Raw genomic sequence first — 52406 nt, 5'->3', positions numbered from 1 at the left:
TAGCCTGGAGAAGAGGAGGCTCAGGGGAGACCTCATTGCTCTCTACAACTACCTGAAGGGTGGTTGTAGCCAGGTGGGGGTTGGTCTCTTCTCCCAGGCAACCAGCACCAGAACAAGGGGACACAGTCTCAAGCTGCACCAGGGGAAGTTTACACTTGAGGTGAGGATAAAGTTCTTCACAGAGAGAGTCATTAGCTACTGGAATGGGCTGCCCAGGGAGGTGGTGGAGTCACCATCCCTGGAGGTGTTCAAGAGGGGATTGGATGTGGCACTTGGTGCCACGGCCTAGTCATGAGGTCTTGGGTGACAGGTTGGACTTGATGATCTTTGAGGTCTCTTCCAACCTTGGTGATTCTGTGATAGAGAATTGATGTGAATAAAGAACAAGTCTGATAGGGAAATAAATTTTATTTTCAAGCTTATCAGAGGCTATTTACAAACAAGGGGATGTATAAAAATATAAAAGTACTTGACAGTGTCCTTTTCAGGCTATAAATTTTACATGAGCTTTTTCTAGCATCATCATAGCACTATTTCTTGAATGAACGCAACTTAATTCATCAAGGGGTAAAGATACAAAACACTGTAACCTGCTGTCAAAGTCTGCAGTAAAAGCAGAAAAGAGAATGAAAATTCAGCTATTTTTAATACTCCAAAGAAAACTTACTTTGAATGAAGGTCTGATTTTTTTTATTCCTCTACTGTTAGCTACCTGTGGCTTCCATTGTCTGGCCCCCTAAATCTGTGTATAGGGTCAATCTCCAGCTGCTAACAGCATTATTTACTTTTTAACACAACTTGAAGAATAAATAGCTCATAAACTACAGCGGAGGTGAGCAGATTCCATGGGGAATGATATCAGCCAGGTCATCTTCATTGTTGTCCCCTCCTTCCCTATCCTGTCATGCTTTTTCAAGTCACTGGGCTGGCTTTATTTCCTCCCTAAAAAAGCATGAACTAAAAGGGGGGTGGGGGGGGGGAAAAGATGGAAAAAACCACCCAGGAAAACCTCAAGTATAAAATTAGAAATTTAAAACCAGTCTCTCTACATTATTAGAGTTAGGATGGAAGACAGGAATGGCTTCACTGAAATTGCATCACTTGAGCAGTGGAAATTGAAAAAAACCCACTGCCTCCCTTTGCCAAGCCTGGGTAAATACCAGCTTCAGAAGTTACTGTCCTGGTTCTAAAGGTAAAAAACAGTGCCCCTCTGAGGAATCAGTCCTGAAACCCTTCCTTGATAGGTGGCAAGGTTAAGGGGCAAATTCTACCCCTTCTCAATTCCTTTCCATTGAGAGTGTGGAGAGTGCCTTCATGCAAGTTTCCTGCACAAACCTGAGAAAAACCTGTGCTGGGAGAGAGGACATTTGGTGGTTGGAAGGGCTGAAATGCTCTGCCTGCTGCTGGCTGTAGGAAACGGCCATACAGGCTGGACCAACATGTTAAAGTCTGGTGTTTCTAACTGGGAAGACAGCCTTTGGCAGTTCAGACACCTACAAAATGCAGTGGCAGTTAGACTAGGGGCAATAGGAAAAGAAAAGATGGGTTAAAGAGCCAAACCTGCCTGTGGGTACATACTTCAAGTGCCACTGACTTGACTGCCACGTCGCTGTCATTGCAAGCAGCTGCCCGCCCTGACATAACCGATAGCTAACAACTTGGAGAAACCTCTGCTCACCTGAAGCACAACAGCAGGAAAAGTTATCTCCATGGGGGGAGGGGGGGAAGGAAAAAAAAAAATCTTTGTAGGAGAGAAATGAGATAGCCCAAAGCTTCTCGCTGAGTTTGCAGGTCAAGCCTGTATCATTATTTTTAAAACTGTTTCAAAGCAAGCTCCCGTGAAGCTGCCAGGTACATCAGGCATATGTGGAGCCATTCAGCCCCTGGCACCACAATACTGTTACCCCACACAGAAGGAAAGATTTCACCTTTTCCATTTTTATAAAACAGGTCACAAAAAAAAAAAAAAAAAAAGGTGCAGCCCCCCACTCCTCCATTTGCATTTAGCATTGACAGCCTCAAACATCTTGATGACATTAACTGTTACACTGTTCTCTGAAGGACTCATTTCACAGAACACTGGTGGGCATCCCTCAACTGAGACATCTGCATAAAAAAAATAATTCCAATCAGTTTTAGACTCTTCATTCAGCTGAAATAACAATGATGAGCACAGTGAAGAGGACGGGAGGGGCTGCAGGTTAAGGTCAGAAGGTAAAGCCCTACAATCTGTCTCCTACAATCCAGCTGCCCTGGTAGAAGCAACAGGTGATTTGATATCTACTGTTGCTCCTAGGTTCTGAGCCAAGTTAAGATACAAGCTAGCAGGCTACAAACTACTCCTGATGAAAGTCCGGGGAACCTTAAAACAAATTACAAAAATAGTAGAAAAGAATTAAAATCTAATAAAACAACATAAGAAAAGCTGCACATATGTTTCCCTATTCTTCCACATCCTTCTGTGTGAAAGGATAAGCTACATCAAAAGTCCTGTATGCTCTCTGTGCATTACTTGTATAGCTTGAAGACAAAATGCCTTTGGTGTGTATCAATGAAGTGTGCCAGCCTTGCACAGCAACACACTGTTGTGGCTTATTGCTCAGGTTTAACAGACAAAACAAAGAACTAGCATAACTGTGATTGTCGTTTCTTTAGATTGTCAGCCATTACTTTCAGAGGAATTTGTGGGGTCTTCTTTTTTTGGAGTATCTGGATAAAGTCCAGTTAGGGCAAAGCCACTCCTATTTAGGTGTTTTAACAGCAGCAAATTATTCCTTCATGGATGAAGCTGTGTTCAACTTAAACCAACACAATTTGCTATTAGCCAAGGTACACTGCACTGATCTCTTTTTACAGTCTCTTTTCCCCATACACAGTTTGGGAAATGGGAGATGTATCTAAGTAACAGAAAACAGTCCTCTATGGTCTAGTAAATAGGGATTAGAAAACCATTACAAAATTCTTATTGTGTAGTCTATGAAAACAAAACAACAACAAAAATCCTTGAAAAACACACAAACCAATCTGTACACGTGACACCTCAGTAATGGCTTTGTAGCCACACAGCTTGGTGAAATGTTACCAAAGGAGGTTTATCTTACTGTCCAGTAACTACTCATAGTTTAAGTCAGTGATGGAGAAAATCTTGTCAGATGACAGTCTAGTCTCAGGTCAATGCAGGATCCTCTGGGACGTCATACACTGAACTATGTATATAGCACTTCAGAAAGAGCAACAGTTGTTCCAAAACTTATCCTCAGTTTTTCTCTGGAGTATTTTTTGCTGTAACTTAGCATAATGAATAAATCAAGGGTCTTCTTCCATGTCATCTGGATTAGGAGCCATAATAAAATGCTGGGGGTACTCAAGGTTGTGTTCATAAGCATGTTCTTTCCAGCGTGCATCATCACTCTCATGGGTAATGTAACGTTCTCCAATGCGTGTTTCAAATTCTCTGAGGTCAAGCCAAGTCTGGTAATCCTAAGGAATAAGAGAGATTTAAGGAAACAGTTAATGAAACAGCAGCCCTACGTTCCCACAGAAACTCTGCACTTTGTCTCTACTTCAGTATAAACAGCCATAAGATATAATCAACAATGTCGGGGGGGAGGGGGGGAACCAAACAAAATGCAAAACAGACCAATACAAACAAAAGAACAAAACAAACAAACACAACAGAAACCACAACCAAACTCAGCAGCCCCCCATATACCCTAACAAAGTGTCCACAAAGAATGGCTAGAAATTAATTAGGCTTGTATCTGAAGTTGTAATACCATAAGCCACAACAACTTTTCCATAACAAGACAGCTAAGGTAGCTTTTATAAGAAATTATACTCATTCCAATATTGTTCATACTCAGGTCAATTTTCCCCTAATGTCTTTCAAGTTCTTCCTGTGCAGAGATATATGAAAGGCACTTGCATCAAAGCAGCAAATAAATTCCAGTCCAAACAATTCTGTTCTAAAACATCTACAAGTTACAGCACATTCCACCTTCTGTGTCTGCTTCTGCACTGAGCAGTGTTTCTCTCTACTGACTTCAGTGGCACTCATCACTGCCTGCATTCAGGAGAGGTGCCAGAATTGTTCTGTGTTGATGTCAGACACAAAGTAAGAATTGAAAGACAGTAAAACAAAATTTTCCTTGAGAGAAGCAGCCATCAACAGATAAGCAGAATCCCAGAGCACATGAAACACAGAGCTGAAAACAGACATACCTGAGCCCTCCATAAATCCCGGTTAACAGATTTTGATAGTTTTAAGTGCTAATAATTTTAATAAGCCTCTGAATGAATTAATTTTTAAAATACATCTATCCATCCATCACAAAGCAGTGAAATGGGCAGATGGGTTTACCTGTAACCACGGGTGACTAAGGGATTTGTCAACACTGAAACGTTTTCTCATCTTCACTTGAAGCAAATTGTTTATCAAATCAATGGCTGACAAAGAACAAAAATTATATTACATTCTAACAATCTCTATCACATGCTACAATTAAAGTGATTTCTTAATGTGTGTGTGTGTGTGTATATATCCTACTGAACTCTTAATCAAGCTCTTGAATTTTATATTTAACTTTGCTGATGTTAAATGAGGCTCCAAAATAGCTACACAGGGTAAGCTCCCAGCCAACCTTTAATGGAAACACTAAAAGCTTTACTATGTTGTTCATTAATCTTTTTCCCTCCTGATTTTAGTGACTTTCAGAAGCATCAAAATTACTCCAGCATAATCCTGTGTTCCAAGATTATGCAGGCTCTTCCACTAGTGTATATTTTGTATACGTTTACCTGTGTGTCAATCATATGAATGATACTAATAGCACAGCTGGCATTGGAGAGCCCTAGAGACCAACCTTGTAAACTTCTAGGTTGCTCATACCTGACATTTAAATCCAGGTTTTGTTTCACTTGCCAGTGTACAAAACTAAAGTTTCAAATTCACCTCTGAATTGTTCCTGTAATTATAGTCTACATCATGCACGTTTTGAGATCAGCATTCAGCAAATACACTTGATTTAACTTTTTCTTGGGAATCTTTCAAGGTTTCAGGTTATCCCACTAAACATGCATGCAGTTAATTTTTCTTGCCAGATCTATTGGTTCCTCCACCCCTGAGAATTATTTACAGCGCTGTATTTGGCAATTTATCTTTCACAAAGGCATGCCAGCTTTTATTTATCCATTTTGTCATAGCCTACTAAACTCAAACTTTATCAGTAATTCTCACACTTGTATCTGAACAAACCTTGAGCTTTAAGCATTTGAATACATTATCCACATACAAAAACATTCTAATAGGGAACATGTATTATTTTTTTACCTTCACTGGAAATTTCCTTCCAAGGATTTGGTGGGTACATGAAGGCTGCATTTTGAATCTGATCATTTATGTCCTCGTCTTCATTAAAAGGAAACGTACCACTAAGGCTCACGTAGACAATAACCCCTACTGACCACATGTCTAGAGAGCGGTTGTAACCTTTACTCCTGAGCACTTCAGGGGCAAGATAAGCAGGTGTGCCCACCACAGAGCGCCTGAAAGATTTTTCACCAATGATACGTGCAAAGCCAAAGTCACACAGCTTCACCTACAAAAGAAATGTATTTTAAACCAAGAAATCTCTGCTTGATCTCCAAAGCATGCTACCGCCCGAGACCAGTTTGGTACTCGATACCCTTTCTGCCATCATTCAAACATTGCATGCACTAAAATGGGAACAAAACATCAGGTAATCCAGTCAATGGTTTAGGTTGCTGGTTTTTTGGTCTGCAGAACAACCATGCTTTAGGCTGAGACCTCAACTGGCCTTGCACAGACTCGGGTGTCTGAGATAGTCTCTGTAGTACACAGCCACAAGTGTGCAAATACGGACAAAAGATTTGATTCCAAACTTAGGTTACTTTCAGAAGCAAATCTGCACCCTCTGAAGTCACAGAACTGGTATTTTAAAAGTGCACAAATCCCAGCCAGATCACATTCCTCTTAATCATATTCTTGAATCTGGAAGATTCAGCTATACAGAAATCAAACAGTAAGTTTTAGTTAGAACTCACAGCCAGCCAGCTCTGGATAGAACAGTCAAATAACCCTCCACGTAAAAAAAGCAGGAACAGCTAGTGCCTGCACTGATGTTCAAATCTTAGTGGTTCTTAACCTGAACACAGCAGACACCTGATCTGGATCTTTTTAAATCCGTCCCAAAAGTCCACACCACTTCGCATTAACGTCACTGATGTTGCCCAGGAGCTCTGAATTTCTATATCTCCTCCACAAAATCCATGCTATCCAAGGTATCGAAGGTAGTAACTGACGGGGTAAGTGTTGACAGTACCTCGACACTAGTATTGCTGAACAGCATTTCTCTTACATGACACCAATGATGCAGATCCCTGAGCAATATCAGTGACAAATGCGGCAATCCCTTTTCACAGTATCTTCTAAGCAACACAAGAAAGACTGAAGAAGAGAAGATGTACGACACAGAAGAAATTGCTTTCCAGGGTCTAACAGCACTGAAACAAAAATGGGGACTGGTCTTCAAGTTTCTAGTCCTGTGCCTATTCTGCTGAAATATTCTCACTAATCCAAATTACAAATCTCCACACACTGTTCACAAGCATAAGAACAGATGTAGTCTACACAACCCTTTGCTAAGTGCTAGCTGTAGTTACACTTCTCAGGCTCCTAAGAGGAAAGAATGCTGGTGCACAGCATTGCTGAGAGCTGGGCCATGGCTGAGAGGAAAGAGGCTGAAACAGATCACTGAGCATAAAGCTAGGCTAGAAGAAGAAGGAAAAAAAGAAAAGTGCTCATAAGTATTTTTTGTCTTCACTCACTTGAGGGAATGGCTCTGCTGATGCTAGTAGTACATTTTCTGGTTTTAAATCACAGTGCACAATATTCTTGAAGTGCAAATTCCTCAAAGCAACAAGTATCTACAAAAAACCAAAATAACGTTTTTCAGGACTATTCAAGAGGATCAGAAATGTCAAAAGTCACAGATGCTAACCAATACAATAATTTGTATCAACACAGCCTTCAAGAATAATAAACCCACATATACTTTGCAAGGAATACTTCCTTTTTTTCTTTTCTTGTTTAATTTAACTCCCCTTTCCTTCCACTCTGTCCTTCTGAATGCTTACTATTTTCTATTTTGACGTGCATCTTTGGATGACCACAATGTTCTGTCTTAGGAAAGAGCAGCAAAAAAGTAATTAACATAGTTAACATCCAAAATTGTTTCCATAGTCAGTTTTCATGATATGTGTAGCCCTCCATGCTGTCTCTTTCAAATAACACCAAAAAATCCCTTCTTCAAACTCCATTTTCACACAAGTACAAAAGACAAATCTATCCTTTCATCTCAAGGCAGAGAGACCGACTGCTAACCTGAGTGACCATGAACTTAGTTATTCGTTCTGGAAGTCGACTTTTCTCGCTGGAAAGAATCATCTCTAGCATATCCCCATGCAGCTTTTCCATCACAACAAAGACTCGTTCTGGGGTTTCAAACATACATTCCAGGTTCACAATCCCAGGGTGGTGCAAATTCTAAAATGAAGTAGTATAGGTACATCACCAAAATAAACCAGCATTAAATATGCTGAGTTACATGGAAACAGTACAAACCAAAAGGCAGTTAAGCGGAGGGTTAGAGATAAAAACTACAAAACTAACTTGTTTCAACACAAATCATCCATAGCAACTGAAGCTGGCATACTCAGTAGCTTGAGTACAAAACACGCAAGAATAACACTCAGATTGAGAAGGCAGTAGCAGGAGACAGCTAAAACCCATAGTTTCCTGCTACAGGAGGGACAAAACACAAAGCCAAAGTACATGTCTTTAGTGGGTCCCCTATAGGGCGTAGATACCATCCCCAAGTTACAAACTCTACCAGCTATTCAGGAATTCCTGCCCTTCTAAGATTCTCTTGCAAAAAGATGACAAATGCAGATTTATAAATCAGTTCAGAACACTTACACCACAAAACCTCATTCATGGCTTGAGACAAAACTCCAATGTGATCTAAAAAAACACTTTTGTACCTGGAGAATGGCTACTTCGTTACGAAGCTGACTTTCCTGTTTAGTTGGAAACCTCATCTTGTCAATGACTTTGATAGCCACATCTCTTCCAGTCTTCCTGTGCTTTCCTAAAAAAAATGCAATAAAAAGTCACTGTCAGTCACCAAGAGGTAGAGGCAAGTCACAGCTACAAAACAAGTACATTCCGTACAAGTATTACTGTGTTTGTATTTTAAATTGCAGCTTGTATCTGAGTAATGAAGTGATCAGCAGGGCTGTAGATCCATTTAAACTAGTTGCTACTCTGCTGTCAGGTATGCTCAGCGGCACTGGATGCACTAGGCGAAGTCTTTGCAAGTGCAAGTTTGTGTGTGGAATATTCCCTCTCTTCTACTAAAAAAGCATTCAAGACTCATAAATGTGCTTGGTTCTGCACATTGGCCACAACAACCCCAGACAGTGCTACAGGCTGGGGTCAGAGTGGCTGGAGAGCAGCCAGGTGGAGAGGGACCTGGGGGTACTGGTCGATGGTAGGCTGAACATGAGCCTGCAGTGTGCCCAGGCAGCCAAGAGGGCCGATGGCATCCTGGCCTGCATCAGGAACAGTGTGGCCAGCAGGAGCAGGGAGGTCATTCTGCCCCTGTACACTGCACTGGTTTAGGCCGCACCTCGAGTACTGTGTCCAGTTCTGGGCCCCTCAGTTTAGGAAGGATGTTGACTTGCTGGAACGAGTCCAGAGAAGAGCAACAAAGTTGGTGAGGGGTTTGGAACACAAGCCCTATGAGGAGAGGCTGAGGGAGCTGGGGATGCTTAGCCTGGAGAAAAGGAGACTCAGCGGTGACCTTATCACTCTCTACAACTACCTGAACGGAGGTTGTAGACAGGCGGATGATGGTCTCTTCTCCCAGGCAGCCAGTACCAGAACAAGAGGACACAGTCTCAGGCTGCGCCAGGGGAGGTTTAGGTTGGATGTTAGGAAGAAATTCTACAGAGAGAGTGATTGCCCATTGGAATGGGCTGCCTGGGGAGGTGGAGGAGTCGCCATCATTGGAGGTTTTCAGGAGAAGACTTGATGGGGTGCTTGGTGCCGTGGGTTAGTTGTTTAGGTGGTGTTGGATTGGTTGATGGGTTGGACGCGATGATTTTGAAGGTCTCTTCCAACCTGGTTTATTCTATTCTAAGAAGAGAGATCTACAAGCCTTTTCTAGTGGTTTCATACTTTCACAGGCTCCACACACGTGGGAAATTACATAGCTAATACTCTACAAGAACATGAGAGCAATTATGAACTAAGAAGAATACACAGGGGTAGTCTGTTGTGATTTAAAAGCTCTAAATGCTGTGGGAAGAAAAAAAACCTGTGCTGATATCACCAAATACTCTTCCTTGCTGCAACCTCCACTGGCTACCTAAGAAGCATTCTGCAGTACACAAAATGTTTCAAGGGCAAAATGAGTAACTGCAAATGCTTACAGTGCTTCTCCACAACTGCTAAACTGACCTAGAATCATAGAATTGTCAGGGTTGGAAGGGACCTCCTAGCATTCTTTCCTGCTTTCCTCTTTGTGGGTATTCTTTGCTCCTGGGCACGGAGAAGGTGATCCTTGAACACTGACCAGCTGTCCTGGGCCCCTGTCCCCTCTAAGGCTTTGTCCCACAATACTTTCCCCAGCAGATCCCTGAAGTGATCAAAGTCTGCATGCCTTAAGTCCAGGGTTGTAAGCTTGGGATACCACATTCACATTAGAGAGGTTAATGGGAAAACACACTGCAAGACCTTGATACTCTAAGACATTTAATACTAAACTAGTACAGAACAATCAGGCTCCACCAAAGAAAAATGTCATTATCAGTGAAGGTTTTTGGAAGCCGTTCTAGGGAAAGAGACAACACACACAGTGCAAGTGGCACAGAGGACTCTACTGACACTGCTACAGAGGCAAACTATGCCTCACTAACCACTCAGCCAGGGCTCACCTGCTGCTCCGCAGTCAGTACTGGTGGCCAAGGCTTAGGCAGGGCATAGGGACTGCTCCAAAGGCTGGTGTACCAAGCAATTAATGCACCTGCCTTAAACATCATCATCAATAAAGGGTCAAAATCGGGCTTATCTCCACTAGATAAAGCAGGGCAGTTAATGGAGAGAACACTCAAGATCCACAGGGGTTTACAAGGTTACCAAATAGAACAACCATCTAGATAGCAAAAAATAAACTTTAGAAAGACTTCATTAGTCCTAAGGAAAGCATGCAGTGTATAATGGACTGTCACAGGCAACAGAATAAAGCCTGAAATCTCAAAAAAGTTCTGAGGAGTTTTGTCATTTTGTCTCTACCAATCAGTTATTTTTAGACAAAGTATCAGAAAGCACAGCATCCAGCTATAGTTTAAATGAAATCTTAGATTCAGGGAAAATTATTCTGGTTACACTGGACACCAAATTCTACTGAAATGTAGCAGAAATGTGATCAATAATGAAGTAAACACTGATCAGATGCCAAAGGCTAAGTTAAAAGAGAACATAAAGCAAAACCACCAAACTAATAAAACACTTCACTACACTAGAGCTTAAAACTGAACATGAAGAAACATTAACAGAGAAGCAGCCTGAAAATTCCCTTTCCTGAGTAAAACATAACCAATCAGAAATAAAATCAAAACATGAAAACATTGTCTGTATTTTAGTTCATGAAAGAGGAGGCCCACTTTGATTCACAGTATGCTTTCCAAAGGGTAGGGGGTGGGAGGGGGAGAGGTCTCTCAAGAGAGACATCAAAACAGACCAACAAATTGCATTTCCATCAAGCAGCTCAGAAATAATAGAGATTAGTATTTAACTACATAACTGGCACAGAAGGAAGTCATAGACACAATACTTCCTGGCTAGAAAGACAACATTACAGAAAGGGCACGACTTTTAAATCATTAATTCTGCCTTTTTTTCTCTCTCTCCAGATTTACGGTCTGTGGTTTTCCTCAATATTTGTAGTGTAACACATGGGAACAAAAAACCCCAAACATTTTAAAATAAAGAACTAAAAAAAGGGATAAATTAGAAACAGGCCATATAATGCATTTCTAGTATTTCTTTTTATGACTATCACAGGAAAACTGGATCACAAGATGTCAGGGGTTGGAAGGGACCCAAAGAGATCATCAAGTCCAACCCCCCTGTCAGAGCAGGACCACACAATCTAGCTCAGGTCACAGAGGAACGCATCCAGATGAGCCTTGAAAGTCTCCAGAGAAGGAGACTCCACAACCCTGCTAGGGAGCCTGTTCTAGTGCTCTGGGACCCTTACAGTAAAGAAGTTCCCCCCTTCTGTGCTGCAGCTTACATCCATTGCTCCTTGTCCTATCACAGGGAGCAAGTGAGAAGAGCCTGTCCCCTCCCTCCTGACACCTAGCCCTCAGATATTTATAAACACTTACTAAATCCTCTCTGAGTCTTCTCTTCTCCAGACTAAAAAGCCCCAGGTCCCTCAGCCTCTCCTCATAAGGTACATGCTCCAGTCCCCTAATCATCCTTGTTGCCCTCTGCTGGACCCTCTCCAGCAGATCCCTGTCCCTCTTAAACTGGGGAGCCCAAAACTGAACACAGTACTCAAGATGAGGTCTCACCAGGGCAGAGCAGAGGGGGAGAAGAACCTCCCTCGATCTGCTGGACACACTCTTAATACACCTCAGGATCCCATTGGCCTTCTTAGCCACCAGGGCACATTGCTGTCCCATGGGTAACTTGTTATCCACCAGGACTCCCAGGTCCCTCTCCAGCAGATCACCTCCCAGCCTGTACTAGTGCAGTCTTTTATTCCTCCCCAGGTACAGGACTCTGCACTTGTCCTTGTTGAACCTCATTTGGCTTCTCTCTGCCCAGCTCCCCAGTCTGTCCAAGTGTCATTGGATGGCCACACAGCCTTCAGGTGTATCAGCCAAGCCTCACAATTTGGTGTCATCAGCAAACTTGCTGAGCAGACACACTGTTCCTTCATCAATGTCATTGATGAAGATTTTGAACAGCACTGGTAGCAATACTGATCTCTGGGGGACTCCACTAGTTACAGCTCTCCAGCTGGACTTAGCACCATTGATCACCACTCTTTGAACTCTATCTAGTTCCTAATCCACTTCACTGTCTGCTCTTCCATCCAACACTTCCTGAGTTTGCTCACTAGGATGTCATGGGAGATGGTGTCAAAGGCCTTGCTAAGGTCAAGGTAGACCACATCCACTGGTCTCCCTGAATCTACCCATTCAGTTAGGGCATCATACAATGCTATTAGGTTAGTCAAGCAGGATTTCCCCTTGGTGAATCCATGTTGACTACTCCTGATAACCACCTTCTCTCCCAGGTGTCTTGAGATGCTCTCCAGAAGGTGTCACTCCATCACTTTTCCAGGGATGGAGGCGAGACTGACTGGTCTGTAGTTCCCAGGAATCTCTCTCTTGCCTTTTGAAGACTGGAGCGACATTGGCTCTCCTCCAGTCCTCAGGCACCTCTCCTGTCTGCCACGATTTGGCAAAACTGATGGAGAGTGGCAGAGCAATAGCCAGCTCTCTCAGCACTGTTTGGTACATCTCATTAGGGCCCATGGACTTGTGAACATTCAATTTGTGTAACTGATCCTTAACCCAGTCTTCAGTGACCAGTGGGGAGCATGCCTTCCTCCAGGCTTCCTCTCCTTCATCCAAGGTCTGGAGTGCATGGGGCAGTACAGCCTTTGGTGTAAAGACTGAAGCAAAGGAAGCAATTCAGCAACTCTGCCTTCTCTGCATCCTCAGCTACTAGGGCTGCCTGATCATTCAGTAGTGGCCCCACACCTTCCCTACTCTTCCTTTTCCTACTGATATATTTGAAGAAGCCTTTCTTGTTCTCTTTTACTTCCTTTGCCAGTTTCAGTTCCAATTATATACTACAAGCTGCATGTTGCAAGTGAAGTTTCAAACTAAAGTGACAAAACTACATTTGAAACCTAAAACTGAGACCTCCTGGCATGAATTTCTCCCTCCACTTCATGCTGCTGAAATTTGTAGTAAAATTGTGTGCATAAAATATGCCAATAGAACATTTGCATAAATACTGTCAAACCACAAGCTATGTATTTTCCTAATCTGCTTTTGGCTGCATCTCTCAGGTATCATTACAAGCTGGTATAACGATAACAGACAGTGATAGAATTTGCAATTAAAAAAAAATTCAAATCATTGAAGCTTGCAACTGTTTTGTTTTCATCTGTGGTCAAAATGCAATGCATATTCTGAACCAATTTTTATGCCAATGCAAAACTCCATATAAAAAAATTTCTAAGGAATACTGTGCAGGAAACTGCAAATAAAAAGACTAAAATAATCCAAATAACACTTTTACAAGATAAACTTCACCTAGACATTCTAGATACAGCTAAGTAATTATGAAATGGCTAATCCTATCAAGCAGCCAAATGTCCTACATTAATAAATGTATAATGAAATCTTATGTAATTTACCTCCATACACGATACCAAACTGACCAGAACCCAGCACTTCATCAGCAAATATTTGGTACACAGAGCTGATATCCTATAGTATGAAAAGAAGAAATCACAAATATCAGGACTAATCAAAACATTCATGAGCATATTAGTCAGTACTGGTTAAACCGTATTTACATTTGGCATTAATCAAGCTCTGTAAAGGCTACCATCATTACCCTGAATGGAGTGGAAAAATACAGCAAACTTTTCCCAGAGAGGATCCACTTAGCTGCACTGCAAGCAGGGGCACACATTCATAAAAACTAACAGCTGTGCCAGGTAAGCAGATTCCTTCCTGTATGTAACACTTGCTTCTTTGGCCACAATACCCTGGGCGTTGCTGTCTCATCCAGACACTGCTGCTACCCATTACATTGTAATACCCAAGGAAATAAATACTATTATTGTACAATGCACATGACTCACCACATTCTCCTGGACCTGAGAGTTTGAAACAGAGATGCTCAGGGATAACTCTTCTGCAATAAAGAAGATTTAACTAAGTAATTGAATAGAAATGGCAGTCTTTTTCTAGTAAAAAGAAATGAAAACAAACCCCGCCTTGCTGAATTCTAACCCAGTCATGGTGAAATGATTTTATTGATGCTTTGCAGAAACATACCCTGGAACTCAGATTTCACAGACTGATTAAACAGCCCTGGGAGTTTTGCTGGGGTTATTTGTCTATCTTTGTCATGTCACTGATCACAAAAATAGTAGAATAGTAAGAATGTGTACACAGTACAGAGCTGGAGAACTAAAAGCAAAGTGGCAATTGTACCAGAGTTCATTAAACTACTAGGAGTTTCTGGTAGCAATATAGAAAAGCACAGGGAAGATCAGCAGGTAGATCCCTTGCAATCAAATGAATGCGGTTACTAATTTGCTGTGGCATCACGATATGCAAAATTAATGCCTAAAAAAAGGGAAATATTTCAAGTAAAGCAAGTAACATAAGGCCTGATAATTAAAACAAACCATAAAACCTCTAACATATATATATAAAATATTTAATTCTTTGTTTCATGAATGATCTACAGAAGCATATCAATATTTAAAATAAAAGAGCACATCTAGAAGTTCAATTTGCAAGTAAATGCACCAGATGAAGATACAGCCTGCAGCAGCTGCTTTCATTACTCTTACAGGAGTAAGAGTGTGATGCACAGACAAGAGGAGATACACCAAACAGGCAGAAAAAAACCTTTTCCTTTGACTTCCAAGACAGAGGGGAGGCATCTCGGACAAACAGACACTAATCATTTGTTAACTTTCAAACAAACAAAAAAATCCCCCCAAAAAAACAGAACCCCACAACAACTCACCTACAAGGGAGACAGAAAACATACTATAGATTTACTTTGAGAAGAACCTTTAAGACCCTAAGAGCCTTCAGCTTTAAACAACAAAATTTCAAAGGACAAAAATATCCATATCTGATTTTTGCCACCTGTGCTTTATCTTAAAGAAAGAATTTTCAGACTTAAGATAGCAATAAATACTGTTTCTCAAGGACACTGAATACTACATATAAAATATGAACTGGAATTACAGCCTTGCCTGTGTCTACAGATTATGTTCAAGTCTGAACTAGAACAGGACACAAGGGAAACCAAGAAAGAAGGCAGGCAAAAAAAGTTACTACGGTCAAAACAAGCTGCAGCAAGGTTGAAAACAAGGAATTTGGTTTTTTAACTGAATTTCTTAAAGGCTTATGGGATACATTCCATAGCTCACAATATGTAAGAAGATGAGGGATGAATCGACATTCTGTGGGCTCCACAACTCCAGGTAGTTTCTTATACTTCTACAATCCCAAATGTGCTAAAATACTTTGTATCTACCCCTGCAGTTCTGTCCCCAACCACTTCCAAGTTTTAATATAAAAATGTTATTATTTATATATGAAAATAAAACAGTTATTTTGGGGAAAGCAGCTGTCTTCACAAGTCACTCACCAACAGCAAGGCTCAGGTTCCAGAAAACCAAGAGTTTTAGTGTAAATACACATTTGGAACTAAGAATTTTGCATTGAAAGCAGCAAGTTCTGTATGTACAAGACCAGTTGTGAGGTACCGTGAGGTAAGTTTCTTCAGTGCAATGGAATACAAATACCAGTACTGGCCTTTCATAGTTCACCGTTCCAGACCGTGGTTGCATTTTCAGAAAGTGCCTTTACTTAAGGCTAGCATCTACACATTCTTAACTGCTGCTGATGCAGAGTAGCCAGGTATCAGAGACAGAGAAACTAAACTCAGAATCTACTGGGCAGGGCGGCGGGAATCACTAGAAAAAGTTTAAGGAATAGATGCAAGATGAAAGAAAACTACGGGACGAAATCCTAAGTCTCAGTACAGAATGTGAATTGCCATCACTGGAAGACATAAAGAGATGTCTCAAGAGAAGGAACAACACATAGATTAGTGGAGCATCTGTAAGAAATATGATCCTATGCCAGAGAAAGGGAAGGCAGCTGCATAAAAAGTAGCACAGGGTACTTTCTATTACTACCCAAGGCTCAGCAGAAGATCTTTCTGTCACTGGAAGCATTTACAATGCATCACTGACTCCCTTTTTTTTAAGCTACTGACATATCACAGATTTTTTTAAAAAATATATAGGGGACAACATCAAAGAGCAACAAAATTTAGTTATTTTGGAGTATATAATATGAATATATTTAAAGTATATTAGGAGTACCTCAACTATGGGGGTCTTTTCATATCCAGCACCTGTGTGTGAGTTCTTAACTCACTCAAGCTCCTACAATAAAGCTCTGCAACATACATTCACACTGTAAACCTGATTCTTAACTACTTCCTGCTACCATAGATCAAAGGATTTGCCCACCCTCCACAAACCTGAGCATCATTTTTTCAGTGACTTGTGAAAAACTATGGATCCAATTCAGCAGAAAATAGACAGACAATCCTCCACTTAAAACAAGCCCTTTTCTGAAAGAAGGCTCTACCATTAGTAGCTTCAGAGTATGAGTAATAGTGCCTTGTCTGCCTGCTTACTGTGATCTTTTCCTTGTCCTGCAGCAGTGCAAACGCTAGCTTGAGGAGTGACTGGCATCAAAGCCTGACGAATGGCTTTCTCCCAGCCCTGAGCTACGTCAAGTCCAACTCCGGTGGCAGCAAGAACAGGACTGTGATGACTGCTGCCATTGTTTTCGCCAACAAAGTACACCATGGTGTCAGTGATGATCTCAAAACAGTACGGGTTGCTGCCCTGCACCACATTTGAAAAATCTCGAGGCTGAGTCACCTGGAGAATTTCTGAAAGTGGAATCTCCTGAAGAAAAATATTAAAGATTACAAAAATGAACACACACACACACACAACACTTTAACATATTGATATTCAAAAACTTAATGCATTTGCAAAGAAATCAAAGCAAAAATGTCAAAATGCCAAAACACCAAGCTTCATGACTGATGTCAAACTGTGCATGACTATTGCCAACTCAGTCTCCCGAATTCCTCTGTACAAGCCTAGAGAGGCTTCCAGACTTTCTACATACAGTTCTTTCTGTATAAACTACTACTTTCTACTCAGAAAACTACATAAGACATGCTCCCACCGCATACAAATAACGCACAACTACAGAATGACCTTTTTCCACTGTAGCCTGTACAACTCAGCTAGAGAAGAACATGACAGGGAAAAAAGGTGAAACAAGACAGCATTAAGAAGAGGAGTGATTATATAAGCTAGTCAACAAGCACTGCTTCACATATCTGAATTGGTTTAGGTAAAGATTCTCTTTTATACAGATATTAACAATTTCTACTGACTCCTCTGCCTTGTCAGTTTAAGATCATGGTAAGAAGCAGTACTAGAGAACAGATCTGAAGGAAGGAAATGGCTTCAAGTTTGCACTAGCTGGAGGAATTCCGCGTACATGGGAAGGTAAACAGGTGCACATTGCTTGCAAGAGCAGTAAACAAGCACGTGAACACCAGGTGGGCATTATAGGGATAAGAGACAGCAGCTGATGGAGAGCAAATAAATGTAAAGGCAAAAAAATGAATGATCTAACAGCAAAGACAAATAACCTGAGATTTAAGCAGTAAAAGAAAGCGGTGCAAAGGGGCAAGTCAAAGGACTGAAAGCAGTGATGCAACAGAGCAACAAGCAAGGAACATATTTTACCAGCTGTGTTTTGAATGCACAGGGCAATACAAGTATCAGAGAGGTCTGAGAAGAGACTGCATTGGTCAAGATAGGGATGAAAAGGATCTGGGCAAGTTTAGCTGGGTGTACAGACAAAAGGCTTGATCTTAGAGATGTTATAAAGGAAGAAGCTGCAAGATTTGGACCCCCACCTAAAGGTGTAAGACAAAAAAGGAAAAAAATCCTGTTTATACATTCAAACATGTTTTCTGAATATTGCACCACTGAACACATTACTATATTAACAACATACTAAATTTATTGCTAGGCTTCATTTATATAATGCCATGCTGCACAGTAAATTTTCTTCTCAATCTTGCCTGATTTCAGTTGTACAGTTGGGAAGAATTTAGTTTCTGGAACCTCAAAATGAAATACACAAGCACACAAACTTTCAGTCACTACTTATGAAATGCAAAAATCTTAACTTTCATTACACTGGCAGCCAAACATATTCTCTGGCATCTGGAAAGAGAGCTTATTATGCTAGGTAATTGAGGAGAACAGTACATGTAAACTGTTAAGGAGACATACTCAAGGGGATTAGGACAGGTGCTGAAAACAACTTCTCAGAGTTAGTCTTGGCCCTTCTCATTTATAAAGTTTGGCCAACTAATTAACTTGGACACCATTTTGATTTTAGAAGATGGGGAAATGGGAGACTGTAGTTATACTCTTCGTAACTAGATGACAGATCTATAAAGCACAAAGTAAATTAAGTGCAATGTAATTATTAATCATCATTAATTACCTTGTAATATTTTGTTCCAGATTCATTTTGAAATAGTGTGAGGCATTTGCTGTCCAGTCTCCAGTAATGTCTTTTTCTCTAAAAAATGCAGAGTACAAGAACATAAGGAGTAAGTCACTGGTATGGCTCTAGTTACCCAATTATTTAAATGGGAACTGCATTAAATAATCAATTAATATTAATTTACAGTTGCATCTTGGGCTTGACACATATACAGATACACTGTGGGAATAAACTTTTTTAAACTCATGACAAGGCTCAAAAATTATTTACACAAACCAGAAAAAAAAATATTACTTACCTTACAGTAATAATAGGGGCAACAGTAGTTATCTTGTACAGGGAAAACATGCTCTCAAAACCTGATTTAAATTTAGGAACAACTGTGGGAGTCAAGCTCCCTCCCTCTCTATCCTAACACCAACACCACAAGGGTTCAAGGACTGAGCAGGCGTTAAGTCCTTAATTCTGTTGTCAATACAGAATTTTAGGAAGTCAAAAGCACGTGGTGGCAAGAAAGACAGATCATGAGATTCAAATGGATTCAAATGGATTCAATGGAGATCCAAATATCATAGCCAAAAAATAAAAAAAATCAAGACAGACTAAGTAGCCATTTTCTGGAAGTCTCCATGAATGAGAAGTATCTTCTCTACCAAGAAGTAGTATAAACTATCTGTATAAACTGCCTTGTAATTGTAAGTAAAATAACATTCCTCAAAATAAAGGAGCTTTTAGAATCTTCTGAATCTACCTTACTTTGCTTGCCTCATGCTCATATAGTTAGACACCCATTTTCATTTTTCTCTGGCAAAAATCCAAGACCCTTAGTTCTGGCCTAAGATGACAAAGTTTGAAACGTACACAGCAGAGCTTAAATCACACCCATCACGGTGAAGCAAAGACTACCTGTAGGAAAGCTAACTCATAAATAAATTGAATTTTTAGTGAGCACTGAATGAGAACTGGGGGAAAGCATAAAGATTAACCTGTCGGTGGTTATATATGCTCTTTATTAAATCATTAATCAGGAAGAGTTTGGAGGGGAATATTACTAAGGAACAGGTTAGAAATTCACTCAATGATTCAAAATCTGCCCATATCCTGTTCTGAGAAAGGACTGGCTCAGAGTGAGGAAAAGAATACAGATGATGATACAGGAACTCCTCATTATAAAGAGTGAAGTATCTTGTTATCCCAGGTCAGCAAGAACCAAACAGATGTTGCTGTTAAAAATGGATCTCTTTGAAACTGACAGAAAGGCCAAGTTATTTCAGGAATAGGAAACAGGCTGACATTGCCGATAGCAGAGCAGTCAAGGGAAAGAACCGGTGGTGTAATGCCTAACGCAGAAGTCTCCTTCCTTTAGGAAGCTGTATGAGTGCTTGCTTGGCTGAAGCTATCTTGCTTTGGGGCAGAATACTCCACTTCATTTGCATGGCACCTAAGTAGCAGGCAGGCTGACAGCTAAGGTAAGGTATAAAATGAGAACGTTGTTCCATGAAGAGGTTCAAGTAAGTCCATGGAAAAATGTACTTGCTGTACTGAAAGATTAAATCCAAGCCAAATACCAGGTCTTCCCTCGTGCATTTTGCTAGAGCTATTCAGTTTTGTCTGCTACCTGGCCTTAGTTCTTCCACAGCCAACTGATGACAACTGTGTCTGTTAGTGGCCCTAGCTGGAATCTCATCTGAAATATGCTAGATACTTATTTTGGTTTCTGATAAATACATCTAGGTATTAGAAAACTGTACTTGAGTAAGCCTTTTGTAAGGCAGTTTCTGACAGACCACACATAGTGGTCTTTAGCTGAAATCCCCCAAATTAAACATACTACAGTATTTCTGAGCTAGCATCGCCCCTCAGCTTGATTTCAGCAGCTTAACTCCTGAAATTCCCTTCAATCAGACTTCTGTGTAGAAACAAAGAATGCAAAAGTATCTATGCTGCTTTTCATGAAGAGTCTCAATATCACACACTAGTTCACCGGATCTGGGAACTTCTTCAATTCATCCTTTTCATTCAACTACCAGAAGGATTCACTACCTCACATCAGACAAGTCTAAAGAACCCAGTCATTCTTCCTTATCTTCCATAAAAAAGAGAAGGAGATTGCCTAAGAAGATTCAAAGAAGATCATTACTGCTAGTGCTATGAACAAACAAGGTAGTTGTTTTGGAGGATACTCGCATACCTGAGGACATATAGTCAAGCCACAACTTTTGATTCCATTGACATCAAGAAGCAGGTGGCATTCAATAATGCTTAGGCAGATGAAGTGCTAAAGGAATTAAGGACTCCAATATTTACACAAATATTGAGAAACACTTGATCATTAGAATAACAGCATTTACCATTTCAGTACTCATCATTTTATAATCACTTCAATCTTTTCATATAGTAGAATAAAAACACTGACACAAATATTTAGTTCTAATGATAAAGAAGGAAGACATAAGCAATTATCCCAAATTATTTTATCAAGAAATATGCAATCTTACACATGCAATTCAATTGAGACAACTTATAGATGCTTCTCCTGCTTAGAAGGAAGAAAGAAAAGTACTGATATGCCACATGAAAAATTCTGAATAAACTGCAGCTTGTCCTTTTTACCAAATTTCTTTATAATGAACACCATGGCCAAGTCCTTTCAAATGCTACTGTAAATCAGAATATCTAAATAAGAGAGAGGAAATGCACTGCTTTAGAGAAATAATTTAACTTAACTTAGAAAGAAACTGAAATCACTGACCAGATTGTCTCTACTAGTGTAGTGAACCATCCATCCTTCCTTCACCATTGTACTGCTCTTCCTCTTTGTGTGCTTGATTGACTGTACGACTCTCATGAGAGGAATATTACTGCTTGTTGAAGGACTAAAACAAACAAAAAAACATAAACCAAGATGGTTAATATTTAACAAGTTAAAATACAACAGCACTGCATTTATACTGGGAAAAAAAAAATCTGCATTGCTACTATTTTCACTATTCTGTGTCAGCTGATTATGAGACTTCCTAATATTGTTACTACAGTAATTAAGGTCTCTATCTAAAGCATACTTTCAATGTATGAAAATATAAACAGAGGTGTGTTAATTCAAAGCATAGCTTCACTAGAAAATGTTACCAATGATCAGGGACGTAAACTGTCCTGCAGACAAGAATTTGACAATCTAATATTCTGACAGAGTAATCGGCTAGTACAGTACGGGTTTCAACAGCACTGGAATGAACCACCAAGTTTCCTGCTTGAGCTCCTACACATGACACTAACAGAAACATTAACAGACACACAAAACCATGAGGCAGGTTCAAAACCAAGGAAGTAAGGAGCAAATGTGGCAGCAGCAGCAGCCAGGTTCAGTTCTGCAGCTGATGTCTGGAGGCAGACGGGGGGTCCTCGAGCCAGGGGCACCTGAGGGAGAGCAGAGACCCCGCAAGAGCTGCCTGGCACACCCTAGAGAGCACACAGGGCAGTGTGCTGCAGTTGCTAGGCAGGGCAGGCCCCCGGTCATTCCTTCGAGTGCTCACCCCAGGGAAGTGCTCTAGGGCTCTCCATCACAAGGTGGGCACTATCCTTAGTGCTAAAACCAGTGCTGCTACAGCGAAAGCCCCTGAAAAGTCCACCCAGCCAGACCTGGACAGAAAGGATTCTTCAGTACAGGGGTTAGGTTGCAGGGAGTGCCCAGAGCCTTCCCCTAATACAAACGTAACTACCTGCAAAAGGTACGCACAGGTTGATGATGTGTTACACCAAGTAGCTAGGCTGCAAGAAGCAGTCACTAGGCATTAAAGGAGCCAAGATGGGGATTGCAAGTGGTTTCAAAACCATGCCCCTGCAGGCACCATGAAGAAAGAGGCACCTTGGACCGAAAAAGACAGAACTATGCTTCATCCTCCACCATTGAACACCACCGCCAAAACCAGATATGAAGCTTTAACACCTTCAGACATCCATAAGCAAGCTCTACACAGAAAAACTTCATCAACAGTGAAGGGAATACCATAAAAAGAATGCAAAAGTGGGTGACTCTCTTTTAGAGGGCACTGAGGTACCTATCTGCCAACCTGACAGGAAGTTATGAGATGTCTGCTGTATCCCAGGAGCTAAAAGCACCATTAAAAGCACCAATTACTATCCAATGTTACTGTTCCATGAGTGCATGAGCAGCACTGTGAGCCAGAACCTGGGCAGAATCAAGGAAAACTATAAAGCCTTGAGGGTGCAAGTCAAAACATTGGTGCCCAAGTTATCTTTTCCTCCATTTCACCAGTTAAAGGAAGGGAGGCAGTCACAAATAGACAAATAAGGAGTATCAACTCCTGGCTAACCAGGGAATAAGTTAGGCCAACCAAAGCAGTGGCAAATGTTCCTTAGATGCCTTCCAAGAGGAGAGCCAGAAGGCAAACTACCTCCAGCACGTGTACAACTATAGCAGATCCTCTTGCATCTCTCCAGGGAAATCTTCTTACTTGACTACCTCTTTAAAATGCCTGTACACCAACACCTGCAGCATGAAGAATAAACATGAAGGACTAGAGGTGTGTGTGTGGATGCAGAGCCACAATCTATTGCAACATGGTGGGATGGCACACATGACTGAAATTCTGTCATGGATGACCACATACTTTAAGACAGACCAGCAAGGTGTGCTGACAGAGTTGCTCTTTACATGAGAGCAACTGTAATGTATTGAGTGTATTTTGTTCAGTTCTGGACTCCCCAGCCCAAGAGAGACAGGCAACTACTGGAAGGAGTCCAACAGAGGACCACAAAGATGATTAGAGGACTGGTGCATCTCTGCCCTCTGTATGTGAGGGACCTGGGGCTCTTCAGCCTGGAAAAGTGAAGATTGAGAAAAGGATCTTACAGATGTCTAGAAATATGAAACACTGTAGAACTGTCTGCCACAGGATGAAGAACTTTATTTCCCTCAAAACAGATTAGAAATAAATGGGAAAAGCCTACCCAGAGGTGGAATACAAAAGAGAAGCTACTTTCAATTCATTAAGTCCTTGAGTTATAAATCACTGAAAGAAATGTTCGTCCTCACGTATTTGCTATTAAACCCTGAGCTTAAATGACCTTTAGTTTGACCTTCTACAACTGCTCCATGACTTAAAATCAGGTTATGCTACTTAGAGTAACACAGAAAGCAAAAAGATCAAACTTTATTGAAGGAACTACATAACAGTTCAAAAACAGAAGACTTGAGAAAAATCACATTCAAGACAAACAGGAACAAACCTCTGCCTAAAATACATATAGACTAATGAGATGACTAAAATCTCAAGTAATTCCTTTTAAACCAACACATATATAACAAACTATATCAGGCTGGTCATGAAGGCCTTAGTCATGTATTAGCTATGCTAAGCCATAAATTTCACCATGTTTCAATACAATAGTTTTATTTCTTTAGTAACAGTCATAGCACAGCACTTCTTCCAATTGCAAGAGACTGTGTTATTTCAATTCACACTTGAGAATCTCTTGAGACATGGTTAAGTTTATAAAGCATTTTGAAGTTAAATAAAAAAAGGAGCAAAATTTAAAAAACAACACTTTAAGTAAACAGAAATGTTTTACTTGCAATACTGAGCAAAGAAAACTACCTTATGGATTACCTGATAGTCTTGACAGCTTCCTCATCTTTGTCTGTATCAAGATCAGATGGATCCATAAAGAAGATTTTGTCCTCTGGAGGAGAGGGCTCTTCAGCATCATCTAGACTTCGACTACCATCACTGTTCATTTCACTGCTATCAACTTCCATTGGCATGTCCAAGTCCTGGCCTGGGCTAGCAGGTTCTGGAAACAACACAGGTTTCAGACATTATTTCAAACACACACACACACACCAGAGGGGGGGGGGGGGGGAAGGGAAAAAGAAAAGGCAAACAAAACCAAAGAAAACCTCAAAAACTCTACAAAATTTCTTCATCAGTTCACATTTCTGCAAGTAAACATAAAAGTACAAACAGAGTATGAAAAATCCTCTGTTTTTTTTGCTGAATGATGCAGATGATTCTACTGAACACTATCAATTTAGTTTTGCTAAATGCCAAGGCAAGAAAGATCAAACTAAAACAAAAATCATACTGAAAGAAACAGAGTGAAAAGCTTAAGGTCTAAACCTAAATCTCATTAAGTACTTCTGTTCCACAAATAATCAGTACAAAGTAACCTTTGAATGGCTAGAGATGACCCACAGAGTTATTCCTGTGCAAATTAAATTCTCCATCAACAGATATCCAGAAATCTGCTCTCACTACCCTTGTAGCCCACAATAGCAAAAGTAAGTGAGAAAAAGCGGGCCATGATGTTGCAGGAAAAGAGCAAAGCAGGACAAACCTTGTATGCATCCAACTCCCTGCTGGCCTTCAGCAGCAGGCTTTTTGTTTGTTTGAGGAAACCTCAATTTAAGGGTGGGAGAATGAACAAAAAATAAACTACTCCGTATGTTTGCAGAAGGACTGTAAGAACTCGGTTCCCAAACTACATGCCCCAGGACCCTGGCATCACAAGGGTGGTGAAAGCACACTATTGTTCATTGCCACCAGCCTCAAGACCCAGGCAAGAGCTTTGAAGCTGGAAAAGGAAGGCAGGCTTGAATGGGTGGGATATGTTGTACAATAGCAACAGATCCACTGGCTAACAGGGCTGCTGCTCAGGCCTCTGAATCAGGTTGTACAGTTTGGTGTGACCTGCTGCATGCCACCAGTGAATATGTGTGTGCAGAGGATCAAGATTTTGGCCTGTACAATCACAGAATGGTAGAAATTGGAGAACCTCTGGAGGTTGTCTGGTCCAATGACCCTCAGGAGCTCATTTCTCCAGCCTGTCCAAGTCCCTATGGATGGCAGCACAACACTATGACTATCAGCCAGTCCTCCTAGGTATCAGCAAACTTGCTGAGGATACACTCTGCCTCATCATCCAGATCATTAATGAAGACACTGAGCAGGCTTGGACCCAGTATTGGCCCATGGGATACACCACTGTTTACCAGACTCCAACCAGACTCCACCCTCTGGGCCCATTCATTCAAACAGCTTGCAATTCACCTCACTGCTTGTCCATCCCATATTTCATCAGCTTAACACTGATCTAAAACTTTATAATAAAGACTCTAAACTTTCATCCATGTACTGTTCCCCACCTCTCCCTTTTAGTTCTGTAAGCTGTTATCCAGAAAATAGCCCTACTTAACTGAGGTTTTTAAAAAAAAATAGTGGTGAGTTTTGGTTTGGCTTGTTTTTTCCCCCTTTCTCTTTTACCTCAAAATGCTGGGCTACTTCTGGACACTAAAAATCACTGATATGAGAAAGTCACAAGAATTGGTCCTGGTCTGCAAATATTAACATTTAAAATATATTTTTCATGGTGAACAGTGAGCAGACTGACCACAACAGATGTTTGATTTTTGTACACTGGTAAGGTTTCTTGATTTTGTTAATCTCCTTTGAGCAGTATCAAGCAAAGCGTACCATACTTGCCAGTAAGTACAATTGAAGTCACCAGAGTATAAATTTTACCTTGAGTCTTTTTAATTGTCAGTGATCTCAGGTGAAAAAAAAAAAATGGACAGATCAAATAAAAAGATGCAAAATATTAAAAGATGAGGGAACCAAAGGCTAATGTATCTTGCTAAGCCTCCATAGATCTGTCAGCATTTAAAAGCATGTTTCTCATCTTACCTCCATTGAAAATCACCTCTCCGAGACAGTCTCTAGGTACTTTAGATGCACAGCGTTTGTGACAATTGAATCTGCAATCTAAACCAGATGATAAATAAGCCAATGATACCAGAATCTTTCTCCCACTTGGACACTAACATTCTATTATTCAGTACTTCCATCACAAGCTTCAGTTCAGATTCATACATTTGCATGTAACTGAAGATAGCACCAATGAGGTCACCTCCAGAAAGAAATTAACAATCTTGTTCTGATGTCACGTGTTTATTTGCCCCACCACTGTTTATGTCAGCATTTCCCCTTCCAATATAAAACACTTTTCTATTTCTCTGGCTTTCTCTGTAGTAACTTTTTCCATTATGATGTCATTTTTCCCATCCTCTCATTTTTTCCACATATTTTTTCCATTGCTAGATGATTTAAATGTCTCATCTCTATCATTTTCCCCACCTGCTGCCTATGATTTGCAGCCATCAGCACCTCTAGGATCACACACCTGTATCACAGGGCAAATAAACTCAGCAGTAAATCACAAAGTCCAGTTCCTCTGTCATTAAGAACACAGATTTGGCTGAACACTCAAGCTCCATTTCTACCTGCTGACTCAGGGGAGACAGAATGACATAATGTTCAGATCTGGCCTGGCACGGAATCTGATCTGGACATGTGCCATTTCTGCATTCAAGGTATCAGATGCAGCCTAATGAACAAATGCCAGCATACATTAGTAATAGTAACAGAAATTTCCTTTATTAGTAGCATCACTGCAATTTTCAGCTCTGTATTGACATTATTGATTTCAAAACTCCCTACTGCACTCACAACTGTTTTCAAACTAGTAATTCAGCCCCTTTCTGCCATCCAAATAAAGTTTTCCTTTCAAGCCCAGAAAAATTATTCTCTCCTCATACTTAGTAGCAGAGAAGCCAAACCACAGAGCAAAATACAACCCTGTTCAGCTTCTCAGTGCCCACGAGAAAGCAATCCTAGGAGACCAATGCACTGTTTCTTCTATAGTAATGTATTCAGCACCTATTACAGAATATGGCTAGCATGAGTTTGACAGGGGCTGGAAGAATTAGAGAGATTTCAAATATTACTAGGCAACTAGAAAGGCTAGGAGGGAGTCAATCCTAATAAACTAAACCATACCCAGAAACATTCTTGAGTACTGCAATGCAACTCTCTAGTGTAGCAAACAGAAACATCCCCTAGCATGCTTTTGGCCCACAGCATTAGCACATTCCCAAAGAGTTCCCAGGTCTAGCTCATAAATCAGAGCACCCGTCAAATCATTCCCAATAGGCAGTCTGTATACAGCCACTCAGTGTGGGATGCTAAGAAAACTTGTTCATGAGCATGGGTCACTTTGTCCCAGTTGTCATCAGTGTCCAGGAATGCTCCTGGGCACATTAAATTTATGACCATGAATATAGACTTAGCATCCCAAAAATCATTCTCAGAGTCCAAGTAGAAGCCTGACTGACTTCAATAAATCCAAGGCTCCTACAGGTACTTAGGAACACGGGTCTGCTGAAAGAACTCAAGTTTTGGGAATGTGCACATGAAAGTCAGTGGGAAACCTTAGCAATCTATAGAAGACAGCAGTATGAAAATATTTTGACCGCTTGGTATCAAGTCCTGCTATATTAAAAATAGGTATATGATCATACTGCATAAATGGAGGCCTATTAACATATTTACATCTGTCCTGCACACATCTACAACGTTTCTCTAGACTTGTTTTCTATACATAAACACTATTTTGACCCAATGTCATTCACTTCCCTGAAACTGGTGTGGTAGCCCCATTTGTTCAGCTACATTTGCAGTCACAACAACCCCATGAGGTCAGTAGTATCGACATGTTAAAATTACAAATCACTTTTTCCTCGGGCTTCATTATTTATGTATTACAGGTATCCAAGAGACACACTAACCAAAAAAAACATTCAGCATCAAAATCAGCTCAGGATGCAGACCTCAAACAGACTGCAAATAATGCAAAATAATAAATTAAATAATACTAAATTTTAAAAAAACCACAACACCAAAACCACCAACAACACAAAAAACCCCACACCAAACAACTGCTACTTTAATTAGATGAGGCAGCAGTATTTTTATTCAAAAGAAAGTTAACACAGCTATAAGCTTACAATATTTGCTCTCCTCTAATAATAGTAACCAAAAAAAGTATTAACTCTTTCAAAAATATTGGCCTTTGGTACTCACATTTGACCAACTCACATGAGAGGAATGGGAGACATGGGAGGTGAGTATTTCCATTACTATCCGTATTAATATTTATGATTCGTTACTACAGTTTTCCTTCCTGCGAAGCTGACAGATCTGCACTATCATGGTGTCATAGTTATGTCCCTGAAACTGCACAAGAGTCTGAGAACTGAAGTCTTGCATCTTAGCATAAGCTAAATAAAAAACATGCAGCTGATGAAGCCTAAGCTGTTTCGGCACAGGCACCTGTATAAAATTTTTCCAAAAGACCATAACCAGTATTCTGTACTAGAACCATAAAAGGAAAAATTTACAAATAGTTCAGTGATGAGTTCTGTTCAATAGTTTCCCCAAGGGAGATATTTGCCTTTTTTTAATTCATTTACAATTATCCTTCTGGTATGAAGTTGTTCTCGATCCACACATGATTAAATCTGATTTTTCGGAAAGCTCTACAACATGCAGTTGACTAAAACGAGGGCTACTGAAATCCTTCCAAAAATACACATTTCTTTCAAAAATTATACCGCTGATTTTGCAGCATAAAACCTTCTGCCAATCAGAAATTATGCTGAAATTAGTTTTAAACACTGAAATTTATCTCTGCAGCAGAAAGTTAAATACTTACCTTTACATTGCATCCCTTGGCGAAAGAGGCCCTTGAGTAGCCGTTTACAATACTGGCATATGGTGGGACGAGTGTAGGAGTGAACAGCAAAGGTGTGTGGCACCTTCACCCTGCAAAGCACCATCTTTTCCATCCAGATGGGACGGCCACTCCACGAGGGAATCCTCTTACTAGGTTCCGGGCAGCAGCGCTGGAATAAAGAAGATATCCATGTTATACACCAGAACGGTACAAAGTCATGCATAAGAACTCTTCAAAGTCTTGGCAGCCAGGTGAAGTCCCTGGAGACTGCAAAAAGAGAAATACTGCACTCATTTTTAAAAAGGGTAGAAAGAAGGACCTCAGAATCACAGAATCAACAAGGTTGGAAAAGACCTCAGAGATCATCAAGTCCAACCTGTCACCACAGACCTCATGACTACTAGACCATGGCACCAAGTGCCACGTCCAGTCCCCTCTTGAACACCTCCAGGGACAGCGACTCCACCACCTCCCTGGGCAGCACATTCCAATGGCTAATGACTCTCTCTGTGAAGAACTTTCTCCTCACCTCGAGCCTAAACTTCCCCTTGTGCAGCTTGAGACTGTGTCCTCTTGTTCTGGTGCAGGTTGCTTGGGAGAAGAGACCAACCCCCTCCTGGCTAAAACCACCTTTCAGGTAGTTGCAGACAGCAATAAGGTCTCCCCTGAGCCTCCTCTTCTCCAGGCTGAACAATCCCAGCTCCCTCAGGCTCTCCTCGTAGGGCTTGTGCTCAAGGCCTATCACCAGCCTCATTACCCTTCTCTGGACACGTTCAAGAGTTTCAGTGTCCTCCTTAAACTGAGGGGCCCAGAACTGGACACAGTACTCAAGGTGTGGCCTAACCAGAAACCACCAACCTGTCAGCCTCACCTCTGTGCCTGGGAAGATTATGGAACAGATCCTCCTCAAAGCACAAGGAGGTGATTCAAGACAGCCAGCATGGCTTTACCAAGTTTGACAACCTAATGGTCTTCTGTGCCAGAGTCACTACATCAGCAGATAAAGGAAGTGCTGTGGATGTCATCTCTCTGAACTTCTGCAAAGGCTTTGACTCTGGCCCCTGCAACACCCTCTCTACTAAACAGGTATGGATTTGATAGGTGGACTATTCAGTGGATGAGAAAGTGGTTAGTCATACTCAGAGAATACAGTAAACAGCTCAATGTCCAGATGGAGATTAGTGACAAGTGGTGTCTCTCAGGGGTTGGTACTGGGATTGGTTCTGTTTAATGTCTTCACCAATGACATAGTGGGATTCAGTGCATCCTCAGCTAATTTGCAGATAACACCATGCTGAAAGGTGCAGCTGACACACCTGGCAGACAGGATGACATCCAGAGAGAGCAGGACAAGTTTGAGAATAGGCTAATTTAAATCTCCTGAGGTTCAACAAAGCCAAGTGCGAGGTCTTGAACTTGGAGAGGGGCAACTCCCAGTTACAATACAAACTCAAGGATGAAGGGAATGAGAGCAGCCCTGCAGAGAAGAACTTGGGCAAACTGGTGGATGAAAGGCTCAACAGGAACCAGCAATGTGCATTCACAATGCAGAAGTGCATGTCCTGGGCTGCATCAAAAGAAGCATAGCCAGATTCCCACACTCTACTCCACTCTAGTAAGATTCTACCCAACCAGAGTACAGAGTACCCAGCTCTGGAGTCCTCAGGGCTGGAAGGCTTCCGCTATGAAGAGAGGCTGAGGGAGTCAACGTCGTTGAGCAATCTCCAGGGATACCTTATTGCAGTCTCTCAATACTGGAAAAAGGTCTTATAAGCAAGATTCTGACATATTTTTTAGCATGGCCTGTTGCAACAGGAAAAAGGAGTAATAGACTGAAAAGAAGGTAGGCTTAGACTAAATAAGGAAGAAATCTTTTACAATGAGGGTTGTGAAACCCTAGTGCAGGGCTTCTAATGCCTCTCGAAACAATTCATTCCTGCAAACAGTCAAGTTCAGGATTGACCACGATCCAAGCAAACTCATCTAGCTGAAGTCCCTGCTCACTGCAAGAGATCTTTAAACCCCAACTATTCTACAAGTCTATTTTAAGGAAACAAAACAAAACCAACAACTCAAAAAAAAAAAAAAAAGAAAGAAAGAAAGAAAAAAGACAGAGATCAGTGTGCCTGGGAAGGAGGTGATATCTCAGAAAGTGACACAATAATAAAGAAATTTGTCCACAAAGCTTTAAGAGGCATCATAAAACAAAACCATGAAAACACCAGACAGAAAAGCCTTGCAGAGGGCAGGAAAGTATGCACAAATCTTTATTTTCACAGAAGCTAAAAAACTAAAAGTTCACTCAATACTTATTTTTTTAAGCAACCTGGCATGGTTCACAGACAGCAAGGCAAGCCCCTATATATAGAGGAAAAAATTAAAGACAAATCAAAATCCAATCACTATCTCAAGCTATCAGTTTAAAAGAAAAAAGTATGCCTGAATAGCTTACTAAGTCAGTAATACAATATCTAGAGAACTAAAAAATACTTCTTTAAATTACACAAACCAGAAAAAAAAAAATCTTTGACATTAAAACTAAAGTCTCAGCAATTAAGAAAAGGCTTTGAGTATTATACTGAATATTCAGCAACAAGATAAACTTAGTTACCTACATCTACAGAAAAATGTTAATGAACCTGGCTTTGCATATATGACCTAATATATTTTAAGATTGCTGAAAGATGAACTGCAAATATAATATGTTACAGGTCATTAAGCCAAGTGTTTAAAACTGGAGAGCAAAGAACAGGTATCAGAGATAGTAATCACACCTGTAGAAATCAAAGTTTAATTTGTGATAGAAGAAATTATTACATTTTTATGTCCAACAAATAAACCTTACCAATATTTATAAACATCAGAATAAGTATTCTTCATGACTGGAGACTAACCTTCATAGCCTCTAGCAAAAATAATAATCTGTTCTTAAACTAGACAATCTATATGACATATTTTAAACTGTAGTAAGAACAGTTATACTGTGAAGTAATAGAATAAGGAGGGAGAGACTGTCAAAAGCAATGCATTTACACAACCTTGAAAGCAGCAATGAAACAAATGGATCTTAATCACTGCCTGTCCTGTTCTATGATCCCAATATACTTGCAGTATAATTGATACCCTCTCAGAAACCATAACAAGAAAGAACTTTTATGGATGACAGTTTTTACTGTAAACTTTTCATCTTCTACACCCTCCTTGACAGGGCTTAGATTTTTTTAGATTAACTCTGTGAAAAGCTTAACTACATAACAGTCCTCTCCAAGCATAAAAGCTTGTGAGCTACACTGCTCTAGATCAAGTAACCGTTCTAATATGAAACTAAGGTTCTCTGAGTTCATATAACTGTGAGTGACAGGCTAATAACAAAATAATATATAAAACTATCATTTACTTCCCATTTAATTTCTCACAGTAGCAATAGTTATCAGTAAGTGTCACAGCCTAAGATTCACCAGATTTAAGAACGCACGAAAACAAATCGTAACAGTCAAGATGAACTCCCTTGTACTCATTCTGAGCCACTTGCAACACTATCCAGATCCCCAGAGGTTAAAGGATTTAAAACCAGAAATTGTTTCCCCTTTTATGTTATATACCTCTTCAGAGGCAGAGGATGTATATTCAGCTTGGGCTGGTCTTGGAACTGAAAGCCCTGCTCCCGGTAAAGACACGTTAGACAGACGCCTCTTTCTTATTCCGCTGCAGTTATTTGGAATCTTGAAGGCACATCGCTTATGGTAGTTTAACCCACAACCTAAAAAAGAAGGGTTTTTTAAGACAAAAAAAGCTCCCAACATTCAAAGTAACAAAAATAGTTAAACAGTTAAAAAGGTATTCCAGGAAAATGGTAAAGGCAGAGATGGCTCTGTTAAACTGTCTTATTTTAGTGTTCTTCATGTGACACACAAGAACATCTTTTTTTTCCCTTTTCTTTTTTCTGCATTACTTGTGAGAATACTGGTATCCAGTAAATCCAGCTCTAGAAACAAGGTTTAAGACCCTGAAACAGCTCATTGTCCTCCTCATTTCTCCCCCCCACCAGGAGGCTTTCATCACTCCTAGAGTGAGGCTCCCTTACTTTGAAACATAAGAGCCAAGGAGAAGCCAGTGAGCAGGCAGCAGTAGTACCCACTGCTGGGGTACTAAGGAAAGGGATTCTCCTTTGGAAGTCTCTCTAAAGCATGTGCTCCTTGTGCAAAGAACACACACTTGTAAGCCAGCTATTTTGTTTTACAAAGTGGGAAACAAGAACACTCTGAGTCATTTGCCCCAGGTCACACAGTTTGCATTAATGCTAGGATCAAGACTCAGGTTTCTTGATAGATAAAAGACCACAGACCCCTTCCAGCTCTATGAAATACTGCATTTATCATGTCTTAACACATCAAATAAGATACAATCTCTTCTTCCTCATCTTACATAGATATACATACACTACAAATCAGACTTACCTTCACACTTTAATCCTTGTCGTACCAAACCCCAAAGCATCTCTCCACAGTAGTCACAAAAAGTAGGAGCCTTGTAGGAATGCACATAAAGTGCATGAGGACGAATCTGGAAATCTTCAACTGTAGCCAAAGCTTTTAAAAAATTGCAGTAAGTTACAGTTCTTGCCACAGAATCAACAAGGATTTATGGAAAACATATGTTGTTTTTAAAATGTCAAAGAACACTAATGAGCTGTTTAGACATCAGCATTTTACTGTATACCATTTGCCATTTAAATAGCTACTTAGAAGATTACATCATTTTCAGTAAGCTTTCTCGACTGAGATAAAAAAATCCACTGGATTCTGTAGGCTACTGCCCATAACTAATTAACAGTAAGAGTCACAATGTTGAAAACCTCACTAAGATGAGAAGGCAAATACAATAGGCTTTCCTGAAATCCACTTAACAGTAAACATTTGAAAGAGCAACTTAATTTTGAAGCTGTTGGTAACCAACTAAATTTTCAAACAAAGGAGTTCTACAGGTTTGATTTTTATCTTCTAAAGGACTTTTTCAGTAAAAGTTTATTACAGTGAACTCTGTATCAAAACAAAACTGTGAACAGAGTTTCCATGGAACACTGGAAACTTCACTAGCAATGCTCTTTTTTGGGGGGGCAAATACAGATACAGACTCCTACAGTGATATTTAATTTCTGACCTGCTTCTTTGGAATTAAAGAAAGAAACAAAAAAGTATTTTACACCAGCACTACCATACCCTAATGGCTACCATTCTTTTACCAAATATGTACTAACACTTCAGATTCTCATATCTTTGCTTTAAATGTCTACTGAAGGAGATTTACATGTACCACTTGGATTTTCCTGGAAACCTCTGACCCAAAACAGTGACCCAGGAGGGGACTTCAAAGAGCTCAAGGCACCCATGACAATGAAGTTCCCTAAAGTCCTACTCTTTTTAAGCTTCTGAATAAAGCACATTCCATTGTTGCAACAATACCTACCAGACAGTACAACCTCAACAAGATCACCCTCATGTATCTCTTCTGCTGACGTAATTCGTTGCAAAATATTATCTGAGTTCAGGTCATGACGGAAGAGGAGAATTTTGTCATACATGCCAAAGAAACCACACTCTGGGAACTGCAATAGAAAGCAAGCTCTAAATTAACACATGCTCTTTGATAATCCTATCCATAAGCATTTTCAATAATAGCTACAGAACCATATGCCAGCTACAGAATAGCTACAGAACACATTAAACATTGTTTAATGCGTTGCAAGGAAACAAAATTGATTATTTTAGAGAAACTGAAATGTAGCATAAAAAAAAGTAAAAAACAAGGGAAAACAAAACAAAACACAAAAAACCCAACCACCTCTACCAAAACACAATGAATCAATATCAAGTTCTCTCCTTCCCCCAACCAACAACAGTGACTCTCTTTTGTCATACCCAAAAACTGTTAGGGTTTGGGGTTTTTCCTTTCAGTTTTTAATCTCTCAGGCCCACATAGCCAAGTGTGGCACCTAAAAGCTATAGACTTTAACTAGGATACCACCACCTGTAACCCTTATTGAGTCTGAAAGGTAATAGGTCCAGACAGCAACATCTGCCATACTTTTCTTGAGGGACAAGCCAGGAGAAGCTCCAGGTCATCATTCTACAACAGTTTGGATCCAAAGAGGCAAGAAAAGGAAAACTCAATTCCCCACAAAGACAGAAGATAGCATTGCAAATCCATACAGGAAATAGATACACTAAGTAACACAACATAATTCCACAACACGTCACTAAAAATAGCTTTCTTATTCTGTATTTTCCCCACTCTTCAAAATATCGTCAAGTGTGACTAAAACTCCCTAAAATGAAAAACTTAAAAGTAAACAGACAATTAACAGAGAAAAAGCCCATAAATAGACTCTGGAGAGGAGTAAGTACTAATCAGCCAGCTCCTTTGGCCTTTTTGTTTAAACCACATTTCACCATTGAGGTGGAAGCAGACACAGAAGTGTCCAACAGAGTAAAACAGGAAACACATGAGGGGAAAAGTAGGGAAAAAAAATACACAACAAACTTTCAATTAACTAGATAACAGACTACAGTCTGGTAATATAGATCTTGTGCAGTAAATAACTAACAGTCTAAATTGCATGAAGCTTGTAGCACATCAATTGTCTTTAAAATAGTCAAAGACATGTTTCTACCAAATCAAAGACACAATGAGGTATTAGTCACACCCATTGTTTTCACACTCCCCTTTCAGAGAGAAAAGAATGTCTTCTTTCCAGCTGCAACTTTATCAGAAATATTAAGTTGGCCTTCTCTGTTACGTTATACCTACATTACATATAACACTAAAGAATCTCCATGTTCTGGAAGGTGTACATTGAATAAACCAGGTTGGAAGAGACCTTCAAGATCATCGCGTCCAACCCATCAACCAATCCAACACCGCCCAAACAACTAACCCATGGCACCAAGCACCCCATCAAGTCTTCTCCTGAAAACCTCCAGTGATGGCGACTCCACCACCTCCCCAGGCAGCCCATTCCAATGGGCAATCACTCTTTCTGTATAGAACTTTTTTCTAACATCTAGCCTGAACCTCCCCTGGCACAGCCTGAGACTGTGTCCTCTTGTTCTGGTACTGGCCGCCTGGGAGAAGAGACCAACATCTGTCTGTCTACAACCTCCCTTCAGGTAGTTGTAGAGAGTAATAAGGTCTCCCCTGAGTCTCCTCTTCTCCAGGCTAAGCAACCCCAGCTCCCTCAGCCTCTCCTCGTAGGGCTTATGTTCCAAACCCCTCACCAACTTTGTTGCTCTTCTCTGGACTCGTTCCAGCAAGTCAACATCCTTCCTAAACTGAGGGGCCCAGAACTGAACACTGTCTACTTGGACAGTCACAAAGAGAGGCAGAATTTGTGCCACTGAGCCCATGCAAAAGCAAAAAGATGGACATGACAAAATTATACAGACAGCAGTGGATATTATATCTGCAGCACCAAGAAACTGGTTTACTGGGCTGATGCCAAAGCAGCAGGTTGTTCCTCTCTCTCTCTCAACTCACTCTTAGGTTCCCTACACTAATTTGACACTCTCTTGCACTCCGTATAGTAAACTACAACAGTACAGATATTGCTCCAAACCAGATGGTTTTAAAACCTTTATACAGTAAAATGCTATTGCTAAAAATCCATAGGTCATCTGCAATTATCTATAAGAACTCCTGTTATTCCATATTTCAGTATATTCATCCACTGATTCACCTCAATAAACAGCAAATATTCTGAAAATTACATTATTCCATTACATTATTCCATATTACGTTATTTGTATCAAGAAAGCAAATAAAAAACCTTGAGAATCAGCTGGCCTGCTCAATTATGCATCTCAGCATCTCTAAGTACACACAGGACTTGACTTTATATCTAGAACATGCACAGATAGAGCACACAAGTAATTCTTTCAAGGGAACTGACAGTTCCTCATACATGAAACAGTGTATAAACTTGCTCTAAGGTCTAACCCAAAATTCCACTGTGCCTCAATTAACCAGAATACAAGTTAGATTTACTTTTTTTTTTTTTTAAGAAGTGCTGTGAGGTTTTATTCCTTGACAACATATACACCATTCAGCCAGGTATCACATCTTAATGCTAGTATCAACAAGAGGAAGCTACCATATCAATCCTACCATCAACCATACCCTCTAGATAACTTTTATTTATAGCATATCAATTGCATCATGCTGCTGAAAAAAATCCAGCAAAAGGGAGAGAAAATCAACAGGAATAGGGCCTGTACCTGCCTGCATATAAACGTGACACTTTTTATTAATGCTGATACTAATTTCAGCTGCCAGGAGAGGCAAATGACGATTCAGAGAATCAGTGCAAACTGCTGCCTCTTTGTATCAAGTGTAACACAACCACCTACAAACTACAGGTTTTTAAGGAGCCTCTAAGATAGTTCACAGGTGTAAGTCTTGGGATAGAAATATCTTTGTTTCTCTAGTTTTGTTATTTCAGACCATAAACCTACCACGCTGCTGCTGCTGGTTAGGCCACACCTTGAGTACTGTGTCCAGTTCTGGGCCCCCCCAGTTTAGGAAAGATGTTGACTTGCTGGAATGTATCCAGAGAAGGGCAAAAAAGCAGGGGAGGGGTTTGGAGTAGAAGCCCTATGAGGAAAGGCTGAGGGAGCTGGGGTTGTTTAGCCTGGAGAAGAGGAGGGTGGGGGTGACCTCATTGCCCTCTACAACTACCTGAAAGGTGGTTGTGGCCGGGAAGGGGTTGGTCTCTTCTCCCAGGCAACCAGCACCAGAACAAGGGGACACAGTCTCAAGCTGCGCCAGGGGAGGTTTAAACTCGAGGTGAGGAGAAAGTTCTTCACTGAGCGAGTTGTTCGTCATTGGAATGGGCTGCCCAGGGAGGTGGTGGAGTCACCGTCCCTGGAGGTGTTCAAGGGGAGATTGGACATGGCACTTGGTGCCATGGTCTAGTCGTGAGGTCTGTGGAGACAGGTTGGACACGATGATCCTTGGGGTCTCTTCCAACCTTAGTTATACTGTGATACCCTAGCTGGCTCCTCCCAGGCCCATCACAGGGGTCATCAGTCCACCCAACACCCATCTCACCAAGCCAGAGGAGCACAGAAACCCAAATTAAGGACTCCAAGAAAAAGATGCCATGTCCAGGCTCCTCCCAGGGCTGTCACAGAAGAGCCTCGGTCCCAATTTCCAGACATAAAATTCATCAAGGTAAGTGACCTCTAGAGCACATTTTTTGGACTGAGAAAGGTCACTGCTGAAAGGTATGGGACACATTATAAGATGACAAGGAACCAGGATAGTACAAGACTTACTACACAATTTTTACAGAAGGAAAAAGGCAAGGAAAGAGGTGATTCAGCAAGGAATGAACATGGAGATAAAATGGAGGGATAAGAAGATTTAAAAAGCTGGTCATCAGTAAACATGGGCTCGTCAGAATAATTGACTGGTCATGCCCTGTGCCTGATCAGCACCATCTGTCCTACCTTTTAATTAAATTAATTTCTATTTTCCTGGATGACTGGTTCTCATTCTGAGCATATGTGTGTGTATGAGGAATCTGAGTGCCAGCAATTGATGCCAGCCCACAGGTAAGGGAAACCATGTCTGTGGTGCCAGCAACTAGAAAGACTAATGAAATCAAAAGCTTTCTGGACAGAGTGTGCCAAGCCCAAAATCACTGGGGAAGGGTACAATGTGCGACCACTGTTGCTGTTTGTGTTCTGTTCATGCAAGTGCTCTGTGTGCCTGCCTGTGACAATCTGTCTGTATGTGTTGGAGATCCCTGTCCAAGCGTCTGCCTACTGGGAATACATGGTCAGTCTTGCTACTGGTTGGACCTGGGGCATGGAGCAGCAGTAGTCTCATCTCTGCCAGAAGGCTGCTGGATTCAGTCATCCATAAAAAAACTTTCCTGCCCTTTTCTTGCATACACACCCCCTCCCCAAGATTCTCCTATTATAAAAGAGCAGACCGTAACACAAAGATGCCTCTCTGACCACTCCTTTCCACACTCGTCAACTCAGATTACTCTCCACTGCCCCCGCTATAGTACTGAGCGCCCAAGCAATGGAAGCGCTGGCTGCCTGCCCTCTGCATAGCCGGCCCTGACGAGCTGCAGGTGGCCTGTCAGTCCATGTCTAAGGCACTCGGCCAGGCTTCGATGGGGGAGCTGTGCAAGCAGCTTGGCTCCTTACAGATGTGCGGCGCCCTGCTCTCTCTTCCGCTCCCCAGTACATTAGGGAATACAGCATTCCTTGCTAGCACCTTAGCCAGAAGGCTAAGTGCAGACTGCTGGCCAAGAATAACCTCATCGATTAACAAGGTTTTTATTTCAAGTGGTATCTTTTAAGCTTTGCATAAAGATTCTGTTAAACTATGCTCAAGTTGTACACTATCAACTTTTTCTCTCTTCCATGCAGCAAAGTACAACTTTTATAGCCTTACTTATGCTCAGTTACATGAAGCTGTTCAAGAAGAGCACTACCCAGTTCCTTTGAAATGTTAAGTGCTCATCATGTAAACTTGAAAACAAAACTCCAAGCAGATTTTTTTAAGCCTGTTTTATCTTATGGGATTGTACAGCTATTACTTTCCTGCATAGGAGCCCAAAGTATCTGTACAGTGACTCAGAACACATAAACTGCTAATGCCAGTATTGCTAGGTTTTCTAAAAGCAAGCAAGAGACTGTTTTCAGTGTTAACAGATCCAAAAGAACATCTAACTACAGGAAATCACTTATGGGAAGTCTACAAATGCGACAGTCTATGCCAGAATTAATCCCTGGTATACCAATACCAGCAACTTCCAGTGAGAACATATGCAATCCTTTGTACTTGGGCACTACTAGAACAACCAACTACAAATAGCACTACTAGTGCATCACTGCAGTTGCACGAGGAAAAACAATTGGCATTACCTAAAATGCTTGTGAGTATTACAGCATGTCTACTTTTATTTAATAGCTCATTACATTGTATCAATATACAGTGGCCAGTATTGCTGGAGTGTAACACAAATGAGGCTTCTTTCTATCTTGGCAGTAAAGGAAAAATGCCTCTACTTCATGTTCCAGGACTTACTTTACGAAGTCCTGGACTAGTCGCCAAGAATTTACACTAGGGAAAAGCGTAGGCGAATATTGTTTCAAGGTCCAGTATCTCATGACCCATCATAACTCAAAACAAATGCTTCAAACCACTGAAAGTTAATTCCAAAGTCTAACAGTGCAAAACATCCATTACCTTGGAAAGTCTATTCATTCACTGAAATCACTCCAATTATTCTGCATCCCTACCCAGCTATTCACTCCCACTCTTTAGAATCATGTGCCAAATCACATTATCACACAGACAATTAGCTTCAAAGATGTTGCATGAGATCTTTCCCTCACCAGATGCCTCAGCACAGACATACTTGGACTACTGCTTGGCTGGGTTTTCCAGCACACAAACTTATTACCATGCTGGAAATGCGTATGTGCCCTGTACATACCAGCTCTGTGCCCTCGGCACTCATCTTTTCACAGGTGTGTTTGCTTCTCATGCCTCAATTCTCTATTACTTTGCTCCATATTTAGAACATAGGAAGAAAGATGACAAATCCAGAAGGCTGACCAAGGGAGGAGAGGAAGGGGGGAAGAACACAACTGATTAATACAAAACACAACTTGCTCAACCTGGACAAAAACCCAGAAGGATGGTTGCACCATCTATTTACTACAGCGCATTACATTGTTACTACAAGCATTACACAGATCCATTTGTAGTATGGATGGATTATAATATGATTCCTGTAATACTATGCTTTTACTTTGCTATAAAAAAAAAAATACAAATTAGCAAAACATCTGTTCAACACTTGAAAAATAAGCTTCAAATCAACTCCTCTGCCACAGTTTGGTTAGACAGCCATTACTATTGCAGTCTCCAAACCTTTGGAAGAGAGCTTATATTCATTCCACTTCTTTTGGTCTTTTCACAACATAATTTCAAGTATTTTAAAATAAACACTTATTTTCTCTTCAGCAGCCCTCACTGAAGAGCTACATGCCCAAACCACTTTAACTCAGTCCAATTAAAATTTGAGTTCTTAGGTACACAAAAAATATAAGGCATACAGATGTCACTTGGTTAGAAAATTCTACAGATGCATTTGTGTGGTCCTCATGTTAGGCTTTTTTTTTTTTCCTGATTATCAACAAAAAAAATGTTTGAACAGATCATCTTCCTTCCCTCCATGTCATGGTCTACTTCATCTTCAATCACACTACAGTTCTTGAAAATGAAATCCCCATCTAGTTCAATTAGTGCATATATAGTGATTGGATCACATTCAATAAAGATTATTCAAATTATTAATCAGGGAATACAATGTACCAGGACTACAATATTTATAAGAGCAATGAAAGTATAAAACTACAGAAACAGTAGAAAGGACCAGAACAAGAAGACACAGTCTCAAGCTGTGCCAGGGGAAGTTTAGGCTGGAGGTGAGGAGAAAGCTCTTCCCAGAAACAGTAATTGGCCATTGGAATGTGCTGCCCAGGGAGGTGGTGGAATCACCATCCCAGGAGGTGTTCAAAAAGGGATTGGATGTGGCACTTGGAGCCATGGTTTAGCTGCCCTGAGGGGTTGGGTGACTTGATGATCTCTGAGGTCTTTTCCAGCCTTACTGATTCTATGGTTTTACGACTCAGAAGTAGGCATAATGTGCAAAATTTAACTCCTTTTAAACACAGCTATACTTCCAGGGATTGTGCTCTCAACATCTTACAGAGTTTGTAATCTTGGAGAAGTAAATATTAGTGTGAATACATTAACTACTTGTCTAAGTGGCTACTGACAGACAAAAGCCTGAATTCAAGCAAGTCAAAAGTGCACAATATGATGGGAAACAATCAAGGAATTAACACCAGTAAGAAAGCAGAAGTACTGTTGCGAGAGGCAACACAAAAGGTAAACAGTGGCATGTTTAGGACTGGCTATAGAGGGAATGATGTCCAAACAACCTAACATGGAAAAATAGCCCCAAAATAATAAGAACAGTATAAAGCAAGCCAGTAATCAACTAGAAATGAGAATATACACAAGCATCACTTTTCTGTTGAAAGACAGTTGTATGGTTGAAAGACAGCAATAATGTTAGAATGAAGAAAAATTAAGACAACAAAAATATTATTGCTAACAAAACCAAAGACATTAAGCACACAAGAGATACAGGAATGAAGATGAAAGCAACAGGTGCAAGATAGGGGTTTCAAGCCTATCCACAGGCACGACAATTTTAAGAATACTTCAAAGAAATAATTCTTTTAAGTACCACAAGTGGAAGAGTTCAGCAACAGCAGAATTATAAATGCTGGTGGAGAAAGTTTAAGAATAGACCTCAAACAGGCAGGCGACAGAAGGAAAAATTACTTTTGGAGGTTATCTAAATTAAAGCACAAGACAGACTGAAAAACAGTGACCTGGATCAAGTTCAGTAAGATAAAAGACAGACGGGAAGTAAGTGCAGCAAACATGAATGAAACACTAGAAATATATAAAGACAGAGAGAGAAGAGGAAGAGAGTGAGAAAAGAAGTTTGAGTTGGGCTTCTCTTTTTTTCATTTAAATTTAATACATATGAGAGCACCATGTTATGAAAATACGGAAGAAAAAAGAGAGTGGTTAGTTAATCAGCAAGACATAGGAAATATTCCTTTGATAAACCAAAGGAGTGACTGTTTGGGTGGGTTCAGTGAAGTGAAAAAAGAAAAACTAGTTTGGAAGATAAAGAAACAGACTGTACAGGTGAACAGTGTATTGGTACTCAAATCAAGAAGAAGGCAACAGTTAGAAGGGATCACAACGATTTCAGGCATACATCCTAAGGTAGGAGGGCCACTGGCCTACTTCAGAGCAAAATGTAGCATTGGAGGAAATGTAAAGAAGGAGGGTGCTGAGTATGACTGAAAATTAAAAGTTTAAAAGACAGATCTGTAGATGAAAAAGGTATATAAGGGAAGTTTCAGAATCATGAAAGTAAAGATCCATAAGCTTATGAAAAAGGCTGTGACAAATCTCGTAGGTACTGATACGAGTAAAGCAAAAAACAACTGGATATTTTTCATTTATAATTATTAGTTTAACTAGAATAAAAAACATAAGATAAAGCCTTTAAAGCATGCAGTCCTACATAATTCTCAGTTTATGGGAGTGAAGCACCACCACATGCAAGTTTCTAGTTTCAAGCTACTGAGCCCTATGTTCTACTTCATGTAAGGAATGAAGAAGTTGTACTTAAATACAAAACAGGCTCAAGAACTTGTCTCTGTAATATCTGATCATTGTGCAAGGACATGCACTGTCCATCTGCAACTTATGCAACACATTTCCCTGCTTCTAAACACACTCCCTCTATTCCAGCAGTTATGTATGTTCATGGTTTCACTCCTCTTCAGACTCCCCCAGAGAACTGTATGCCTGGTACATTAACATACAACCAAAACAAGGAACGAAGAGAGTAGATGGAGAGTATAGCCAAGAATCTTTTGAAGCATTAGACTAAAAAGTCTAATGTTTGGGTTTTTAACAAGGACTTCACGTAAGCATTCCAATATACAACACCACTAACATACTGCTCCCTGAATTTAAGTTTAAACTTCAAAATAAGTTCCTTTCCTGATGTTTCGAACATTTCTAACCGTTTTAAGACACATCAAATATTTGCATTACTGATCTCACTCTCCTTGCAGACATGTCCTCCTTAGTTTCAGTTCTCTTGATGCTAATTTTAAGTACCCTTCTGCAAATCCTGAACAAGCCACATCAAACAGCAGTATCTGAAGCAGGAAGCACAGCCGATCATCAGTACTGTTCACTATCTTCATCAATGATGGAGACAGCAAGACTGAGTGCACCCCCAGCAAATGTGCAGCTGATACCAACCTGAGTGATGTGATTGGTAAGTCTGAAGGATGCCATCCAGAGGGTCCTGGAGGCTGGAGATGCGGGCTAAGGAGAATCTCATGAGGTTCAGTAAGGCAAAGTGTAAGGTCCTGCACCTAGGTCAGGGCAATGCTAGATAGCAATACAGGCTGGCATACGATGATATTGAATGCAGCCCTGCAGAAAAAGACTTGGGGGTGCTGATGGATGAGAAGCTGGACATGAGCCAACAGTGTGCATCTGGAGAAGAGAAGGCTCTGGGGAAACTTAATAGCTTTCCAGTACCTGAAGGGGGCCTACAAGAAGGCTGGAGATGGGCTGTTTACAGAGGACTGTAGTGATAGGATATGGGGCAATGGTTTTAAATTACAGATTAGTAGATTTAGATTGGATGTTAGGAACAAGCTCTTTACCATGAGGGTAGTGGAACACTGGAACAGGTTGCCTAGAGAGGTAGAGGCCTCATCCCTAGAGATATTCAAGGTCAGGTTCGACAAGGCCCTGAGCAACCTGATCTAGTGGAGGATGTCCCTTCTCACTGCCAGAGGGTTGGACTAGATGACCTCTGGAGGTCCCTTCCAATCCAAACCATTCTATGATTCCATAATACAGCAAGACTGCACTACAGAAAGCACTATGAACACACATCAGGTCAACAGAGTACTTATTTCTCAACTAAACTGCTCCCCAACACAGGCATTTGCAGGATTGTTTTCTCCCCAGTTGATTAATTACCCCTAAAAGAAATAAAGGGAAGGTATAAGTTACATTTCTGAAAACTTCTAAGGATGCTGTAATTAGTTTTACAAAGGTTAAACCCCAGCCTCCTCAGAGATGCACTGTTAAGTCTTCATCAACATTTTTCATACTGAAATAGAGTTAAGACAGAAGTTCAAGCTCCCGAGCAAAAGAGGAAGGATACCTGAATCTCTTTTTTGTTTCAGATACACAGAGAAATACCAGGCTGAAATGTGACTTAAAAATACTGTTAAAAATAAGTAAGGAAGCTTCCATTTAATTGTAGTAAAGATACCTCTTAAGTAAGTGGATACAAATTATTCCAAAGGAGGGGAAGGAGGGAAAGATCTCTCTCCTTTTTTCATTAAAGGGCAACAGTAAAGAAATACTGCTAACTACAGAACTATCACAAGAAAAAAAACTGAAGTTTGTACCCTAAAGTTGATGTCCAGGAGCCAATCAAGAAAAGACTCTAAGTAGGTTGTAGAACACCATAGGAAAGGGAAGCTTCAACAATCTTCAATATCAAAGTGCTTCAAAGCTTTCAAAGCCTGACATATGCATGACGTTACTCAAAAGAATACAGCTCACAATTTTTACATAAATACAAAATTATCTATTTAATATGCTTGCAACAGTCACGAGATCCAAGGGAAAAGAAGTCACAGCAGGTCATATTGCTGCTAGTAACAGGCTGGAGGGAAGATACTGCACTTTGTGCTGGTCACAAATCTGCTTACAAAAGATGAACTCCCTACACATAAGGCTGTTCCCTAACTAGTTTGCTGCCTGCAAACATACTCTCATGGAGCAATCATTCAGTGGTAGCATCAGCTGCAGAAGAGCATAAACCGAGTCAAAACCAGAAAGGGGAAAAATTATCATGAAATACTCATCAGTTTTGCAGTTGCTCATCATACAAAAGTCTCTTCAGTAACAGCAACAACCTGAGCTAAACTTTTAGCTGAGCCTCCCTGAAGAATAGAAAGGAAAAAGAAAAAATAAGCATGCATTTGCTTTCATCTTTAAGACAGAAGACAGGAAATATGCAGATGCAAAGAGAAGGCACTGATACAGAAAGAAAAAGTGGCCCCTGAAACGTCTGCAAAAAAGTACACCTAACACGCATGGTACAAAACAACAACAACAAAAAACCTTGACCCATATAACTTGTCTCTTCAGGAAGGAACTGACATGCCGAACCACATCTGATAGCCCAGGCAGCTATTATGAAATCAGCTTGCTTGCCAACTAGTTTGTAAAAACATAGAAGAAGCAGTTAAATCACGAGATTGGGGGGGGGGGGGGAGGGAGAAGATACACACGCACATGCGAACAAGTTTATATAACACTTGCATTTCCTTTCAGGTTATTAAGTGGAAAACAATAATCTAAACTTAATCAACCATAAATACCAATCACAGCAATCAAAGTCACAAAGAAAATAACCCCCTACAAAACAATCTACACCTTCAGCTCCCCCCTTCTCACTCACCCTTGCTCTGAGGTACAGAGTATTTATTTCTTCATTATTTTATGAAGCAACATTAACTACTTTTCAGGTTACTCAGTAGGAACTAACCTAAATAAAGATACGGCTTGGATGCAAGAACAGCAAGATCCACGTCATTTTCATCCTAGTGACTCAGAACTTGCAACAACTTAATCGTGACACATTGAACAGTAGGCTAATATTTTTATTTCTTGCCTGACCCTCTCTAATATTAGAGTTGATGCTAACAGTTGCACAATAATAATACATGTATTATTATTATATGTGTAATAATATATGCATTCCTTATGTGGAAAAACCATACTAGGACAGTAGTAGCTGTTTGGTGGGGGTTTTAACAACTAGAACTAGAAAGCAAAGCTACTATCACAAAGTCTGCAGACCTGCAGTACATTTCTACAGTGACAATTGGTCCTTTCATTATGGCTGGCTTATACAGTTGCAAGAAAACTCCTTAGAGTAGTAAGCATAAACTAGTAAAAATCTAAGATATCAGTGACAATCACTGAAACTAAAAAACATATTCTCCATCCTGTGAAAACTAATGCTTGCAGAAAATTTACTACTACATCTTTTACTAGTTTTCTCCAGCAAGAAAGTAACAGAAGAACTCACTCCTTTTAAATTACTCAGGAGTTAGCAAAGTTGCTTTGCACTTAACTGTACAGGTATCTTCAAAACTGGTACCAAGCTTCTTGGCATATTCCAGTCACACACTGTTATTACTAGAAGTCTGTTACAAAACAACTGTTGGCATCACTAGCACGTGGCAGTTTTATACCATACCTTTTGGTAAACTATAGAGCACACGAGGTCTTTGACAGCAGAGAGGGACAGGTCCTGAGTTTCAATGGTGACAGTCTCTCGAGTGAGACCAATCTGCAGAAGGAAGGAGACCCCGTGCATAGAGCCCCGGGAGTTGGTGAGGCTCTGGGTGCTGAAACTGCCATTGGAGAGTCGACTGGAGAGCCCCGACTGGGGACTTGAAGACAAAGACGGGGTTTGTGGTGCAGAAGCATGACACGCTGGTGGGGAAAATTTCTGTAAGGATGGGGGAGAAGAGTCGTTTGCGGACATCTGACTTGCTTTACTTTGTGGAGATCTCCTTAGCAGTCAAATTCTAAGAAAAATATATTGCCAGTTCTTGGTTTGAAATGAAAACAAGGACAACGTAACCTTCCCTTTCTTAGATCGATAAAATGTCCCTGATCAGTAAAACTTAATTTTCCCTTTCATTCTGTGCATGCCAAAGAGTAAAATAATTTCAGCTGTAATACACTTTAAAAGGGTCTCTTTCTGCAGTTACAATCAGCTGATCAAAAGCAGATTGCCTGTCCTCTAGCACCACGTCCAGACAACAGAGGCTTACATAAAGGCCTCACAGAAACACATTAGCTCTGCCGTTTTATACGCGTCCTTCATCTTTAGGTACTAAAAAAAAAAGCTGGAAACACAGCTGGAAACATATGTCAGCAAACCAAAAGTATCCTCATTCACCTATTTCAACAGACCATATCTTAAATGCAGGCTTATCCTCATGTAGATAGCCTTTTAGAATGAAAAAAAAAAAAAGTATCCTTGAACAACAACAGAAGTCCATGTATGTGATGAGTCTATATTCCTCCTTCAGAAATTCTTCTCTGAATTTGCAGGACAATGTTAACTTGGAGATCACTGAAGGTATTCAATTTCATTTTTATAAAGTATTTTAGCTCATGAAATGCAGGAGCAGAACATCTGAAGACACAATCACATTAAATGTAATCTCGAGCTTCACCCAGATAATCTCCAGCATTTTGAAACGTTGTACTCTGCCTGTAAGGGAAAAGATACAAAGTCCTTACTTCACACGAAACGCATAAAATTGCACAGCAATGTCATAAGCACTCTACTTTGATACAGCAGGATCACCAATCCCTTTTACTCCAACATGTTATGTTAGTAGCATTTTGTACTGGTAATTTGAACTTAACTGTTGTCCCACTTCAATACACAAGACAAGCCAGACCTAAGACTGCCCAATACATTACCACATCATTCAATTAATGGCGATTTAGGAAAGCAAAGCACTTAACAGTCAAGACAGGAAAATAAAAAAGGAGGAGGAAGAGGAAGGCTACAGCTCTGCTCTGTAGGTGTATACTGAGAAGCTGGTGGGTAAGGAAGGAAATTTATTAAATGCATTATTATATGCACCAAAACATCAAAAACCATGACATCAAAATTCACGTAGCATGTATTCAGGATATAATTTTAATGCTTTTATTCAAGACAACTGAATAACATCTCGCACAAACTCTGACTGTAAGAAGACAAGCACAGCACACACTTCAGTACTAGTTCCTTTGGGGAAAAAAAATGTAATGGTCACATGTCTGATTAAAAAGGCAAGTTGGCTTTATTTTAAAATAATTAATTTCACAAGCACAGACTCAAAATACTTGTTACAAGATGCTGTGTTACTCAATTCTATATTTCCAACACTTAACAATCAACCAAAATGCTCAAAATGAATCATTTTTACATTCCCCATGCAACTTCTAACACAGAAAAAGTAATCTGTGAATGCAAAAGGGGTCCAAGGCCATAGATCTACGCAGGACATTAATATCAATAAGCTCACTTTTTTTTTTCCTTCCTTCCATTACATTAAAAAAAAAAAATCACAAAGAGTATGACCAAGATTAAAATGAAATGAAAATTTGGAAAATAAGTATCAGAATTTATCACACACAATATAATCTATCCTTACTAGAATAGCCCATTTAATAGATTATACACTCATGGTATTTACCAGAGTAATAGTTCAAAACCTGTGTTTGAAAGGGTAGATAAGGAAAGAGAGGCACACAAACTGCACTTTTGGAAGGAAAATAACCTCCTGGTTCTGTGATACAAATTCCTAACAGAGGCTCCAGAAGAAAAGAATTTAAAAAAAAATAAATTAAAAATTGATACTTCCTGGATTTTCAGCACAAGCATCTTCAAATACTCAAGAGCTGTTCAAGGACACCTGAAAAGACAATTTCTGCCTTAAAGAACACACTAAACAGATACAGACAAAGGTCACAAACAGGAATAAAGGCAGCAACAGTAACATTTAAGTACCTTTCTCAAGACAGCAGCCTCACAGTGCCTTTGCTTGAAAATGACTTGGTTTTGTTTTCTACATACTGCTTTTCTTTCCCTCATTTCTCACATATAGCAGAGACAGCAAACAGCAAGCTATAGGAGTGGATCTGAATTAGAAAACAATAATGCCTAACCAACAAAACAGAAAAAGGAAAAGCCATATGATGTTAAAGAATTTCTGAATCTACTAAGCAAGTTTAATTTATACAATGAAAACACCCTGCATGAGCTCACCTACAGCCTAATCAGAATGTTAATAACATGTATTGTGAATGCACGATGTATTTGCATTCACAATACCTGCTACTTGGTAGGAAAGACTGGATCTTTCCACGAAAAGATAGCCACAGAAACAGCTCACTCTGTAGTCAGGATAAACTGACTCTGAGTATCGAATAAGGTAAGCGCCTATTGAAATGTATACTCGATCCTACGAATACATATGTTTGTATAAATATACATAGAAACCCCTATACCTTAAAAAACGGAGAATCAAAAGGGCTGCGAAGGGAACCCATCTGCCCCGTTCCCCTGCCGCAAAGCTCGCAGCCTGCTTTCCAGCCTGCTCTCGCTGCAGAGGCGCTGACCCTCCCCTTCCTTTTTGGGGCTGCTCCCAAATCAAGCAGCTTTCAGGCAGCTTCTCCAACATCTGGCACTTAATTCGCCTCCCTTTCCCCCTGCTAGACAAGACATGGACTCCAAGGGGCTCCTCTTTATCTTCTTACCCCACGGGATCTGGTCGTTCTCCCGGTTCCCACCGAGAAGCCGCTGCCCTGCGGTAGCCAGGTTCCCGCCGCTGGACCTCGGGGCCGCCCGCAGGTGCCAGGGATGAGGCTGCAAACGGGTGGCCTCCCCGCCACCACGGGCCGGGCTGGAGTAGGCAAGACCAGAGGAGCCGCCGGCGCGGCGGCGGGATGTGTCTTGCCTGCCGCGGGTCACGCAGCCCCGTCCGGGCTGGTGCTGGCAGCCGCCCGTCCCGTCCTGTACCGTCCCGTCCCTCCCAGGTTTAAAACCCCGCTGGGCGACCCGCCCCTGCCGGCGCAGCTCCCCGCGGCGCCACTCTCCGGAGATGATGTGGCCTCAGCCCATCACCCCCACCACGGGGCACCACGCATCGGGGCGGAATTGCCGCCGCGACGGCGCTTCCCTGTGTGGGGGGCAGCGAGGGCTCCCCAACAGCCCCCGTAACAAAGCCCTTGATGGAGGCGGCGGCCACGACGTCGCCGCTCCCGCCGCGGCAGGAACTTTCCGAGTCCGAGTCCGAGTCCGCGTCCGCCTCCGCCCTTCCCCGGCACGGCGGACTTGGCCACCGCCCCCCAGTCATGCTCGCCGGCTCCCAACCCCGCCGGCGACGCACAACCTCCCCGTCCTGCCGCCCTCACCTGCGTCCCCGCCAGACTCCGGCTGTCCCCGAGCTGCAGCTCCCTCGCACACATCTCACCCGCCCCGCGGCTCCCCGCACACACCAGAGCCGCCCGGGACGGCCTGAGACACGGGGTCTGCCGGGAGCTGTAGTCCCGCAGCTTCACTCCGGCCTAGCTGTCTCGCGCGGGCGAACTACAAGCCCCATGGTGCCCCACGAGAGCCGGGCTCGAGGAGGGAGGCATCGCATGCGCAGACCTCCCCGCAAGAGTTTCCGTTAGTTTTCTTGCCTGTGGCGGTGGCTGCCCTGAACCGCTAACGGGACGGCGGGGTGCGGCGCCGTGGGGCGGCGCCTTCGGCAGCTGCTTCTGCTCCATTTTGCAGCTGGCGCCCTACCGCCGCCCTTGCCCCGCCTATCCAGCCCTCACCGCCTCCAGCTGGGCCAAAACTTGGGTCCGCGCCAACTCGAGTCCGGTCGCTGCCGTGCCAGCGCCGACCTCTGGTTTCGACAGCTCCTCCGCCCTCCCCGCTGTACCTCGGGGAGCGCCCTGGGCCTCGCTGCTCCCTGCCCCAGCGGTGGCCGCCGCATCCCTTCTCCCCATCAGAGCTACTTTCAGTTCACCTTTCCGGGGCGTGGGTGGCGCAGCGCAGCCCCGCAGAGATCTCCCCAGGGCTTCACACAAGGCCCTTCATCACTGCACAGGAAATACTTGACCTAGTGTGTCACAGAATCACGTTGGTCTTTTTCGTGGCTGCTCTGACATAGTAGTTCAAAAGGGCTTTCTGCAAACAGCGTGCCAGCTGGTCCCTCTGCCTCTCTTGGTAGCTCACACTGATGAGGTTGTAGCTTACTGCAGAAGTTCTCCGGGCCCTTTTGGGCATGGCTGGTTTTGTCTACTACTAAACTTCAGGGCCCCAGTTCTAATACTTTGATTCACCCAAATCTCGTTCTTCCTCGGCATTACTGATGCCACTCTTGCATCAGTGAATCTCTGCACGCAAGATCTTTAACAAAAATACTAAATAAAACTGGTCACAAGACAAAACCATCTGTAACCTGCCTCCAACCCAAAAGCTTGACGTTAAAAGGCAACCTGTAATCTTCTCTCTTGAATGTGGATTTAATTTCTGTGCGAGTCTTAAAATAATTTCCACTACCATAAGAAGTTACTGAAGTTTAAATTGTATTCCAGACTGAAAACACTTGGAAAAGGCAAACTGTCAACAGAAATTCAAAGGCTTCCAATTCTCAGCTCAGCGAGACACAGATGGAGAAGCAGATTAGTGCTTTGTCATTTATAGTGCTGTGTGTAACCTACTTTTCTCAATTCCTTCATTTTATACTCCTGAGTCCTGGCCTGAAACCCACCGAAGCTGTGTAAAGACTTTCCACTTAGCTTCATGCTATTTCACCTCAAACCTTTACAGGGTGCATCTGATACAGTGTAACCAAGCCCCTGTTCTTAGTGGAGCCAGTTTATTTGATAAATAATTAGCCTGCAATTTCTAGTCAAAATCTGGAACTACTTTAAACTAAAACTGTTGCAGTTAATGGTTGATTCTGCTTTTAATTGCTTTTGAATGCTAAAAAACACCCTGGGACTTTTACATGAAGACTATTCCATGAATAGAGGAT

General features: G+C 41.2%; 1 protein-coding gene across 1 annotated transcript; it reads right to left on the bottom strand.

Annotated features, from left to right (window-relative positions):
* Window positions 1-1989: 1989 nt before the first annotated feature.
* Window positions 1990-47838, bottom strand: PRKD3 (protein kinase D3). The gene is made up of 18 exons (XM_054162343.1): window positions 47063-47838; window positions 34543-34681; window positions 33534-33665; window positions 32679-32836; window positions 29056-29245; window positions 26190-26267; window positions 24117-24300; window positions 21239-21362; window positions 18484-18561; window positions 16574-16850; window positions 13980-14032; window positions 13527-13599; window positions 8062-8168; window positions 7403-7564; window positions 6847-6945; window positions 5330-5597; window positions 4361-4446; window positions 1990-3480 (listed from the first exon to the last, which is right to left on the bottom strand). The coding sequence occupies exons 1-18, from the start codon at window positions 47351-47353 to the stop codon at window positions 3307-3309; spliced, it is 2673 nt and encodes an 890-aa protein (XP_054018318.1). The 5' UTR covers window positions 47354-47838; the 3' UTR covers window positions 1990-3306.
* Between the last annotated feature and the right edge of the window lie 4568 nt (window positions 47839-52406).

This window comes from Dryobates pubescens, chromosome 6, assembly GCF_014839835.1.
Source record: "Dryobates pubescens isolate bDryPub1 chromosome 6, bDryPub1.pri, whole genome shotgun sequence".
NCBI lineage: Eukaryota > Metazoa > Chordata > Aves > Piciformes > Picidae > Dryobates > Dryobates pubescens.
Note: the sequence above shows the minus strand (reverse complement) of the source record. Positions and strands in the feature narration are given on the sequence as shown.

What these genes read in the sequence shown, in the direction of transcription:
- PRKD3 (XM_054162343.1), bottom strand. Translation starts at nt 47,353, where the DNA reads ATGTCCGCAAACGACTCTTCTCCCCCATCCTTACAGAAATTTTCCCCA. An exon ending in TGTTGAGGTTGTACTGTCTG is followed by an intron (nt 33,666 to 34,542) that starts GTAGGTATTGTT and finishes ATTTTTTAAAAG; the next exon opens with CTTTGGCTACAGTTGAAGAT. An exon ending in ACAAGGATTAAAGTGTGAAG is followed by an intron (nt 32,837 to 33,533) that starts GTAAGTCTGATT and finishes CTTCTTTTTTAG; the next exon opens with GTTGTGGGTTAAACTACCAT.